Source organism: Euprymna scolopes, chromosome 18, assembly GCF_053919585.1.
Source record: "Euprymna scolopes isolate OS-2025 chromosome 18, ASM5391958v1, whole genome shotgun sequence".
Lineage (NCBI taxonomy): Eukaryota > Metazoa > Mollusca > Cephalopoda > Sepiida > Sepiolidae > Euprymna > Euprymna scolopes.
Genome location: NC_136499.1, coordinates 48,970,095 through 49,042,183, shown reverse-complemented (window position 1 = coordinate 49,042,183; position 72,089 = coordinate 48,970,095).

Genomic DNA, 72,089 nt, shown 5'->3' with positions numbered 1-72,089 from the left:
TATTATGATTATTATTATTATGATTATTGTTATTATTATTATGATTATTATTATTATTATGATTATCATTAATATTATTATGATTATCATTATTATTATAGTATTATGATTATTATTATATTATTATGATCGTTATGATAATTATTATTATTATTATGATTATTATTATGATTATTATTATTATGATTATTATGATTATTATTATGGTTATTATGATTATTATTATTATTATGATTATTATTATTATTATATTATTATAATTATTATGATTGTTATTATGATTATTATTATTATTATTATTATTATTATTATGATTATTATTATTATGATAATTATTATTATTATTATTATGATTATTATTATGATTATTATTATTATTATTATTATTATGATTATTATTATTATTATTTTGATTATTATGATGATTATTATTATTGTGATTATCATTATTATGATAATTATTATTATTAAAATTATCATTAGTATTATTATTATTTTGATTATTATTATGATTATTATTATTATGATTATTATTATTATTTTGATTATTATGATTATTATTATTATGATTATTATTATTATTATTATTATTATGATTATTATTATGATTATTATTATTATTATTATTTGAATTATTATGATTATTATTGTTATGATTATGATTATTATTATTATGATTATTATGGTTATTATTATTATTATTATTATCATTATTAATCTTATGATAATTATTATTATTATGATTATTATTATTATTCTTATGATTATTATGATTATTATTATGATTATTATTATTATCATTATGATTATAATAATAATAATAATTATTATTATTATTGTTATTATTATTATGATTATGATTATTATCATTATTATGATTATTGTTATTATCATTATAATTATTATTATTATTATGATTATTATTATTATTATTTTTATTATGATTATTATGATTGTTATTATGTTTATTATTATTATTATAATTATTAGTATTATGATTATTATTATGATTATCATCATCATCATCATCATCATCATCATCATCATCATTATCATCATCATCACAAGCTGGCGGTCCAATACGCTTAAACATGATATTTTAATTTATAGAGATTGCGTATGTATTATTATATAATCAATCCGCTATTGATTATTGTATATTACGAGGAATAATTTGCCTGGTTAACCAATTCTCAATAAATAAATAAAGAAAGAAATTAAAAAAAAATAATAATGATAATGTCGCTCATCAAATTCCGTCTGTATTAATTTACAATATCACGTCACCTGATATTTGATCTTGACAATAAATGCCCTTGAATTCTGATTATTGCTTAGTTATAAAATGTGCAAATGAAGAAATGATTTCCGGTGATTTTAAATTGTACCTTTTCTTTTATCGTACATTGAACTCATTAATAAGAATTAAAAAAAAAAAATGGTGAGCTGCACCCGTGATTTGCTGAGATTTTATTATCTACCTTGCTAGTGTGACGCGAAATACCCATGTAAAAATCATTCTTTTTTTTTTCTATAAGAGATGATAGCTATTTTTAAGATCGGATTTTTTCGATTTTCGATCTATATCGGATAAATTTCTGTAAAAAACATATATAAGAACACTGCCAGATACATAAATTTGCTTTGTGTGAAATTTGCAGAAGATAGGATCAGCCGTTTCGGAACCTATGAGGAAGGAACTCACACACGCACATAATGATTTTTTATATAATAGTAGAGATTATTATTATTATTATTATTATTATTATTATTATTATTATTATTAGTAGTAGTAGTAGTAGTAGTAGTAGTAATAGTAGTAGTAGTAGTAGTATAACAAAACTCGTAATTGGATACAAACCACTGGATTTATTCAATTCACCCTCCTGTAACCAACAACTGGAGCTGTATACAGAGAAAACTACCTTTTCTATTACTCTGTATTCATTTTTATTTGGTTCATTATTTTATTTTTTCAACTAACATTTCCACTTCATATTTGTTAATATATTATTTCTGTAATTAAATAACTCAAGTGTTATTTATTCTGCACTTCAAATCGCCAATTTCTCGGTTAAATTCGACATTGTTGTCAAAACTTTCGACTTTTAAACACAACGATCTTTCCAACTGACTTCCACACATCTGCGTAAGTAACACGACTTCTCTCAACTCGCTTCATGCGCGTTTCATGTCCGCTTTTATAGACCAAAAATCCTATGGTATTACTGGACGAAAGCTTAGCATAATTAGATCCTTCTTAAATGAGAGAAGAATACAGTTTGCCTTTGATGGGTGTACGTCCAAAAAAATTGATATAAATGCGGGTGTACCTCAGGGATCGATCCTTGGACCTTTATTATTTCTGATATTCATAAATGACTTACCTCATAAAATTGTCTCTGAGATGGGTATATTTACCGACGACACCACCCTTTATAGCAGGCACGTGGGGAAAAACTAATGAGATAATGGTAATGGCCGAAACTCTAGAGGAAGACCTTCAGTCTGTAGGGGAACTGGTCAAAAATGGATCGTAACGTTCAGCGCTACCAAGACAAAGCTCGTTTCCGTTAATAATTACATGAAACGTTACCAATCACCAATAGCCATGGCTTGAGACACTTTGCCTGAAAGCACTCCATTCAAGCTCCTTGGCTTAACGTTCACAGGAAACATGAGTTGGAATAGATATATCGAGATCATTACTAAGACTGATTAAAAAAAAGTGGGCTCTCTATACCGTGCTAGAAAGTTACTTACGCTTGAAAGTATCCTGGACCTCTACAAAGCCACCATTCGCCCGTGTATGGAGTACTTCTGTCACATTTGGGCTGGTGTATCGGGTACTAGTCTCTCGCTCCTGGACAGGGTCCAAAAGAGAGTCGCTAACCTAATAGGTCCCGAACTGTCATGTAAGCCTCAGTCCCTGTCCCATCGACGAAATGTCGCATCACTCTGCCTATTTTACAAGTATTTCAATGGTGGATGCTCTGACAAACTACAAGCCCTTGTACCCCCTCGATGAAAATACCCCCGACAAACCCGACAAGCAGCGAAGTCCCACCCCTACACAGTTGAGATCCCTAAATGTAAGAAGGCCTTCTACTCTAATAGTTTCTTCCCCAGAATTGCAGGACTTTGGAATTCTCTTCCAGTTTGCTGCTTTCCCAACTGTACTGACATGCAGAAGTTCAAGTGTAATGTGAACAGACGTCTTGCTGCTAAACTCCCTACATAGTTCCCCTGCAACTTTAATCCCTGATAGTAGCCCCGTACATCAAAGTTTCAATGTGCCTTTTTTGGATTAAAAATGTAATAAAAAAACTGCAGGAACCACACTGGATATATTTTATATATTAGATACAACCTAGTTCGTTTTCTTTTCATGTTTATTGCAAGAAAATTAACGTCGACAACTTATATGGCCGTTTACACACATACATAAACAAACAAATGCATGCAAATATACGTTAAAACCGTCCGAATAAACGTTGTAATCGTCGAAGCAATTTAAGGAAAAGTCACCTTCATCGAAAATGATTTTTGTATGCGCTCGAGATTCCGTATCGATTTTGTTGCGATAAATAAGAAGCTAATTGTTAGGGGGGGGGGGATCATAAAGCCAGGCCAGGAAAGAAATTTGTATGACGAAAACGGATGCGCGAATTTCGGTGAATTCAAAGTTCGATGGATAATTCATTGTTTCCTGCACGTTTTTGTTGTAAATGACTCGATGCAATATATATATATATATATATATATATATATATATATATATATATATATATATATATATATATATATATATATATACATACACACACATATATATGCATACACATATATATATACACACATATATGCGTATATATATACATATATACACACACACACACACATATATATATAAATATATACAAAATAAAAACGGGAAAAAACAGAACAAAGAAATATAAAAAATGAGTAGTTAGAAAATTTCAAACAAAAAGAAACGACCCCCTCTAAAAATTGAACTAAGATTATTTATGAAAGTGTGTACACGCAGGTGTGCGCATGTATAAAATTATGTATGTACTTTGAATATTCACAGTAAATTATAGAAAGCAAAAATCACGCACAACCATCCATCCATCTATCCATACATGATGATTGCAACGTCTTGTCAAACGAGTGCCAGTCCCTCAGACACTAAAATTCCATGAGCACGAAGATGACTTATTTACTCCGACCTGCGAATTCACACACTCAAGCAGACATGACTCTGAAAACGGTCTTTGGTATACATATATATATATATATATATATATATATATAAATATATATATATATATATATATATATATATATATATACATGCACGCATACATACATATATAAATATACATACACATACACACATACATATCTATAAACATACACATACATACATATATACATGATTGTAACGTATTGTCATACGAATGCCACTACCTCATACACTGAAAGTTCATGAGCCCGAAAATGACATTTAGTCCTGCCGGCGAATTCACATGCTCAAGCAGACATGACACTGAAGACGGTCATTGGTATACATATATATATATATGTATATATATATATATATATATATATATATATATATATATATATATATATATATACACGCTCGCACACATACATATGTACACATAAATACACATACACACATACATATCACACAAATACATACATACACGATACACAATACGCACACATACAAATACATACGTGAAAACATACACAAGACGGTCATTGGCATACATGCATATAAATATATACACGCATAGATAATACATATCTATAAACATACACTCATATATACTTATATATATATATATTTATATATATGCACAATGAATAATACAGATACATACATATGCATACCCACATGCATACATACGCATATACATACATACATATACATCCACATATACACACATGTACAAATACATACACACATATACTTACACATACACATACATATACGTACACATATGCACATGTATACATACACTTACCTACATATACATACATATACATATATATGCATTCATACACATACACACATACATGCACATATACACATACACATATACAAATACACATACACGTATACATGTCCAAATACACATACATATACATACATACATACATACACACATGCATACATACGCATACACATACACATATATGTGCATACATACACATAAACACATGTATGCATATATACATATACATGCATACAAACAAATATAAATGTATATACATACACACAAACACATATACACACATACACATATACATACGTATACGCACAGATATAAATACATATACACACATGTACATATATAAATATACGTGCACATATACATACATATATGCATAGATACATATAATGATGGCAGATCAATTGTTACATGCATCCAGCATTTCAGGCCTACACACGTCACAGTTTTTTTTAACGGGACTTTTTTTTTAGAGACAAATGCCTTATGGAATATCTAAACCAAGATGATGTTACAGAATTTTAGCTTTGTACGACAGCTAAATCTCTCTCTGTTTCTCGGTTCAAAATGTTAACCTCCAGGAACAAGCAAGAACAAGATAGCCAGCAACAAGTCAAACTGCAGACCAGCTTAATGCGGGCACTGGTCTCCCGCTTTGTGTTTTTTTTAAATCGGAGATTTGCTTCTCCTAGAGGGGTTGCCCTCACCACCGCTTATGGAAGCCCTCTCCACCCACACATGGAAATAAACACATGCATACATACAGATGTATGCCAACATATATATGCATGTGTACACACATGCAAACATACACACGCAGAAGCACGTATATACATACACATGCATATACATACGTACACATAATACACACGAAGGAATATTCCAAAAGTCTTAATACTCAATGATCAGGACGACGATGATGGTGATGGGTACGATTAAATGAGATTGACAAAAAAAAAGGCACGGATTTAAATCTTATGTATGGATAGAAGATATATCTATCCATCCATCCATCCATCCATCCTTTCATCCATCCATACATACATACACATTTTCATGTGGATGTAACGCAGAATATTCTGTGTATTGTAATTGCTTAATATATTTTCATAACTTACTACCTAGCTCTACATAAGTATTGAGCACTGTTGAAGTAAATACTGAAAATTAACGCAGAAAATTATACCTTTGTATATTAATTTATGTAATTAAATGAGTATATAGGTATATATATATATATATATATATATATATATATATATACTTGTTTATTGTTATATAAACATGCTCACATCCCGCTGCTACAAACAGCCACTTGTTTCAATCAAACAACAGATATCATCAGGCAGCGACTTGACTATTCAAAAGTTCAATGAATTATTCATTGAACTTTTCAAAAGTTCAATGAATTATTCATTGAACTTTTCAAAAGTTCAATGAATTATTCATTGAACTTTTGAATAGTCAAGTCGCTGCCTGATGATATCTGTTGTTTGATTGAAACAAGTGGCTGTTTGTAGCAGCGGGATGTGAGCATGTTTATATAACAATAAACAAGTATTATCAGCTCTTTTTATTGAGCACTATCTAACAACCTCGTTGAATTCATTAGTCCATTACTTTTGAATATAAAAAACCCCCGAGTATATATATATATATATATATATATATATATATATATAGTAATTTATAAAATATATATGGCGATTAAGCTACACTGAATATTCTGCGTTTCATCCACTATAGGATTCGTCAGGCTTATGCGCGAATTTTGTGGCTGCTTCTTGTTTTTATATATGTAGAGGATTTCTAGTTAGCCAATCAGCTTTCTAGTATCCACCGCGCCCCCTCCTATAAGCCAATGGGCATGCATTTTATCGAACAAAGGATCTGTTTTAGAACTAGGTAAGTGGTTTAAGGTAGATCTTTTCCTTCCTTTTATATATATATATATATATATATATATATATATAAATATACCTATGTGTACACACACATATGCACATACATATACATATATATATATACATATATGTGTGATCGTTTATGTATATTCATGTTTACTTAATTTATTTATTTGTTTGTTTTCTATTGTTATTGTTAGTTTTAAAGCTATTTTGTATCGCTATCCTAGAGTAAGTTTTATTTTCTAAAACAGATCCTTTGTTCGATAAAATGCATGCCCATTGGCTGATAGGAGGGAGCGCGGTGGATACTAGAAAGCTGATTGGCTTACTAGAAATACGCTACATATATAAAAACAAGAAGCAACCACAAATTTCGCGCATAAGCCTGACGAATCCTATAGTGGATGAAACGCAGAATATTCAGTGTAGCTTAATCGCCATATATATTTTATAAATTACTAACTAGCTCTACCTACGTATTGAGCACTTTTGAAGTAAATACTTAAAGTTTACGCATAAATCTATACTTTCGTATATTAAATTTATGTGAGTAAATGAAGTAGTTATATTCGGAAATATATATATTCATATATATATATATTCATATATATATTCATATATATATATATTGTTGTGTTTCGACCTGACACTTTGGACTCACACGAAAAAGAAACACAAATACAAGTCGGAGAACAATAAAAGTGTATTTAACACGAACGTAAAATACAAACGTAAAATACGAACGTAAAATATGTAAGTTGCAAAACAATTGGGTTTGCGGCTTTTTAAGAAGTCCTCAAAGTTCTTTTAACGTCTTGAGTGACGGCTCCTTTCAAGTTAAGGAGTAGAGAAATGGAATAATACGTCTTTTCTCCACTGATGTTCGTACGAAAGAGGGCGTTTAAAGAGAGTCTTTAGTCCTGCTTAATAAATAGGTTGCCATGATTGGTCGATGAGTGGCACCTTTGGCCAATGAAACAGGGCCTTATTTAAATTGTACATAAAAGGAAATAAGATGAAAAGGGAGGTAACTCTATTTTTTATATTCTCCCAACAACAACAAAAATGCGACGAATGAATTCGTTGCATGTCCATTTAGGACTTCATATTTAAACATAAATGCTTAACAAGAGCGAATAGTTTGGTTAAATAAAATTTCAGGCATTATTATGGCCCGATTTCAAGAATGTATATAGTTTTTAATACAGTTTTTTCCTTAGATATTATTATGACATGATTACAAGAATGTGTACACAGTTTTTAATACAGAAAAATTTTTTTTTTGTCTCAGGCATTATTATGGCCTGATTACAAGAATGTATACACAGTTTTAATACAGAAATAAAAAAAAATGATACAGATATTCTTGATTCCGTTAGATTTATAAGTAACAAATTCTTCTGAAGCATCTGCTGGTCCCATATTAGGATTCTTGCAAACTTTAATAGAAGAGGGTGCGCTTTCATCGGATTCCTCGTTAGCTGGATTGTCAGGAAAATAGTTGTGAGTTAAATTCAATAGACTTCTTGAAGCTATCGATTTTATTTCGGTCATAATCCGTGATTAATTCTTCATCAAGGGAAGTGCCATTAGTTTCCACAGCAAACATCCTTTCTAAATTTCTCTCCACATTTGAAGATTCAAATATATCTGAGAATGGATCCTGATAGGTTATTTTGGGTTCCAATATAGCGTTCAATTGGCGCTCTGGGCAACGGGCATGTTCCTATATTATAGTATGATAATTACCACAATGATTGGATTTTTCAGTTCCTACAGGAAAGATTTGATCTGCATATAAAAAATGCTGAGCATTACCAAATAGAGCAATCCCTTGAGGTAAATCCCATGCGTGTCCATTCATGCATTTAATAATTCTGGAGTTAGTCATAAATTGAAAAATATCTACACCTAGGATACCGTAATTTTTTTATAGCATTGCTATGTTTTTCACTAGAAAATGCCAACCTGTATTTTAATTTATTTAAGTTGAACTTTACTTGACAGAAATTATCAAACTGGGATTTAACCTTTTTTGGACCGACCATAGCATTTGCTTTACGATTTCGTTCATTTTTAAAATATGAGTTCACCATAGCTTAATGACTTTATATATAAAATTTGAACTTTATACGATATCAATTTTTTATTTTATGGTGTGTTCCATTTAAGGAACATTGGGAGGTTACAGGTGAACGACATTGAAATTCTGACAATTTATTCCTTTGTAAAATAAGTGATCTCTTATAAAGCTATAAAATAAAATTCCATATACTAGATCTAAAATATAAGAAAATAAGGGTTTATTTTATATGTTTTCATTGTTTCTTATGATATTTTTCAAAACACAATTTTCCCCTCTCTGCATGTAACCGAATATTACACTTTCTGCACATATTTTTAGTATTTTTGCTGCACACTTTGCATCTCTCTTGTGTTGTGGACCCTAATGTATGATCCATTCCATCAAATCTTACATTGGCGGGCAATGTTCCAGCCGACATAGATATTCTTCCACGTTGTGGTCCTGCCTTTAGCAAACACAGTGTGATTTGACTGCGAAATTCCAAATGAGATAGTATTTTTTGATCGGTTTTGCAGTGCAGCCTCCATGCTGCTATCACTGACAAATTTATTACATTGATGAAGAGTGGCCAGTACCACTTTTTATCCCGTTTACTAGGTCGATAAGATTCAGCTAGTCTATCCATTAGGTCGACACCACCCATTCCTTTATTGTAAGAGTGCACGACATGCGGCTACGAAACCTGCTTTTCTCCCCCTTTGACACGACGTATTACCTTATAAACAGGCTTATGGTTTTCCCAATTGCTTGCGATTGTTACAATTGAGTTGTCATGCCATTTTGCAACATAAACTTTTTCATCAGAACAATAGTCAAAAGCTCCCCTTTCCTTTTTCTTGAGAATTTTGCTGCAGATGAGCTTTTTCGTTGCATTAGATGTTCTTGTTTCTCTTACTGTTCCAGTTGCCCTAACACTTTTATCACCTAGTTCAGACAGTAGGTTGTAGCTTGTAAAAAAGTTATCAAAGTACAATTCGTGGCAAGTAATATCCGTATTCGACATTATAACATCTACCATGCCGTTGATTACCCTTAGGGGCAAGTTTTCAGGGTTATCCTCCTTTCCCTGGAAGACTTTCATATGATAAGGAAAGCCATCATTGCTGCAAATACACCAGATTTTATATCAGAAACGTATTGGCTTCCCTCTGATGAACATTTTAGCACTGTGACGTCCATAATATGGAACCATTGACTCATCTATATTAAGCAGTTTGTGAAAAACACCAAATTGCACAAGATTTTCATTCATCATATCATATAATGGTGAAGTTTTACTCATTTTATTACCTGCAGTAAGCTTCAGATTATCAGCAAAGTGTAAGTACTTTTTTATTTCAAGATACATGTTTCTACTCATAGTTTTAGCAACAATTTCTACACGAAAATCAGGCTGGGTTGACCAATCCAGCTTCTCTTGTAGTACAAGATGATATTCTGATAACAAGATGATCCCTAAAAATTGTTCCATTTAATGTTCTAATATTATGCATTTTTCAACGTTTTTATTCCTATTAGCATACAGGTTAGTTTGAAAAACTATATGTTGCAACATTTCGGTAGAAAATATTAGCTTCCAAATTTCATAAGGTGTCATTCCTTCAAGTTTTTCAAGCTTCTGATCTATAACGGCATTTCCAACTTGCATTGGTTTGCTAAATATAGCACTCTTCTTCCAAACAATGTTACTATTCTGTTTCCTTTTTTTTTTTTTTGAAGTGGCAGGATTTCGTGATCAGACTCGCTTTCCGTATTTTCTTCTATTTCAATTTCTCCAACCGGCTCATACTCAACTTCCGGGTCTTCGGGAATTTCCTCGATATCACTTTCTTGATCTGCTGCATCCCCTGCAGTAGGAGGTAGCACAACAATGGCTGCAGAATCTGGTTATTGCTCAATAACCTCACGAGCTTCAGCAAGTGTAGAAACTCTTGTCTTTCTTTCATAAAATTTATGAGGATCCATCTATGAAAAAAAGGATGAATATTGTCAGAAATATAAAATTTATATCTATAATTTTAAAAATATTTAGTGCATACCTTATAAAACGTACAGTATTAGGTAATACAATACAAGATATATGTTGCTACCTTTGGAGCAGTAACCTCCCAATGTTTTATAAATGGAACATTTCTTTTATTTTTCTCATATCAAATTTTTTGTTAGGTGTATTATATTTTTAACAGCATACATACAAACCTTGATTGCTGCTGAAGGATATCCTCTTGATCAAAAACTTCTCTCAGGTTGCTTTATGGTTATTTCAGGCCTTCCAATTCTCATCCAGAAAAACAGTGATTATAGCTCTATTTTAAATTCCATTTATTTTAACTATAAGAATAATTTATAAAAGTTTTCATAAATCTGGAGTAAAATGAAGCTACTTTAATAGAAATAACTTATAAAAATTGAATTTAAAGGACAATTACAATTTCTATAGTATGTTGAAAACTATGTTCCATTTAAGGAACATTGGTACAAAAAAGGTTAATACCAAATTGGTCATCTATTAAAACCGGAATGGGGAGTTGTCTCCCTTTACCAATATTAACATTCAAAACAACTTGCTCAAGACTCTTTACCGTAACACCTGCATAGGTTTTCATCTGGTAATCGGTAAGATTCGAATCTCCATCAGGATATCTTAGTTCCTTTAATATTTTTTTGGAAAAATAAGATCGCTGACTTCCAGTGTTTAAAAGGCAGTTACCCGTAGATTTCTTTGTTCCATTATGTAATGAAATAACTACAACAAGTAATATGATGATGTTTTCATTAACATGGGAATATAGTGAAATTATATTTGGGGATTATCACATAAAGGTGTAATGTGTGCTTTAGATCGACACAGTTTGCAGGAGAGAGAATTGTTCTGGTGCGCAGGGCAAACTTCGCTTTTGTGTTTATAACTGGAACATCCGATACACAATTTCAACTGTTTACACCTCTTAACTCTTGCTTTATAAGTAGAGAATTTGCTGCGCTTCAACATGGAGTGGCCACGTACTGAGCAAAGTTTGCAGTATGTACCGGCATAATTAGTAGAAAAATTATGTAAGGCAGCATCTCCTTTCCCCTTTTCATGATTTTTAACATGTGTTCCATCGCCTTTAGAATTAGTTTGTGCTGACCGCGAATATTTCTTATTCCTCGACAGAGCACGAACGGCTTCATTATAATTGTCAAATATTTGAGTCAAAGACGGGTAATTCGTGCCAACCGTGTGACTAATTTCCTTTCCCAAGACCACAGGTAACTTTTTAAACATAATGTGACTGATCTACAAAAACTCAGGGGAATTATTCTAAAAAAATCTGATATAACGTTATCAGTTCAGACAAATCCGTCCTTACTTCGGCAAGGCATTGTTTCAAAAACACAAATTCAGGGTCATATTGAGGGGATGCAGAAATTATCTGCTTAAAAATTTCGTTAATAATAAAGGGGATAGCTAAAAATTCCTTTGTCAGTAGATTGACAGCAACATAAAAGTTTTCATATTCCAATGTTAGATGAGAAACCAATCACTTAAATAACCTTTCAATAAAGCCAATTTAGACTTATCGGATTTAACAGAGTCTGTACTGTTTTTAAATTGTGAAATAAAATTCTTGAATTCGAATTTGGATGGATTAATTTCGCTGAAGGTTGCACATTGTAACTTGGGCATGGATAACAGAGATACAGAGCCAACTTCAGATTTCTCCGATGTGTTGAGTTCTTTAACTGTGTCTTCGATGTCGGCAAGACGATCATTAACATTAGATCGAACTCAATTTCTTTCTTTTGTTCGTCAACGAAACCACAATTTTCAAATCAAACTCTGCTTTGATGCATATTGCTTTAATTTTTTTTATTCAAGGGACGAACTTCAATTAACATCTCCTGGACGGCTCCTTTCAAGTTAAGAAGTAGAGAAATGGAATAATACGTCTTTTCTCCACTGATGTTCGTACGAAACAGGGCGTTTAAAGAGAGTCTTTAGTCCCGCTTAATAAATAGGTTGCCGTGAATTGTCGATGAGCGACACCTTTGGCCAATGAGACAGGGCCTTATTAAAATTGCAAGGAAAAGGAAATAAGATGAAAAGGGAGATAACTCTATTTTTTTATAATATATATATATATATATATATATATATATATATATATATATATATATATGAGAAAGAAAATGAAAACTGTAAGTTGAAATTTACAATAAAAATTTATTGTAAATTTATATTCGCAAATTTTTTTGGTGTATTCACAAATTTTGATTGTAAATCTTAGCTTGCATATTTAATTTTCTTTCTCTTATAATAAGCTCTTCTCTCCTCTATTGCGCATTGAGCTTTTTTATTCGCTTAGGATTAAATTATCTATATATAAATACTGGTATTTATATGAGACGGAAATCTACCATTGCGTATATCAAGTAAACACTACATCCTCAACCATGCCATAAGCCATCCATAAACAGGATCTGTGTTCTGCGGAAGTACAAATCTAAATATATTTAACTTAGCAAAGAAAATAAAAGAAAACTATTTAAGTATCAAGCTGTAACGGTGCATAAGTAATTAACAACACCGACTGATAATCTGTTTCTATTTTAAATGGGATTCACCATTCTTCAACGCCCGAAAGCAACCCAAGGATAAAGGTTAATGAACGCTCAGTATTTATTAGGACAACAGCGTATTTATAGTTAGTGATGATAATCGCGTAGAAGTCGATTATTTTGCTAGCGGCTCAGCAAGAAATTGTTTAGATTAGACTTGAAGACAACCATATTACAATCAACTGGAAAGACGGTCAGTGGAAAAGAATTCCACAGGCGGGCAGTTCTGGGAAACAAGCTTAGTTTATAGAATTTCAGTTTAGATTCAGGCACAAATAGAGAGGGAAGGAAACTATTAATGGTTGTTGTAGCTAGCTTAGTGTTTTTATGAAAATTTGGCAAGAAGGCACGATAGATTGAAGTTAAGACGAGCACTTACCATGAAAATAACGACAGAGCAGAGACAGACTTGCAATATCTCTTCTGTGTGGAAGAGGTTGTTGGAAACAAACAAAAAAAAACAGCTTCACCTATTAGGCTTCGAAGACTGTTTTGACTCTACCAAGGCAGCTCCCGCCGCTTTTGTTCAACTTGTATACAAAATTCTGAAAATAAGACATAGTGGTATTAAAAAAGATTGTAATTTAAACGATTAGAACGAGCAGAAAGCCCTCTTTAAAATGATACATAAAGTAAAGGTATTATAACGACAACTTCTTTAAAAATCCAGCATTTGGAAAAAACAAGGCCGATAGCCATTAGTCGCGTGATCTCATGTAATGAATGAATGCGTGAATGTAGGATTGATATAAAATTCTTAAAGATGAACTAAAATGGCCGAAAATGGTCTGAAATGACTTAAATAAATAAAAAGTAAATGACTTAGAATGACGTTAATGAACTCAAGGATGAATTGGATGACCTTAAGAATGACTTGAATCCTTAAAAATAACTTTAATCCTTAAAAAAAAAACTTGAATGATCTAGAGAATGGGTTGAATGGCTGTGAGACTGACTGGTTATAAAGTGGGTGATCATTTTACATTCAATTAATAGAGAAAAGTGAACCCCCACTTTATATCACAAAAATAATTTGATTTAGGGAATTTGAAACGTTATATTAGCTATGTGAACAAGGAAAAGTTACAAACATAAGAACAACATGTAATAAGAAGAGATAGTACACTTCGATCTTGGCCAAAAGACCAAGAAAAGGGTATTTATTTGCTCCGCCACCGAGCAAATTAGGCACGGGGGGTAGGGGAGCTGGATAGTGACAATTGATATGAAGGGTTGCCCCTACATTGATCAAGGTCTTATATGTGGTGTTGGTATTTATATGCTCCCTCATCGAGCAAATTAGGCAGAAGGCCGATTTTTAACGTGAGGAGTGAAGGGGAAATGGGGACCAACTCCCCGGGGGGTAGGGGAGCTGGATAGTGACAATTGATATGAAGGGTTGCCCCTACATTGATCAAGGTCTTATATGTGGTGTTGGTATTTATATACTCCCCCATCGAGCAAATTAGGCAAAAGGCCGATTTTTAATGTGAGGAGTGAAGGGGAAATGGGGACCAACTCCTCGGGGGGTAGGGGAGCTGGATAGTGACAATTGATATGAAGGGTTGCCCCTACATTGATCAAGGTCTTATATGTGTTGTTGGTATTTATATGCTCCCCCACCGAGCAAATTAGGCAAAAGGCCGATTTTTAATGTGAGGAGTGAAGGGGAAATGGGGACCAACTCCCCGGGGGGTAGGGGAGCTGGATAGTGACAATTGATATGAAGGGTTGCCCCTACATTGATCAAGGTCTTATATGTGGTGTTGGTATTTATATACTCCCCCATCGAGCAAATTAGGCAAAAGGCCGATTTTTTATGTGAGGAGTGAAGGGGAAATGGGGACCAACTCCTCGGGGGGTAGGGGAGCTGGATAGTGACAATTGATATGAAGGGTTGCCCCTACATTGATCAAGGTCTTATATGTGTTGTTGGTATTTATATGCTCCCCCACCGAGCAAATTAGGCAAAAGGCCGATTTTTTATGTGAGGAGTGAAGGGGAAATGGGGACCAACTCCCCGGGGGGTAGGGGAGCTGGATAGTGACAATTGATATGAAGGGTTGCCTCTACATTGATCAAGGTCTTATATGTGGTGTTGGTATTTATATACTCCCCCATCGAGCAAATTAGGCAAAAGGCCGATTTTTAATGTGAGGAGTGAAGGGGAAATGGGGACCAACTCCTCGGGGGGTAGGGGAGCTGGATAGTGACAATTGATATGAAGGGTTGCCCCTACATTGATCAAGGTCTTATATGTGTTGTTGGTATTTATATGCTCCCCCACCGAGCAAATTAGGCAAAAGGCCGATTTTTAATGTGAGGAGTGAAGGGGAAATGGGGACCAACTCCTCGGGGGGTAGGGGAGCTGGATAGTGACAATTGATATGAAGGGTTGCCCCTACATTGATCAAGGTCTAATATGTGTTGTTGGTATTTATATGCTCCCCCACCGAGCAAATTAGGCAAAAGGCCGATTTTTAATGTGAGGAGTGAAGGGGAAATGGGGACCAACTCCCCGGGGGGTAGGGGAGCTGGATAGTGACAATTGATATGAAGGGTTGCCCCTACATTGATCAAGGTCTTATATGTGGTGTTGGTATTTATATACTCCCCCATCGAGCAAATTAGGCAAAAGGCCGATTTTTAATGTGAGGAGTGAAGGGGAAATGGGGACCAACTCCTCGGGGGGTAGGGGAGCTGGATAGTGACAATTGATATGAAGGGTTGCCCCTACATTGATCAAGGTCTTATATGTGTTGTTGGTATTTATATGCTCCCCCACCGAGCAAATTAGGCAAAAGGCCGATTTTTAATGTGAGGAGTGAAGGGGAAATGGGGACCAACTCCCCGGGGGGTAGGGGAGCTGGATAGTGACAATTGATATGAAGGGTTGCCCCTACATTGATCAAGGTCTTATATGTGGTGTTGGTATTTATATACTCCCCCATCGAGCAAATTAGGCAAAAGGCCGATTTTTTATGTGAGGAGTGAAGGGGAAATGGGGACCAACTCCTCGGGGGGGTAGGGGAGCTGGATAGTGACAATTGATATGAAGGGTTGCCCCTACATTGATCAAGGTCTTATATGTGTTGTTGGTATTTATATGCTCCCCCACCGAGCAAATTAGGCAAAAGGCCGATTTTTTATGTGAGGAGTGAAGGGGAAATGGGGACCAACTCCTCGGGGGGGGTAGGGGAGCTGGATAGTGACAATTGATATGAAGGGTTGCCCCTACATTGATCAAGGTCTTATATGTGTTGTTGGTATTTATATGCTCCCCCCATCGAGCAAATTAGGCAGAAGGCCGATTTTGAACGTGAGGAGTGAAGGGGAAATGGGGACCAACTCCCCGGGGGGTAGGGGAGCTGGATAGTGACAATTGATATGAAGGGTTGCCCCTACATTGATCAAGGTCTTATATGTGTTGTTGGTATTTATATGCTCCCCCCATCGAGCAAATTAGGCAGAAGGCCGATTTTGAACGTGAGGAGTGAAGGGGAAATGGGGACCAACTCCCCGGGGGGTAGGGGAGCTGGATAGTGACAATTGATATGAAGGGTTGCCCCTACATTGATCAAGGTCTTATATGTGTTGTTGGTATTTATATGCTCCCCCACCGAGCAAATTAGGCAAAAGGCCGATTTTTAATGTGAGGAGTGAAGGGGAAATGGGGACCAACTCCCCGGGGGGTAGGGGAGCTGGATAGTGACAATTGATATGAAGGGTTGCCCCTACATTGATCAAGATCTTATATGTGGTGTTGGTATTTATATGCTCCCCCCATCGAGCAAATTAGGCAGAAGGCCGATTTTGAACGTGAGGAGTGAAGGGGAAATGGGGACCAACTCCCCGGGGGGTAGGGGAGCTGGATAGTGACAATTGATATGAAGGGTTGCCCCTACATTGATCAAGGTCTTATATGTGTTGTTGGTATTTATATGCTCCCCCACCGAGCAAATTAGGCAAAAGGCCGATTTTTAATGTGAGGAGTGAAGGGGAAATGGGGACCAACTCCCCGGGGGGGTAGGGGAGCTGGATAGTGACAATTGATATGAAGGGTTGCCCCTACATTGATCAAGATCTTATATGTGGTGTTGGTATTTATATGCTCCCCCCATCGAGCAAATTAGGCAGAAGGCCGATTTTGAACGTGAGGAGTGAAGGGGAAATGGGGACCAACTCCCCGGGGGGTAGGGGAGCTGGATAGTGACAATTGATATGAAGGGTTGCCCCTACATTGATCAAGGTCTTATATGTGTTGTTGGTATTTATATGCTCCCCCACCGAGCAAATTAGGCAAAAGGCCGATTTTTTATGTGAGGAGTGAAGGGGAAATGGGGACCAACTCCTCGGGGGGGTAGGGGAGCTGGATAGTGACAATTGATATGAAGGGTTGCCCCTACATTGATCAAGATCTTATATGTGGTGTTGGTATTTATATGCTCCCCCCATCGAGCAAATTAGGCAGAAGGCCGATTTTGAACGTGAGGAGTGAAGGGGAAATGGGGACCAACTCCCCGGGGGGTAGGGGAGCTGGATAGTGACAATTGATATGAAGGGTTGCCCCTACATTGATCAAGGTCTTATATGTGTTGTTGGTATTTATATGCTCCCCCACCGAGCAAATTAGGCAAAAGGCCGATTTTTAATGTGAGGAGTGAAGGGGAAATGGGGACCAACTCCCCGGGGGGTAGGGGAGCTGGATAGTGACAATTGATATGAAGGGTTGCCCCTACATTGATCAAGATCTTATATGTGGTGTTGGTATTTATATGCTCCCCCCATCGAGCAAATTAGGCAGAAGGCCGATTTTGAACGTGAGGAGTGAAGGGGAAATGGGGACCAACTCCCCGGGGGGTAGGGGAGCTGGATAGTGACAATTGATATGAAGGGTTGCCCCTACATTGATCAAGGTCTTATATGTGTTGTTGGTATTTATATGCTCCCCCACCGAGCAAATTAGGCAAAAGGCCGATTTTTTATGTGAGGAGTGAAGGGGAAATGGGGACCAACTCCTCGGGGGGGTAGGGGAGCTGGATAGTGACAATTGATATGAAGGGTTGCCCCTACATTGATCAAGATCTTATATGTGGTGTTGGTATTTATATGCTCCCCCCATCGAGCAAATTAGGCAGAAGGCCGATTTTGAACGTGAGGAGTGAAGGGGAAATGGGGACCAACTCCCCGGGGGGTAGGGGAGCTGGATAGTGACAATTGATATGAAGGGTTGCCCCTACATTGATCAAGGTCTTATATGTGTTGTTGGTATTTATATGCTCCCCCACCGAGCAAATTAGGCAAAAGGCCGATTTTTAATGTGAGGAGTGAAGGGGAAATGGGGACCAACTCCCCGGGGGGTAGGGGAGCTGGATAGTGACAATTGATATGAAGGGTTGCCCCTACATTGATCAAGATCTTATATGTGGTGTTGGTATTTATAGGCTCCCCCCATCGAGCAAATTAGGCAGAAGGCCGATTTTGAACGTGAGGAGTGAAGGGGAAATGGGGACCAACTCCCCGGGGGGTAGGGGAGCTGGATAGTGACAATTGATATGAAGGGTTGCCCCTACATTGATCAAGGTCTTATATGTGTTGTTGGTATTTATATGCTCCCCCACCGAGCAAATTAGGCAAAAGGCCGATTTTTTATGTGAGGAGTGAAGGGGAAATGGGGACCAACTCCTCGGGGGGGTAGGGGAGCTGGATAGTGACAATTGATATGAAGGGTTGCCCCTACATTGATCAAGATCTTATATGTGGTGTTGGTATTTATATGCTCCCCCCATCGAGCAAATTAGGCAGAAGGCCGATTTTGAACGTGAGGAGTGAAGGGGAAATGGGGACCAACTCCCCGGGGGGTAGGGGAGCTGGATAGTGACAATTGATATGAAGGGTTGCCCCTACATTGATCAAGGTCTTATATGTGTTGTTGGTATTTATATGCTCCCCCACCGAGCAAATTAGGCAAAAGGCCGATTTTTTATGTGAGGAGTGAAGGGGAAATGGGGACCAACTCCTCGGGGGGGTAGGGGAGCTGGATAGTGACAATTGATATGAAGGGTTGCCCCTACATTGATCAAGATCTTATATGTGGTGTTGGTATTTATATGCTCCCCCCATCGAGCAAATTAGGCAGAAGGCCGATTTTGAACGTGAGGAGTGAAGGGGAAATGGGGACCAACTCCCCGGGGGGTAGGGGAGCTGGATAGTGACAATTGATATGAAGGGTTGCCCCTACATTGATCAAGGTCTTATATGTGTTGTTGGTATTTATATGCTCCATCACCGAGCAAATTAGGCAAAAGGCCGATTTTTAATGTGAGGAGTGAAGGGGAAATGGGGACCAACTCCCCGGGGGGTAGGGGAGCTGGATAGTGACAATTGATATGAAGGGTTGCCCCTACATTGATCAAGATCTTATATGTGGTGTTGGTATTTATATGCTCCCCCCATCGAGCAAATTAGGCAGAAGGCCGATTTTGAACGTGAGGAGTGAAGGGGAAATGGGGACCAACTCCCCGGGGGGTAGGGGAGCTGGATAGTGACAATTGATATGAAGGGTTGCCCCTACATTGATCAAGGTCTTATATGTGTTGTTGGTATTTATATGCTCCCCCACCGAGCAAATTAGGCAAAAGGCCGATTTTTTATGTGAGGAGTGAAGGGGAAATGGGGACCAACTCCTCGGGGGGGTAGGGGAGCTGGATAGTGACAATTGATATGAAGGGTTGCCCCTACATTGATCAAGATCTTATATGTGGTGTTGGTATTTATATGCTCCCCCCATCGAGCAAATTAGGCAGAAGGCCGATTTTGAACGTGAGGAGTGAAGGGGAAATGGGGACCAACTCCCCGGGGGGTAGGGGAGCTGGATAGTGACAATTGATATGAAGGGTTGCCCCTACATTGATCAAGGTCTTATATGTGGTGTTGGTATTTATATGCTCCCCCACCGAGCAAATTAGGCAAAAGGCCGATTTTTAATGTGAGGAGTGAAGGGGAAATGGGGACCAAATCCCCGGGGGTAGGGGAGCTTGATAGTGAAAATTGGTACGAAGGGTTGGCATTTATTTGCTCCCCCACCGAGCAAATTAGGCACAAGACCGAGTTTTAATGTGAGGGATGAAGGAGAAATGGGGACAATCCCCCCCCCCCGGGAGTAGGGGAGCTGGATATTGACAATTGGTATGAAGGGTTGCCCCTACATTGCCGAAGGTCTTTTATGTGGGGTTGGTATTTATTTGCTCTCCCATCGAGCAAATTTGGCAAAAGGCCGATTTTTAATGTGAGGAGTGAAGGAGAAATAGGGACAAGCTCCCCGGGGAGTAGGGGAGCTGGATAGTGAAATTGGTATGAAGGGTTGTCCCTACATTGACCAAGGTCTTATATGTGGGGCTGCCCTCACATATGGTCTTTGCTTGCAGTATCTGCCGGTCAGATACTACACTTTGATCTTGGCCAAAAGGCCAAGAAAAACTGTATTTATTTGCTCCACCACCGAGCAAATTCGGCAAAAGGCCGATTTTTAATTTGAGGAGTGAAGGGGAAATGGGGACCAACTCCCCGGGAAGTAGGGGAGCTTGATAGTGACAATTGGTTTGAAGGGTTTCCCCTACATTGACAAAGGTCTTATATGTGGAGCTGCCCCCACATATGGCCTTTGCTTGCAGTATCTGCCGGAACAGATACTACACTTTGATCCTGGCCAAAAGGCCAAGAAAAGCTGTATTTATTTGCTCCCTCACCGATAAAATTAGGCACAAGGCCGATTTTTAATGTGCAGAGTGAAGGAGTAGGGGAGCTGGATAATGACAATTGGTATGAAAGGTTGCCTCTGCATTGACCAAGGTCTTACATGTGGGGTTGCCCCCACATATAGTCTTTGCTGCAGTATCTGTCGGAACAGATGCTACACTTTGGTCTTGGCCAAAAGGCCAAAAATAGCTTAAAAAGCTAAGAACAGCATCTATTATCAACAGACCTTTGATCTTAAACAAAAAGGCCAAGCAGAAAAGTGTTACGGACAGACCGACAGACCGACAGAGTAACTTATAGAGTCGTTTGCTCGCGACTAAAAATTAAAAAATCCGCAAGGACTTTCTTTCAAAACTTATACTAAAAATAATTTTTTTTGTTCATATTTCTGTTAAGCGGAATAAAAAAAGATACACAAAATAGCACTTTCTTTAGAATAATAAATTGATCGATCGGTCAGCGTGTTCGACGTAGAGGGTGAATGTTTAACACCCGGCTCCACACCCTGAAGTTCGTGGAAATATTCGCCCGTATTTTGATTTGTTTATGATCCAAAAGTTAGTAGAGTTTGAGTTTGAATCACATTCGCTTCAAATTATAGACAAGTGAAATATAAATCCATTAATAAAAATGATATGTGATATTTATCCATACAATTAAGCTAAAGTGGAGCAACTATAAATGAAGATTATAAGGTATGTTCCCCTACTTTAACTTGAAGTGCCTACTGAGCCCCCCGCTCCAAACCTACCACACAAACCAATATCCAATGTTATGAAGGGCATATAATTATAAGTTTTTTTTATGTAAGCCGATATCAACAATATATACATATATATATATATATATATATATATATATATATATATATATGCATGATGATGATTGCAAACGTCTTGTCAGACGAGTGCCACTCTCTCAGACACTTAATGTCCATGAGCCCAGAAATGACTTCTTTTTTTTTCTTCTTAGGTCTACTGGTGAATTCACACGCTCACGCAGGCATGATACTGAAGACAATCATTGAGATCAATTATTACATGTTTCCAGCATTTCAAGCCTCCATGCGTCATAACTTTTCCATCGCAACAGGACCATTTTTATAGACAAATGCCTGAGAGAGTATCTATACACAGGTGATGTTACAGAGTCTTAGCTTTGTACGACAGCTAAGTCTCTCTCTCGGTTCAAAATGTTGAGATTCAGCAACAAGTAAGAGCAAGATAGCCAGCAACAAGTTAAACTGCAGACCAGCCTAATGCGGGTACTGGTCTCCCGCTTTATGTTATTTTTAAATCAGAGATTTGCTTCTCCTAGAAAGGTTGCCTTCACCACGGCTTATGGGAGCCCTCTCCACCCCAACACACAAACACACATGGTGCTAGTTGGCCGTTGACCCCGAAAAAGGGTTCATTCGCCCTTTGGAAGGTCTTGTTTTTAATCCTTTAGGGAGACTAGCCACCCTCCTCACCAAACAAGTCTGGTGGGGGAACCAGTTTAGTCGCCGGTGACCCGACCATGAGGCAGGTAGTACTGGGTTACATGGTACCAGTAGCATATGACATGACCTGACACACAATATATACACAATATATACATACATATATACATACATACATATACATATATATTTATATATTGTGTATTTAGGCAACATGTTGATCAATGTTTATATACATATACACACATATATATATATATATGTATATATATATATATATATTTATATATATATATATAATCCTGGTCAAAATCATAAGACCACTTAAGAAAGTAAGCGTTTACGCATTTTATCGAATTTTTAATCAAACAAATGGTTGAAACCATTGCCAAAGGGGAAAATATGATGGAAAAAAATGAAATCTGCTTCATTCGAAACCTTAACCCTGATCTAATGATTTAAACAAAAACAAACATTTTCACCTGTTCAAAATGATAAGACCACTGATAATTTATCTAACAAAAGACAATTATAAATTACTAAAAAGAGTCTCAGTATTTAGTATAGCCTCCATTATTACGAATTACTTCAAAAAGTCTCTTCAGCATGCTTGCGACTAAGTTTTTTATCAGTTGCCAAGGAATTTTATCCCATGTACTGAAAACTGAATGAGAAAGTTCCTTTATCGAATCATACTGGGTTCCATCCTTTAACACTTCTTTTGTCATCCATCCCCAAAGATTTTCAATGGGATTGAGGTCCAGAGAACATGCTGGATGATCTAACAATTCTATATTATTTGAAGAAAAGTATTCTTGTGCTTGTCGAGAAGTGTGTATCGCAGCGTTGTCTTGCTGGAAAATCCAATTTCTTCCACACAGATGTGGACCTTCAGTCTTGATAGAAGCATTTTCAAGCATTGAAATGTACTTCAATGATGTTTGTGATGGGGTTATTTTTTTTTTGGTCGACCTGGACTCTTTTTGTGTCCATATTGATCCAGATTTCTTAAAAAAATTGTGATGACAGTTTTGCTACGATTCACTTCGTTTGCAATGGATCTATGGAGTCCACCCCATTAAGCTCAAAGATCCTTCATCTCTCACACTCTGATAATGGTTTTCCTTTTGTCATATATAATTTAGTAAGATGTATTTTATCCACTAACAAGTTGCTTTTAGTAACATAGAAAGCTTTTCCTATTTATTTTTTCAAAACTATATATATATATATATATATATATATATATATATATATATATATATATATATATATATATCTATATATATATATATACCCCAAACTTCTGGCCTTGACGGAGGGGAGACTAAACTTTGCTGCTATGGTTCCGAATGATCTGAAATAACAGCAAGGGGAGACTTGATTCCAAATATTTCTCATATGTTACATCCCCCCTCTTTTGAAGATGGGGTACGATTATGCATATCTCCAGTATGAAATAATGGTTTATACACTGTAAAATTTACTTTATGTATGAAAACCAAAGAGAGGAGATATAACAAATGAGAAATATTTTGAATAAAGTTTCCACTGGCTGTTGTTTCAGATCATTTGAAACCATAGCAACAGGTTTTAGTCTCCCGTCCATCCAGGCCAGAGATTTTGGGGAAATATTAGATATTTTGTAATTCATATGCAACACTAAGAAAACAAATGAATAGGATTTAAATATTTTATGGCTATAAAACGTGCCAAATATAGTCTCTGGATAGTGGATGATCCCCTAATGTGAGACTGTAAGGGCTAATGTCACATAGCCCACTACAAAATTAAGGTCTTTACCTTTCCAACGAGCCTGTAATTGTTAAATTCTGATCAATAATCGCTGAGATTTGAAACTTATAAAATTGTCAAAAAAGTGGTATATCTATATATGGATATATTTATACAAATAGACAAATTGAATATTGAAATACTCATATCTTTGGTTCAATGGGTGTGACGAAACTACATGAAAATGTGCAGACATTTTGAAGATAATACTACTATTCTATGGTTAAAATTTTATGACAATTGTTAAAAAGAACCTATATTATCAAACAAATAAAATATGCCCAAACTTGCCTACATTTATATATATATATATATATATATATATATATATATATATATATATATATATATATATATATATATATATATAAAGTGTCCTGCAGGTCAGCTTCAGTTTTGCTGCTTCGTTTTCCTCCCCTGTGGCCTTACCAGTAATATCTAAAGCGGGTCTCAAACGAAGCTGATGGATTTGAAATTTGAATTTAAATGAAGTTACTACTCTACGATAAATATCTGCTCTTCCGTTATGTAACGTTCATTTTCATGTAGGACAGTATAAATATTGGGTTGAGGAATAATTCGCAGCGTTTTTATAGCAGATTTATTTATGTACGCAAACCCTATTTAATGAAGATGATTGAGAATGGTTTAGTAATCGCAGTTCATTTCCGGTCAATTCACGATTTGGTGACCGTCCTCAATCTAAAAGTGCTTTGAGACGCTCTTTGTCGATTTCAGTGTCGTCGACGTCAAAATCGGCATTTATGAACTTTGCAAACCATTAGACTCGCCTATGACACCTCCTTCGTGTACTTTGCTAATGTCGCGAGCTGTTTCAGCCGCTTCTTAGTCTCAACGAAAAACGAAGAAGCTCCATGTATAAAATGTTGCTCGAAAAGCAAAATACGGTCGTAAAAATACGTACTTATTACCCAAACATATATATATATATATATATGTGTGTGTGTGTGTGTGTGTGTGTGTGCGAGAGAGAGATAGATAGATAGAGAGAGAGAGAGAGAGAGAGAGAGAGAGAGAGAGAGAGAGAGAGAGAGAGAGAGAGAAGCTTTGACTGTCATTTGGGCGGTCGGGTTTCGATCCTGGCTTGAGGCAGTTGCTTGTCTAGAAGAACTGATGAGCTGTGAAACAGCGAAACAGTACTGTATGTGGATGACTAAAATGCTCCCCAAGTATGGTTGAGCATATCGGGAATTGATATACAAATTGCTATTAGCGTATTAAGCGACGCTCTTTGTTTAAACAAATCGAGCGGAAGCATTTGGACGATGTCAAAACATCGTTAATTCATTACCCACACAGCATCAGCCGTATAGCGCAATGGAGAGAAGCATTGACTGTCATTTGGGCGGTCTAGCCGCACTGATGAGCTGTGAAATAGCGAAACAGTACTGTATGTGGATGACTATATATATATATATATATATATATATATATATATATATATATAGAGAGAGAGAGAGAGAGAGAGAGATATGAAATCTCACTAGCAAAGCCTAAGCTGGCTTCGTTGCTGAGTTGGAATCTTAATGATTGCCGAAACATGAAAAAATTGTATTTGTAGGTATAAAAACATTATTTATAATTATTTCACCTCTTTAAGAAATAAATTCTTAAATGATGAGGACTCTCTGTCGCTCGATCACCATTGATCGTCTGAATTAACGTTAAGTTTTATTAATGCTTAAAGTTTCCTTTCATTCCACGGCGGTTGACGTTTAGCCTCTCATCACGGAGCCAAAGTTGTTACAGGGATATCAATTGTTCGACGAGCGGTAATCGTCACTTCTCACACGGATGATTGCGAAAATATAAAACGCTAGTGTCCGTAGGTATAAAAAATAATTATTCATAATTATATATAGTCATTCACATAAAGTGCCGTTCCGCTGTATCTCAGCTCATTGGTGTGGCTAAACTAGCATCCACCCCTAGCCAGGGATTGAACCTACAACCATCTACTTGATAGTCGGCATAAACCACCTCATTACATCTCCATTTACATAGACACTCGCCCAAGGCTTTTTTAGGGTTCTGGACCTGATTGTTTATTTACAAACAAACAGAGAACTTCGCATTAATGCTAATTAAGCAACGGGTGAAATTAATGTGTCAATCGCTTCACTGCAGATTAGTAAAATATCAATATGTCCCTAAATATATACTCACAAAAAATTAAAATTGTACAATGAAAGAGTTGCTTTAAGTTTAGTTATTTCCTAAAATTTTATTCAAATTCATGCTATATTCACGAAGTTATGACATTTTATTTATTATCAAAGAAATGTTACTGTCCATCGCTTTATTGAAAATCTCTTGCAATGCCAAAAAAAAAAAAAAAAAAAAAAAAATCAGGCGAATAAAGGTTATCAAAAAGCAAAGCTGGACTCGAAGAAGGATTGTCCATCAAAAATTCAGCCACGGAGCTGGAATGGGATCCACAAACCTTGCCTGCATTCTTGAACAACCCGAACACCAAATCCAGAAAAATAAGGGCATCAGGAGAAACCTTTTAGATCGTGATATTCGGAAAATTCGTAGGGAAGTCAACCGAAAAACAAACATCACCAGTGCTTTCGTTTTTGCAAAAGCTGGAATCACTCCAAGATCCACACATGCCCGATACAGCGTGTTGAATAAAATAGCAAGGAACATCAAAAACCTCTGCCTCAATTGAGCAGTAAATATAGGAAAAACAAATGGCTTGGACACCGAATTACATGAAAATGGATTTCCAACAGGTTTAATTTAGGGATGAGACCCATGCTACTTATGACGGTCCGAATATATGGACCAAAGTGTGAAACTCGAACGGAACTCCGACCCGTTACAGAATTCATCGCCAACAAAGAGGTGGAGGCATCATGTTTGGATCGGGAATCATTGGGAATAACTTGGTCTGACAACTTTTTCGATAACCATTTATCAACATGGTTAGATGACCTACCATTGTCATGTAGCATACAGATGATTTTTTTTACATGACAATGTACCCTCCTATTCTGCTTGAATCTATGGAATTCGTGGGGGAACTATCATGACCTGACCCCCGTGTTCTCCAGACCATAACCGCATTGAATATCTCTGGTCAATATTAAAAAGAGGACTTTATGAGGGAGGAGAACAATTTACTTCAAAACTTCAAAGGATGCCTTGTGGAGGAACATAGTTTATGTTGCTAAAGGCATAACACTATATATAGTGATGATTTTGAAGCCGTAAACATACCTATGTTTAAAAAATAATTAGTATAAATGACTTATGGTGAGATTTTTCTTAAACTTTCGATACTTATTCATTTTTATATATTTATTTGTTAAAATATCTTATATATTAAAAGTATGTTTTGTTAAATATATAATGGTAAATATTTTTTTAGGTGTTCTACCACTATATAATTTATGTTACGAAACCTTTAAAAAAATTAGGCCATAAAACTTGCAGCATTTATTAAAGCTGAATAGTTTAAATAATTAAAATAATTATTTATATATATTCATAAAAACGCATTATTTATTTCCTTTACCTTAAAATTGTTAATAAAACTAGAAATACAATCAAAGATACTACGTTAAAATATTAAAAAAAAGATCAAATTTTTTTCTCAATAATGTTTTTTCTCGCTAATATAATTATGTGAATTACAATAAAAAACAGAATTCTAAAAAAAAAATAATGAATTTTCGAAAGATTTAAATGATATTCCGCGATATGAAGTTTAAGCATATAATTTTTTTTATAACAAGTTGCCAATATTTAAAAAAATATACATCGAATATATAGAATATATATTCGCCAATGTTAAAATCGGAAATCTAACATAAAGATATAGAATAGATAATTCATTGGTTTCTGCGCGTTTTTGTTTTAAATGGCTTTTAAATGGCAATATATATATATATATATATATATATATATATATATATATATATATATATATATATAGCTGAATGCGTACGAAGAAAAGAGAGAGTTAAATTCCACAAGAGGAGACTTATCTGGACAATTCCAAGCTCAACAATTATTATTGGAGCTTATACAATAGGACAACAAGAGTATGAAATATATATATATTAAATGATATTTTGTCCTAACTCACATAATATAAATGTAAATATCAAAATCCGATAGCAAAAATAAACCCTCAAAAAACGATACTATCATTATCCATTATAGCACCGATGAGCATCTTTAGAATTGACACAGAAAATAATATACACACAAAATGATGACATTGCCGGAATAGTGTCAAACGTTGGCGTTTTTACACATACTTTTTGAAATGCATAATCTATATATATATATATATATATATATATATATATATATATATATATATATAAACTTCTTCATTTATTCACATAAATTTAATATACGAAAGTATAGATTTATGCGTAAACTTTAAGTATTTACTTCAAACGTGCTCAATACGTAGGTAGAGCTAGTTAGTAATTTATAAAATATATATGGCGATTAAGCTACACTGAATATTCTGCGTTTCATCCAACTATAGGATTTCGTAAGCCTGAGGAATCCTATGGTTGGATGAAACGCAGAATATTCAGTGTAGCTTAATCGCCATATATATTTTATAAATTACTATATATATATATATATATATATATATATATATATATATATATATATATATAATAGCAGGGAGAGTCAACGTTGCCCGGGACGTAATGAGGATCAAAGAATATATCATACTCCTATATTTATATTGTCATCGAAATCCATGAAATTGCCCGGGAGGAAGCTTCACATGCCCCGATGCAGTAACTTTGTCCAAAATATATGTTGTTCTACATTGCCTTCTAGAGACCCTACTGTTACTTTTATAAAATTATTTTCATTAAACTTCTTTCCATTTAAGGAAAAAAAAAATACATTAAGAAATTTACATGCGGAGTTTGAACATACAGACCACGTGATACAAAAAAATACCAATAAGAAACACGTAAATTTTCTTAACCACAGTAAAATTTTCACGGCCCATTGTTCTATCAGTATTGCTAAACGACGTCATGGAAAATTGGCTTTACCGATAATAGATAAACTAAAACAATGTTTCGATTATCGATTATCGGTAATTATGTGGGATATTCTGAGGCAAAACTTTTTCACTAAAGACGTATACACTAAAGTTTAGTAAATTTTAAAAATATCTGTTCAGCCGTTTCGGAGTCTATAAGGAACGAAATCACACAGAGAGACAAAGTTGCATTTATATAATCATATACACACACATACACACACACATATATATATATGTGTGTGTGTGTGTGTGTGTGTGTGTGCGATTATATAAATGTGTGTGAGAAAGAAAGAAAATATATAAAAGTGTGTAGTTTCTACATTTAGGCGTGATTGTTATTCATTTGCACAGATTTCTATACTTGCATCTGTGTTCTTTTCGACATTCTCATTTTAGATTATTTAAAATTTTATTTCTGCATCGTTACGTCTCAAATGTTGCACCATTTAATGATGCGTGTAAATTGCCGAACATCATGTCTTCCAGCTTCTTCCCAAACTCTAAATGAAAAACACGGACGAGAATGAGAAATTACAAGAGAAAGAGAGAGAGAGAGAGAGAGAGAGAGAGAGAGAGAGAGAGAGAGAGGGGAGAGAGAAGGAGAGAGAGAAAGAGAGAGAGAAATAAAAAGGGACAGAACTAAAAATACAGAGAGAGGTGTATAAAAGATAGAGAGAGAGAGAGAGAAAGAGAAGGGGGAGTGAAAGAGAGAGAAAGGAGAGAAAAACAAGCAGAGAAATAGAGGCGATAACAGAGAACAAGATATATTTTGAAGGGCACAGAAAGAAAGTGTGGTAAAGAGATAGAAATGGGCAGAAGGGAAGAGACAGAACGTGAAAATTGCTTTAGGCAAGAGTTGCGCAATCTCTAACCACACTTCTGTGTAGGCATTATTAAATACCAGTGGAAAGTGAAGGTTCAGAACGACGGGAAACAATGCTCAGATAAGCGGAGAGTAGATACAGCGCCTAGAATTCACAAATAGTCACCCATCTGGTATTAGTAAGACTCAACGTTGCTTAACTTCGGTCATCTGATCAAAGCCGGTGTGTCATCTTGATTATGCCGCACATATGCACGTATATTTACGAACATAATATATTTATATATAGAGAAAGACACAAAGGTAGACAGAAAAAAAAGACTGAGACAGAACTTGAGAGAAAGAAAGAGAGAAAAAGAGAGAAAGAGAAAGGGGGATAAGATAAAAAACGGAGTGAGCGAAATAGGCATTACAACAGAGAATATATATATATATATATATATATATATATATATATATATATATATATATATATATATATATATATATATATGGAGAGGGAGTATGACGATAAAATGGCAGAGTAAGAGTGAGAGATACAGAGAGAGAAAGAGAACGACGATGAACAAAAAAGAGAACAAGGTAAATATATATATATATATATATATATATATATATATATAGTAAGAGGGAGACAAAGAGAGAAGATATAAAGCAATAGTAATTGCTTTAATTGTATAATAATGTCTATTTCCACTTCATCCACTTTTCCTGATCAAATTTATTTCGACTTTAACTGCCGATTCATATCTGCACACCTTTTGGGTGGCGCCCCCCAGCATTGATTTTAACGTGATAAATAAGATGGCTTGTCACTCTAGATTTTCGTGCAGTTACATTTCCATATGCTTAGACACGAAGAAGAGATTTGAAATCGTGACAACATTCTCGATCAACATTTTTCGAAACTAGCCGAAAAATCTTTATATTTTAGTTGCTACCTTTACCAACACATGTTAATTTTATGTTGATATATATTGCTACTAGCAGGCCGCCCGGCAATGTCTGGCCGTAAAATACGCTTAAATATGATATTTTTATCAAGGAGGATTTCGTATTTATTATTATATTATTTTGGACCCAATATATAGTGATAATTTAAAATTAAAAAAAATATATGACTCGTGCGCCGACACAGAGAATTGAAACCAACACGTCTAGCTTACGATTTACTTTTTCTTTTTGTTATGTTTGCAAGTTGAACCAAATAACGTATAAGGCAATACAAATGAAGACTCAACAACAAAGGTTGATCAATAAGAAGTGTATTAGGAAAAGTATATTTACAGTATATTTGCATAATGGTTGTCAGGTAAGAGAGTCTTGGCTGGAAAACATATCTGCTCTCGGCTCGGCCTTCGGTGGCTTCTGGTTAAGACACACTCAGACTAACCGAGTCTTGTTATGTATGTGTAATATTGTCCACATATGTAAATGAGTGGGTGCCACCACAATACTTTTGATGTTAATGCCTGAGCTATAAAGACATGTTTGCTTCAAGGCTAAATATTGAAACACGAACTAATAACTATTACATTACGCTTGCATATTCGTAATGCCGTCGTTCGATCTTCACCTGAAATATTCAATTTTTTTAAATTTTCACACATTTGCACTGATCTTCTCCGGCTAAAACTAAAATGTAAAATTTCGCATGGGTTCGAATAGCCTATATATTAAGTTTCATGTCTGTATACCAAAAAACTGACAGAGGAGTCTAGTAAGCAATTTTTTACATGTATATATATATGTATATATATATAATATAATATAAAGCTGAACATCTGTGTGAGTGTGTGTGTGTGTGTGTGTGTGTGTGGTTACGAATAGACTCCTATATGGTTGACTATTTTAAAAAACTGATTACTTATAATGATAGAAGATGTATCGAGGATCAGGAGTAGGTATGTTTCATCTGGCAGAACGGTGGTTCATAAAAATTGTGGGGTCTGCATTCGCGCCTGGCCCCCAAAGTATGGAAATAAAACAAAAAACGTTTACAAGGGTGTTTGATATAGATGTATATAAGAATACTTTGATAAGTATGTTTCAACTTAAACAGGGATGGTATAATAAAATTGTGGGGTCTGCGTTCGCGCCTGTACTTCATGGAAATATAGCACAGACTTTCACAAAGACTTTTCATATCTATTTGCGTAAGTATACTTTGATAATTATGTTTCAGTTTGAAGAAATATGGTATAAGAAAATTATTGGGTGTTTTTCACGCCTGACCTCCATAGGATGTAAATGTGTTACAAAGTTTAACAAAGTCTTTTTAAAGGGGTGAGGGTCCACAATAACACCTTAACTTTAATCTTAATTCACGTTAGCTTTTATTTATTTTTTTTAGTTGAATCATATTGTGTCGGATAAATTCACCTCATAAATTCACGTTATTATTAAAGTGAAAACCAAAAAAAGTCGGAACTTTAGACAATTTTCGACACAAATTTTGCATAACTCTGTTTTTTTCCTTCTCCACTTGCACGTGGAACTCTTTCGAAAATAGATAAATAGAGAAATAATAAAACATAAAAACGTTACTTGTTATCGCGCCAAAAGAAGGAAAAAATCCTGCTCACGTGATTATGTGTCTTTTTAAAAACATTTACATAACCTCTTTATTTTTATTTATATATCTGTTTAAGCTTTTTTTCTCAGTGCACTAGAAGAAATTCAGTTGATTACAACCCTTTCTGCGTGTTCTTTACATTACAATAGTACAACCCTAAATCCGACGGCGCAACACTACACCGTTCAATACTGTATAACTGAAACGAAGCTGTTCTGCTTGAAAAGGGCGCCATTTTCTTCTTATTCATATTTGTATCGATTCTTTGCTTTAAAAAAAAACTAAAGTAATTATGTGTTTACTTTTTTAATATCCCATTTTGCCGTTTCAGATTATTTTAATAAAGTAAGTAAAGCTTCATTATTTTTCAAAACTGTTTTTGTTTCTTTGTTTTTCGATATTTCGTTGATATTGTTTAGTAAGAGTGTTTAGCAGAAAAGCCAACAAACGACTACCCGTAAAAATAAATATACAAGAAATAAATGTTACCATAGTTGATAAAAGTTCAGTTCATTTTTTTTTGTTTTGAAATAGTTTGTAATGCTCTTTACTTGAAATAATTTCAGCGAACCGAAATTAAAATGAAATTTGAGGCGATAACTACTTAAATGCATTTTTATATAAACTACACATGCCATATTCTCAAGCACAAAATAACAGATAACATTAAAATATGTTTATAAATATTCCTTACGTTGACGGAACTCTCTTAAATTGTTAACACAGATTGCTCAGATGCCCCTCCTTCAAATTGAAAACGGGACTCTCCATTTCAAAGTCGCTGCCATTTTGATTTTTTTAAACCGGTTCGTGAATTAAAAAAAAAATTACAAACTACTTAAAAATACAAACCAATGAACTTTTCTACCATAAAAGTAACTTTTATTGACTATGGTGACATTTATATTTATATTATTATATATATAACATTTTCTCTTTGTAAGGAAACATCATTTTGTTGGTCACTCTTGGCTACGCATGTAAACAAAGTTGATATAAAAAATATATTTTCGCGAAAATTATCTTTACTTTCAAATATTTTGCTTTGGGTAAAATTTTTGAGTATAAAAACCTGTCTCTTTACAACCCACTCCTTTTTATAACCTATCATACTTTCATCATTCACAGTCCATTTTCTGTAGGCTGTTTTTGAACCCAGTCAACGACGGGTACTTCTAGTATATATATATATATATATATATATATATATATATATATACGCATACATAAATATATATAGAAAGAGCTTAGTTTTTACTATAACATTTTTACGCAAATATTACGCAAGTATAAATCATGCAGAATATCTGCATGAATATAATTACATGTAATATTTAACTAAAGATGATCATCACATAAGAAAACCGAACAAAACTAATAGGGAATTAATTAAAATGAATGTTTAAAATAATAATACGACCCATATATAACAAAGTTGTATTTGCTTTTTAAATAAATCGAAAAAAGGATTTTTAATATGAATATAAAAAAAACGCCAACTTTATAAGAGTAAAGATTAGTCAAATAATAGTTTTCTTGACGTCAAGTGGGTCGATTCCAATATTATTTCCAATTTCGATACAATTACCGATTCCGATTCTTTATAACATTTCTATATTACAATAGAAGAATGCGAGCATAAAGAGAAATGTCGTTAAGCTTAAACATGGAAAAGTAAAGGACTAGTTGTTAAAACTGGGGGAAAAGACGACAAGATATTCTAGTAAAAAATATAATACATTTTTAACTTAAATAATGCAGCATTCAGAAATGATTATATGATGTTAGGAATTGTATTTAAAAAAAATTTAATGCTGCAATATTTTAAGTTATAAATTCATTATATTTTTTATTACTTTTCATGCTCGCATTTTCCTATTGTAATCTATGATTTTTCAAGGCTTCCAGTAAATTCACTTGTTCTTTGTTAAATTTCAGTCTTATGTTTTTGCCCCCATAAACATAGCATACTCATACGCAATAACGATGTACGGCACTAGCCTGCTTCAATAAAGTTCCTCCCCCAATTATATCCCTTTCATTTTTTCATTCTTCCTGTTTTACTTGTTACTTCTCTTTTCGGAACAGCAGTGAATTAGCAGCAATGCTAGTCGCTGAAGCGACGTCGTTGCTATGGAAACCAATCATAAATACCGTCGCTTACCTCCTTAAGTTTTTTTTTACGATTTGGAACACCACTAAATTCATCATAACATTTGTTTTCCTGAACGACAATTGAATTTTTTTTCACAATATAGCTGAGAACGTAATCTATAAACTGTAATAATTGTTTGAAATTTAGTGAGCAGTGGAGCTTGAAAACCGTCTTAAATGATTAAAACTGCCACAGACATATATTCAAACACGGTAGTATTTGAATGATATTTAACTATATTGTTTTTGTTTTTCACCATTACTGTATAAATATGTTTAACGTGCAGATATTTTGTCAAGCACAAAAATACACTTTTCAGAGATTATCAGGTAAATATCAATCGATATTCACTATTTTTTAATTACTATCAGCATTAGAATATGTTGCTTTAAATAAAATAAAACATTTTAAAATGCCAATTATAACCATCGTTTTTGGCATTGGAAAAGAGGAACCACGTTTTCTGAATTCTATACCTCCAAAATTTCCGATTTTTCCGATTCTGATTAATTGTCTCAACCTTAATATATATATATATATATATATATATATATATATATATATATATATATATATATATATATATATATATATATACTAGCAAAACTACCCGTCGTTGACTGGGTTCAAAAACAGCCTACAGAAATGGCCTCTGGTTTATGAAAGTATGATAGGTTATGAAAAGAAAGGATTGTAAAGAGATAGCTTCGAATTTGAGGGTATCAACACCAAAGCAAAAAGTAAAAATAAAATAGATAAACCCCATAATTTATTATACCATATCTGTTCACACTGAAACACTTATCACAATATTCTGTGGATCTATATTAAAAAAACCTTGTTAAACTTTGTGACATATTTCCATTCGAACACCCCATAATTTATTATACCATATTTCTTCAAACTGAAACATAATTATCGAAGGATACTTACGCAGATAGATATGAAAAGTCTTTATTAAAGTTTGCGCCTATTTCCATTCTATGGAGGCGAGGCGCGAACGCAGAACCAACAATTTTATTATACCATCCCTATTTAAGTTAAAACATACTTATCAACTGATTCTTATGTACATCTAAATCCAAAACACTTGTAAACGTTTTTTTTTTAAATTTTTTATTTCCATACTTTGTGGACTAGGCGCGAACGCACACCCCACAATTTTAATGAACCACCGTTCTGTCAGATCAAATATACCCATTTATGTGTCTCGGTACGTCTTCTATCATTATATGTAATCAGTTTTTTAAAATAGTCAACCATATAGGAGCCTATTCGTGCCAGACACACACACACGCATACACACACATTCAGCTTTATATATATATATATATATATATATATATATATATATATATATACTTTTGTTAACAATAAATAAGACTTCAAAGTGTATTTCATTGTTGGTTACAAGTGTTTGAAGCCCATTTGGACAAATTCAAACATTATGTCGTTTGAAAATTTTCACAAGAACATCCTTTCTTCAGACTTATTGAATAAAAAACACTTTAACAATAAAACATTATGAAAAAAATATTTCCTTTATAAGGCAAAGAAAACAAGCGAAACTATTTTACCTCTATCTCATCATTGCAAAGTATTATATATATATATATATATATATATATATATATATATATAGAGAGAGAGAGAGAGAGAGAGAGAGAGGAAGATAAAGATTAGGGTTAGGGTAACATAGAAAGAGTGCGCATGGTTTCTGAACGTAAGGTTTATATAAGGATAAAAACCGACAGAATATATAGAAAAAAATAAAATCAAAACATTTATTCTTATTTCTCCTTCACGCAATTAGTTGCACTAATCAAACTCTCGCACTTCTTTTGTATTTAATTCTTATATTTCGGCCGTTGTTACCTCCAACCTTTTTCAGGTGCGTCTTATTGAAGTTTGAAATGAATATAGAATTTCGAATCGAAAACTTTTATTTAACCCACGTTCGTAGAGTATTCTTGGTTCGTCAACCACAACTGAGTAGAAATCTTGAATCCATATGGATCCATGGCGCAACTGATTATGTGATTATTAGCAATCCGTTCTAAATAAGAGTGTTCTGTAGAGTTTAGGGGTTAATGTTCAAAATATGCGATAGTAAGAATCCAATATAAAGTGATTCTCTCGGTTATGACTTTAACCGTGGATTTAATATCGATTAAGTCCAAACTTCCGTACAATTGCTCTTGACATATCAAAGGGTATTTAGGGTATCGAATAAATGTCTATTCAACAAGATCTCCAGCTACAGTATAATTGAAAATGTCTTCTCAATCAGTAAATCATTTCTCTCTGATAAGCTTAGAAGGGTAGTGGCTGATTGGCAAAAGTCAGAAGCACATAGTATTAACGCTGGCATCACTCAGGGAGTTCATGTTGGGTCCACCTCTCTTCCTGATCTTCATCAATGATTTCCCAAATCACATTCTTAGATAATTCGTAGACATTTACGCTGACGACACTACCCTCTATGGCAACATTCCAAAGCCATAAATGAACAAGATCTCTCCGATTCTATCTCCTCTGATCTTGAGCACGTAGTGTAATGGGGGAAAGGTGACTGGTTAATTTTGATGCATCTAAAACCAGACTTCTATCCTTTTAAGGTCAACACCCTGATTCCTGTCTGGCATAAATTGGAATAATTGGCCTTCGTCTTGGGGGGTTCTATATTTTGACAAGCTCCTGGGCTCACCATCACTTCTGATCTAAAATTGAATACGTATATCAAATCCGTTGCCAATATCGCTGTAAAAATGGTGGGATCATTCTTGCGCTCCCATAGATATCTCACTGCTGATGCAATTCTCTATCTATAACAGCTAAGCGTGTATAAAGATGGAGTACCGTTGCCACCTCTGTGTAAGAGCTGTTAGAAGCACCAAGCCTGCCTTTACAGAGTTAAATGCCGACTGCGTAGTCTGGCAGCAGCTGCTTTTTTCTCTTCCCTGTAACCTCTTTCCAACAAAAGAGACGTTGCTAGCCTACATCTACTCTATCGTGTATTTCCTGGCAAGTGCTCGACGTAGCTCCAATCTATGGCCTTTCTTGCCAAATTTTCACGAAAACACTCGTCTAGCTGAAGTCACTGTCACTAATTTTCTTCACTCTCTATTTCTGCCATAATTAATTAGTTTAGGAATGAATCCTATCGTAATAGAGTGCGGACGCGCGTATATCAGCTGTATGCAAATGACCGAGCCGGGTGCGGGATAATGTCACGACAAGAAAGAAGAAAAAATATCATAAAAAGAAGAACGCCTGCACAAACTGAGAATCACGCGATATACGACAGGCATTCAGTGGTTACGTCAGAGACGTCTGTGACGTCACAACCGAGACGAGAAGCCACGCGTGACCCGAGAAAGATAAATTAAGATATTTTGTTCAAACCTGAAACACAAAGTTGAATTTCTTTCATCTTTCTTTCTAATTTTCTATTGTGACGGAATCTACAACGTGTTGGGTTCCTACATATTAACAACTTAACACGTAAACGTGGGTAACGTTACTCAGTACATACAAGCATACAAGCATACAAGCATATATATATATATATGTATATATATATATATATATATATATATATATATATATATATATATATATATATATACCAACTTTTATATAAATAAGGATATCGCTAGTTTGGACATTATAGAAAATCTTCTCAGAAGCTGGTAGTTTGTCGATTTTCAGCAGGATCTAAATATAACGTTTTTAATTAGATAGGTGATGTCGTGTTTTACAAGACGGCCCATGTCACGCTATGTTCACGGGTTTATTAGTTCAAAAAGAAGCATCGAAATCTTTCCCAACGGGAGTGATTAGGCGACGCAATGTAGGCGTGTTAATGGAATTATAAATAAGGGTACTAATCCCCGGTTCATCGGATTCTAATACACGAAAAATATGATCATGCACAAATAATCAGCAACGATTACATTTCAATACATAAATAGAATTTCCACTTGGAAAAACTAGAGGGCGCATCGACATTTACATAACAACTTTATTCATAAACGATGTACACGAAGCAAAAGAAAAAATATCTTGATCTTAAAGAAATATTGTAGAGTTTATGAAACCAGGCTTAATTTTTGGGTTGTATTTTCAAGCTAAATTCAGTGTTTTACGGTATCTTTCTTTATTACATTTTTATATGAAGTATAAAATAGCAAACAAAGGCACCATATTAAAAATTGATTTATAAATAATTACCTTAGTATTTCAACATAGCTCGTAAACTGCAAAAATATCTTCAAAATACATTCCATCACTACCCTGTAAATTTTCAGAAGTGGTCGGTCCTGATCAATTTGGTTGCTTGTCCAATCTGTTCAACAAAGATATCATCAGTAAATGCCTTTTTGAAATAATACAGGGGATATATGTTCTCTTTGCCATATATATATATATATATATATATATATATATATATATATATATATATATATATATATATATATAGTCATCCACATACAGTACCGTTTTGCTGTTTCACAGCTCATCTGTGTGGCTAGACAAGCCACTACCTCAAGCCAGGATCGAAACCCGACCGCACAAACGACAGTCGGAGCTTCCAGCTGCTACTATGCGGGCAGTGAATTAACAGTGTTTTGACATTATATATATATATATATATATAGGTATAAATATATATATTATTCCACTCACGTGAGAATTTACAAAACAAATACAAATCTTCGTATGATTTGGATTCATCTTGAGTGTTATTTTCACAATGTTTCTGTCTATGTAACATCCGATCTTCTAAGGTGTATCTTGTCGAACTCGGGAATTTTGCCGGAATTTCGACCGGACACCTTTGTTCACTTCACGGAGGTAGCATGCTCTTGTTTCGTCAACCATGACTGGATAAACATTCAAAGTAATTCGCTATTCTATCTTTTCAGTCGCTCACACTGAAAAATGAACCTTCAATTTTCAGGAGAATATCAGTTTTACAATTGATTTTTTCCAAGTACTCTAACCACTATGCAACATGTCCTTGCGGACAATTCTAGTACGAATGTTACACACCATTTTTCAAGGTTAAGTTCAAAGCTCCAGATTATTTCCTATGTATATATACTCTCCTCTAGCACACACCACTGGAACGATCATAGCCAAACCTGACATGATGATGGTCTTCCACCTATGGGTGGTCCACTCTATTTTTGAAGATTAAGGTCAAAGTACAAGGTCATAACACACACACACACACACACACACACACACACACACACACACATATATATATATATATATATAGCCAATACCACTGAACCGATCATGACCAAACCTGACATGATGATAGTCTCCGACCTAGGAATGGTGCACACTATGTTTCAAGGTCAAGGTTAAATATTAAGGTGGGGACTTTGATGTACGCTCGGGTACCCGCAAGCGTATAGCAAAGTCCTGCACAAAGCGCGGGTAACATTGCTAACTCCAACTCTCATCTTCGAAATAGAAAATACGAACTCTAGATTAAAAAGAATGTGTATTAATTTAAATATTTACTATAAAAATATGTACTTCAATCTTAATACGCAAAATTTAGCAAGTAAAAGATGTGTCTATTTATAGCCCCTTTCCAGACGATACTATTTCCAAATTGTTACATTTGGTTTGGCTGCTTTGTTTTACGGCATGTCAACACTTAATACTTAATGTAATAATTTTGAGGGGAAAAGCAATTTTTATGGGTCAATTTTTTAATATCTTCAAATATTTATTAATGGTGTTTCGTTTGATAGCTTTGTAGAAAAAAAAACTTGTTTTTGTTTCGGACTTTGCAGAACAGGATTGAGTTTTATAAAGGAATAGGAAGAAAATAACGTCAATGTTTGGTGTGTTTTTGACTGGGAAGTCAATATATTAAGATAGCCTGATCTAGTAGAACAAGATATTCTAGCAGGTATTACCACTCCCAACCAAATTGGACATGGGTGCAATGTTAACTTAGGGGCTACTCCAGAGCCCGCAAATAGGGCCCCAATGCTGGATGTCCTTATAATAATAATAATAATAATAATAATAATAATAATAATAATAATAATATTAGAATTATTATTATTATTATTATTATTATTATTATTATTATTATTATTATTATTACGAGTACTCTCTCTAACTCTATAGGAATAAAGTGTAGTATGACTCTTGTTTTTTCTGTTTTCGGTCAGTAATTGAAAAGACCTTCTAAATCGAGGCAATTCTTTTTGTTACAATCCAAAATTCCCCATTTTGGGAACCTGATTTTCACTACCTTATAAAGCAACCTTGTATCTAAATTTACTCAGCCATGGAGGAAAATATATAGGAACTCCCGAGGAGTAATTTCGTTTTACATTTCGCTGTAAAAAAAACAAAACAAAAAACAAAAAAAAACTGAAGCAAATTTTATTGTTTGAAGAACAAGCTACCTATTAATATAGTGTTTAGATTGTTCGGAATATTGTTCTCACAACTGACCTTCTTCAGGTCTGCTATATTATTTTCACCACTCACCCATAAGAGCCCTTCTTAAGATACACCTGAAGAAGTTCGAAAGTTATATCGGTCAAAACCCTGTGAAAATATAACCAAGGCGAGAATAGTTTTCCAACTAATAAAAGTGATCCAAATTATCAAGCCATATCTCAAAATTCAGAAATTGTATTATATAGCAAATCGGTAGGCTCCGAACTTTTAGAAATGATTCGATACTCTTTCTGTTTTATGAAAAAGATCCTACGATTTGAATTCTAACGACTATAGTTGGTTAGAAAAACCAACAAAGCATGTTACCAGTCATAATAAGAGCCATTGCTAAGATACACATGGAGAAGGTCGGAGGTTATATCGGGCGGAATGTTGTGAGAATGAGACTCAAGATGAGAACAATAGTCAGAATAATTTAAATGCTACAAATAATCGAGCATTATCTAAAGAATTCAGAAACATTAAATTTAAGTTGTTAAGAGATTAATGAAGCTTGCTTGAATCATTGTTTATAGTGTATGTAAAAATGTATATTTTAATATATACTTGTTTTTTATATATATTTTTAATGTATTCTGTTCTTACTTCCATCAGCTGGTCATTTGGCGTATCAGTAATGTTATATTTCGGGAAATAAGCCTTCATCAAAAATGCGGTCGAATTTCAGACAGTCATGCAAGATAAGTAAATCTCACAAAAAATTGGAAATAACTAATTTGTTTTAAAGTTATTAAATTATTGAAAGTTAATAATATAGGACTTGTGTTGATACTTAATATCATTTATTATATTATTGAAATATAATGTTTTTTCGTTAAGATTTTTGTTCCTTAGAAGTGCTGGTTGAGTTTGAATAAAATAAAATACGTATTATATACGTTTGAAGCCAAAACAACGCATTATTACTAATATTCAATATAACTTTCAAACAAAATAAATGTCTGTTTGTTTTGTAATAATGCGTTGTTTTGGCTTCAAACGTATATAATACGTATTTTATTTTATTCAAACTCAACCAGCGCATCTAAGGACCAAAAATCTTAACGTGAATCCCGCGTGACCAAACACACCGTTCCGAGATTTAAAAACTATCGTAAAAACAACAAACGGACTTATACTTTCTGATTCTCTGCTCCAACAACAACATGGCAAAAAAAAGAAAAGAAAGAAAAACATACTGAAGATGAAGTTTTGCTTCGAAATATATTTATGAATTTCAATATAAATTGCAAACAAAATAAATATATGTTTATTTTGTTTTAATGCGTTGTTTTCGCTTCAAACGTATATAATACGTATTTTATTTTATAATGTTTTTTATTTTATTCAATACAAAATCAAAATTTAACGGGTTACAAGACTAAAAACAAGTGCAGATTGTTGAATAAAAAATAAATACATTTATTTATTAAAAATAAAATTTTCAGTTCGTAACAAAACATTCGTCAGAGATATCCACGATTTCTTTCTTTTTACGTGACATGCTGTAAGTGGTGATGCTTGCAACGACTTCAGATCGTGTTGAAGCAATGTTTAATGGTTTAATTGCTTTGTATACTCTAGGTCCTATTTATTTTAAATTGGTACTTGTGCATTTAACGAACCAGACGTAACTCAGCATTTGCTCGGCTTTGTCCGGCGCATGACGTCAACAGCCGGATATAACCGAGCGTTGCCGATTAAGCAGACGAGAATTTCGCTATCAATTGGAAGAATGTCACAACTCAAGAAACGCTTATTTGAAGAGTTTAAAAAAAATTTCTTTTAAAAAGATAACTGACGAAATAATAATGAATATTACAAACCTTGCGGACCAGCTCCAGACCCCAGAGGCTGCACTAAACTTTTAAAAAAAAAAAAAAGTCCGTTTTTAACCGCCGGCAGACTTGTGACTCCGGTCTGGGTCTTCAGTGGATACGACCCCGCCGAAAAGGAGGGTTTCTTGGTCACTGTACCAAATAGGAAGGCCGAAACCCACCTTCCACTAATAAATAAAAAGGGGTTTGTATTACTGTACACATAGATTCGAAAAAGTTGTCAAAAAACAAATATATAACAAATATTATCAAAGGCAAGATAAGTTACTTTTCTATCAAACTTTTCTACAAATCCTTGTCTCTGGCGAAAAAAAAATGTACAAATAATCCTTGTTCCTGCCCCCTTTTTTACGTTAAAAATTGAAAAAAAAAACAACAAAAAAAAACCAGTTCAGACAAAAAAAAGTTAACAAAAAAAAACTTGTCTTATATGTATTTATTTTGAAAACAGAAAACAATTCCAAGCAATAATTAAAAAAAAAAAACATAAATGAACGGTAGGTTTTTGCTTTTTATTTATTTAATTTTCTTGTTTCTACATTTTACAATTTCATTGTACAGTTATTTTGTTGTAGCGTTGTTTTTATTTTATCGCCAACGCTCGGTTTTATCCGGCTGTTGACGTCATGCGCCGGACGAAGCCGAGCAAATGCTGAGTTACGTCTGGTTCGTTAAATGCACAAGTACCTTTAAATTTTGTATTTATAATGTTACTGAAATTATTTAAAATAAGAATATTATAAACTTAAGCACATATTATTTATAGAACGTTTCCTACGAAAAATGGAACTCTTAGCAAAGTGAAATTACAGCACATATTGAAAGCAATTATACATATATCTATATTCTTACAGATTTGGTTTTTTTGTTGATATTCATATTAAAGAGCTTTTTCTATTTATAAAAAAATAAAACTTGGTTATACATGGATCGTAGAAGTTTATTGATCTGCAAAATATGTAGCTAATTTGCATATTCTTTTGAACATTCATTTTTATTAATTCCCTATTAGTTTTCTTTATGGGATGATCATCTTTAGTTAACTATAACTTGTAATTATATTCATGCAGATAATGTACATGCACATGGTTTTGACTCGTGTAACATTTGTGTAAAAAGCTTATAGTAAACACAACTCTCTTTCTCTTTCTATATATATTTATGCATGCGTATATATATATATATATTTGTTTAAAGAATTTGCCTACCAAACTCCTCTGTCAGTTTTATTGATTACATACATGCAACTTAATATATAGGGTATTCGAATCATATATTTGGGTTTTAGCCGGGGAAAATCGGTGCGTATGTGTAAAAATTAAAAAAAAATATGGCATTTGGCAGGTAAAGAATGAACGACGGCATTACGGATATGCATACATAAAGTAATAGCTACTAGTTCATTTTTTTTATTTTTAGCCTTGATAGCTCAGACATTAACGTCAAAGGGTAAAGTAAATCGCAAGTTAAACGTTATGGTCTCAATTCTCGGTGATGGCGCACGAGTCATTTTTTTGTTGTACTTTTTAAATCATTACTATATATTAAGTCCAATATAATATAAACATGAATACTAAATATGCATTAATCAAAATATAATATTCAAGCGTATTTTAGGACCGGGTAATGCCGGGCAACCTGCGTTTATATATATATATATATATATATATATATATATATATATATTTGGTTGTTCCATAACATTTAACACTATATAAAAAATAATTTACTTTATACATTTTTTATCGTTCGTTGGAAAACTATTTAGTCAGTAAGTCATTTAATCACCTGCAATCAATGCATCGACTTGCTCTCTCGAATTCACAATAGTCCTAATGTTAATTTAAGGGATCATCAGTTGTTTACTACGAAATACTGTTTCGGGAATTTAAAATCAAAACCGTATATTAAATCATGGCTCCCCAGCAGTTTGATCGACCACCACCTTTTTTAATCACAGAAAAAAATGTTACAGATATTAGATCTAGTTACCTACTCAGAATACATTTGGCTAACCTATTAATGTTATAAAAAATGTCTTCCTTGCCTGTGAGATTCGTCCCTGTCTCAAAATTCAAAATATATTTTTTTAATTGACCAGTGTTGTGCTTATAAGATTAGGATTAATCCATTTTACTACTCATCAACCCTTACTATTGTTAGTACTTTATACATTTATACTCTTATTTATTTATTTTAAATATATAAAAGTTAAAAAATATTAATACATAGACACCTTTTTTTTCATATAGGACATTTTATACATTACTAATATAGTTGTGGATTTCCTTTATTAATATATTCTGGTTAATTTTATACGATTCAAGAGCATCAGCATAACGAACAAATGCTTTATTTAACTGTTTAAACTATGTATATATATATGTATATATATATATATATATATATATATATATATATAGAGAGAGAGAGAGAGAGAGAGAGAGAGAGAGAGAGAGAAAGAGGAAGAGAAAGAGAGAGAGGGGAAAGAGATAGATAGATAGATAGATAGATAGATAGATAGATAGAAAGAGAAAGAGAAAGAGAAAGAGAGAGGGGGAAAAGAGAGAGAGAGAGGGAGAGAGAGATAGAGAGAGAGAGAGAGAGAGAGAGAGAGAGAGAGAGAGAGAGAGAGAGAGAGAGAGAGAGAGAGAGAGAGAGAGAGAGAGACTGAAATAAAGTACAATTAAATCAACACTTAGCTTTGGTTTTCGCTCATCTTCGGAAGTAAGTTCTTCATTTTCAAAAGCGTTGCTAATAGCGATACCTTTCTTAAGTACTGTATTTCATCTAGAAAGAGTTGAAAGAACTTTGTAGGTATCGACTAACAAAACACGTCTTCTTAATTAATACAAGAGCAAAATACTGTTTTTTATTTTATTCAATGAACAACACCCTTTTAATCATTTATAAAAGTAACATACACGACAAATTATTTTGTTTGTTTTTTAATATTTCATAATTTTATTTTTACTTAACAAGTTCTATTGAAAGTATATATTCAATTTTTAACAATAACTAGTTTTCATTCGTTTATTTTTGATTGTTTACTTTATTTTCTGTGATCTTATTAAAGTGTCCTTAAGTGTTTGTTCTCAATAAAGTACATATTTGTTTTTTTTTCGTTACTCCATCAAACATTATATGACCCAGTGAAATGTACAGACAAGCAATAACATTTTCAGAGGCGTCTGCGGTGTTCCAAGTCTGTCTATTGATTTTCCTATATCAGAAAATAACCCGAAGGGAAAAACTTTCGTTCGGAATTATTACCTTTCGCGACCCCTCCCCTATCTTCTCAACTTGGTGAGATTCTGTCTTGCTTAGTCGTTCTTTCGGGTCGGTTACATTATCTTCTAAAAGGAACTTGTAAATCAATGAGTAAGGATTGATTTTTGTTCAAGTAGGCGGTGGGGGGCGGGGGAAGGAAGTTCAAATCAACCACCGTGTCGGGCAAATAAACTGTTTTCATCGTCCTGAAGGAAGTTCAATTGGAAATCGATATCGGCAATAAATAGGCCAGAAGATCGAACCAAATCGAAGCGAGACTTATGTTGGTCTCGACTCAGCGCAGCTAATTGATAATCGATAAGCTTACAGCGGTATTTCTTTGTGAGATAATAATTTATAACAAATGAAAAATGTTTGGGAAATTAAGAATTGGTGCCCCCTCACCCCTCAAGCGAACAGGCACATAGACATTCAATATTTAAAAACAATAACAAGAAATCTATGAGACGTTTTTTGTGTTTATCAGTCTGCCTGTCTGTCAGTATTTTTAAGTGTCTGTTGTTGAAACGGTGTTCTGTCTACTCTGAAGTCAATAAGGGCATTGATATTCTATCTATCTATCTATCTATCTATCTATTAATCTACAGGAGTGTTGCCCTAGAAAAAACGACATGATTCCATTTCAGTTTGGTAGAAACCATGTACTAATTGGCCAATTGTGTACAAATCCCAATAGAGATAGAAGCCTTCTATCATGTCTGAAAGTGACACAATGTTCAACGAGCGAGATCATGGATGCGCTGCTGTACAACTAATGCTTTCTACCGATCCAAGTTATGACAATAAGATCATTGCCAGCACCCTCAAAATGCAAAGCCAGATAACTGGGACATGCACAGGGTGATAAAAACAACGTTTCCGGGCACGGTAATAGTCTTTGGTGTGAACTACCTCGTTTGGTCATATGTCGAGAAAATCACCAACATAACCTCCCACAACAACAAAGCCAACCTGATCACCGCCATCCGCCGAGTATTCGCCGAGCCCACGCCGGCGCTTGTGAAAAAGACATATTTCAAGATCTGAGCCGGTATAGAGGCGGTAATTAAGGTTGAGGGCGGCTACAGTAAATAGATATCAGCCATACTACATAATCAAGTTACCAGAATTGATTTTTTCAATAAGAGTTTCAAAATAAAGCCGTAGTTTTGTTTTCTTTAGGGAAACACTTTTATCGTTCCCGCGTGCATCTATTAATCTCGCTCTCTCTCCCCTCCCCTTTCTCTCTCTACACCTCCCACACACGCACACACGCACGCATACACACATATATATAATATTAATGTTTTAAAAGTCGGTATTGTCTTTTCATCTTTACTTTTATATAATGCCGGATTTTTTCCGCTTCTGACGAGAAGCATTTAGCTTTGAATAAGATGAGTTTCTCTCTTATTCCCTTTTCTTTAACACTTATTGACTTGATAATGTAATAAAGTTTCTATATAACTTTAATGCGTTATCCTCTTAATATATATATATATATATATATATATATATATATATATATATATATATATTTCGTTGAACAACAGTCATAATTCCCGTTTTTTCTTTTTTTCCAATTCATCATTTGAATTTGGCTGGCCAGTGATTGCTCAAATATGAACATTGTTCTGTTCCAAAGTGAATATGATCTCGCCATAACGACCATCGTTTTCCACTCTCATCAGTCTTCGTTAGGCATATAGCAATTTGTGAATTTATTAAAAAAGTCGATTCAAAATGTTTCAAAACATTTATGTATACCCCCTTCTCTTTTGTATCGATAGTGTTTGATGGTTACTTGGATGACGGAGACAGAGAGAATAGCAGTATTTTCATTGGTATGTTTCTGAGTTTATTTTTGAGAGCGTCATGCGCTAGTATATGTTGGTAAATGGAGTTGTTAAGGGAGGATAGGTGACATGTAAGTCAGCTAGGAATACTAGTTCTAGTTATGCTATTGTTTTGAGAGACACATTCTACGATTATCAGACATTTATAATATAAATCTCACCTGTATATTTAAATGTATGTATGTATGTATGTATGTATGTATGTATGTATGTATGTATGTATGTATGTCTGCTTAAAAACTTCGACATAGGCGACGGATTTTCACGAGATCGATATGGTTTTGAAGCACGACCCTTCGGACGGCAAATATCGAAAGATTCGCTAAAAACAATTATTCCTTCACCTGGAAACTTTTCTCCATGGAAGATGCCTACAAACACACGGTCAACGCCGGGTATTTAGGTTAGTCTATAATATACATCTCACCTGTTTGTTTAAATGTATGTATGTATGTATGTTTGTATGTCTGCCTAATACTTTCGACAGAAGCGACGAAATTTCACGAGATCGGTATCGTTTTGAAGCTCGGCACTTCCAGTTTGGTGATGGGTGCAACAGCAAAGACGTCGCGTTTTTTTTTCACGTGACTTACCTCCTGTTCGAGCCTTCCTGACTGTCTACTACCAATTTTATTTTATTTTTGGCTCAACACACACCTCCAAAAACCCGAGAAACGCCGGGCACCCTGGCTAGTTTAGTATTAACAATTTAACTTCATCTTGTTTGCAGAATATAGTTATATCCAGAAGATTACTTATATTTTACTTATTTCTAAAAAATATATTTGTGTTATATACTCAGCAAGACATAAGCAACACTTACAGACATCTGACACGCATCAGTCGTACCAAATATATCCACATTAGATTCAAAATCCGTACAGCCAGTTACATGTAAATACGACCTGTTACGCAACGTATGAGTTTTGCTTAAAAACTAGCTTTTAAGTATGTATATATGCATATATTTATTGAGTTCATGTAAACTATATTTTTGAAGTATATATTCTTTGTAATATGGTTCAAATTTTTGTAAATTACAATCTCAGTGAATATATATTTCCGGTTTCAGGGCATATATACTGGAAAAATACATTCCAATGATGAAATTGAAGAATAAGTCCACAATTATATTTTTTATAATTGTTTTAAAATCATTATTTTTAAAAAGTTAATTGAATTTTTTTTTTTTAATTTATAATTTAGGATAATAGCTACATTTTCTTAAATTTAAGAAAATATGAACATTCGCCTAAATTATGAATTCTTTATATATATATATATATATATATATATATATATATATATATATATATATATATATATATATATAGAGAGAGAGAGAGAGAGAGAGAGAAATAAAAAGGAACAAACCGTATTATGTGTTCATCAACGTTTCGTCTTTATTTCGAGACTTCCTCTGGGTGGAGGAAGTCTCGAAATAAAGATGACACGTTGATGAACACATAATACGGTTTGTTCCTGAATATAAAAAGGAAAAAAGGTAAAAAAAAAATGTTTAATTACCGATTCATTCCCTTAGTTCTTGGAATTTATCCAACTCGTGTAAGTTTATATATATATATATATATGTATATATATATATATGTATATATATATATATACATATATATATATATATATATATATATATATATATATATATATATATGTCCTTTCGGGAATCTTCAGTGCAGGGTGTCACGATTAATACCAGTCGAACGATTTGAACCTCACAACATGAGACATCTCTGGCTCGATCAGCGGAGACCTAATCCATTCGGCTACCATTAACCGCGTGAAATGACGTTGAAGTTAAACATCTTAATTGTAAATGTTCATTTACGTCAGTCAGAAAGTGATCTAATTGTTTTACGATGATCTATGATTAAGAGCTAAATTGACCGACTTTAATTCAACTGAAAGTGCTCAACGATAAGAAACGAATTTCTTAAAGGGGCTGTCATAATTATTTTTTACTATAATAATTAAATACCTACATACACTAGTGTTTCATCATTTCGGGAATCTTCAGTGCAGGGTGTCACGATTAATAGCAGTCGAACGATCGAACGATTTGAACCCCGCAACAGGAGACATCTCTGGCTCGATTAGCGGAGACCTTATCCATTCGGCTACCATTAACCGTGCGAAATAAGGTTGAATTTAAACATCTTAATTGTAAATGTTCATTTACGTCAGTCGTTATATGTGTGTGTGTGTGTGTGTGTGTTTGTGTGTGTGTTTGTGTGTTTCATATCCCTTTATTTCTTTCTCTCTCTCACTCTCTCTCTACACACGCACACACATACACACACACATAATTATTTTCATAACACTACCAGTAACTTTAAAAAGTTTAATGCTTTACGAGAGTTGACAACCAAAACGGTATACTCATGCTACCACGTGATAATTTTTATGAACCTAAAAGAAAACGTATCGTTTTCTAGTATTGTAATTCTATTTTCCTTTAATCTATATTTCTCTTATTAAGGCCCAGCTATTAAGATGTGTAACCATTAAACCACATTAAGTGATGGAATGATACTTTTGTTTGGGTTGAGATCAGATTTTCAAAGCGGGTAGCCCTCAACCTTCAAAGAAGACTTCGAAAGAGAACAGGTCGCGTGCGAAATGAGATGCAATTCTATTCGGTTATGTTAGCCACTAATGAAGAAGAAGAAGAAGAAGAAGAAGAAGAAGAAGAAGAAGAAGCTATCAGGAGAAAAATCCAACCGTTATGCCCTACCTGATCGATTTAATCATCACAGAAGGATCGTAATGACAGGGTTTAATGAAATTATGAATCTTTTAATTGAGACTGCCAGCGGGAATTGACCTTTAAAAAGCAGTATTCATCCAATGAAAGAAAAGGTTACAAACGACGCCTTTGCTGGTAATTAAAATAGAGGAAGGGGGCTGAATTCAACCACCATCCTTTTTTTCGATGAGTTTAACCATTTTCGTCTGCTTCATTATGATTGACTATTTATTCTTAATCCGCATCACTTTCAGAAAGATTTTCAAGCAATTCAATGCTTTTATTTGGTGTATTTTTTAAAAATCAGTTCTTTCATGATCTCTATGAAATTTATGAATATTTTAAACGGTTTATGCCACATCCGTCTTTTTTCCTTTTTCTTTTCTTATCTTGCATTTTTATTTTGTCTCTTCCTCTTTTTCTTTATTTTATTTCTTCACCCTCTTTATCTTGTAATGAATATTCTGACTGTTCACTTTTTCTCGAACGACATTCTTCTTCTTCTTCTTCTTCTTCTTCTTATTATTATTATTTTCTTCTCCTTCTTTTAATTTCGTTGTCTTCTTTTTCTTTAGACGTTTTTATTCTTTATACCGTTACTAGCTTGGGTACCTGGCGTTGTCCGGTTGTAAGGAGGTGTGTGTTGAGCAAAAAAAAAAAAAAAATGTTAGTAGGCAGGCAGGCTCGAACTCGAACCGTGAAGAAGGAAAAGAACGTGAAAAATGTGACGTCTTTGCCGTTACGTCAATGGCCAAACCGGAAGTGACGAAGATTTAAATCGAAAAGAGGGGATGACTTTCGAAAATATCAGCGAAAGAGCGACCTCTCTCTGTAGAAAACTGCTCAGTGGAGGATGAAGGAATTAATGTTTTTAGCAAAATTTTCGATATTTTTCGTCCAAAGGGTCGAGCTTTAAAAGATACCGATCGCGTAAAATCTCTGTCGGAAGTTTTAGGCAGACATACATACGTACATTTAAACAGACAAGTGAGATTGATAGTGTGCTGTCACTCACTCACACACGCACGCACACACACACACACACACACACACACACACACACACACACACACCCGTGCGCTAATAAACGAAGTTTATTAATTTCAATTTCCCCGCGTATTTACAAAAAATAAGTTCTTCCAGCAACGACATAATTTCGGATACGCCCACATGTTTTTCTCACATCAACAAAAGTAAAATAGACATATTTCTTTTATTTGTCCTAAACCAGAAACAAATTCATTTATCTTGTAAAACTTTTTTGTTTTTTGATTTTATATATGAGTAAACGGGTCGACAGAATTGTTTCCTGTTTGGAACGCTTTAAAAGAAAAAAAAGCGCAGTATTTGTTCATTTACTTTGTTTTTTTTCAGAATACTATATTACTTACACATAAGATACCCCCCCCCCCCAAAAAAAAATAGCCAAAAAAACAAGCGTAAATGTCCTACTAAAGGAAACACTAAGACTTGTCGTTTTTGTCCAAATTTATTTATTTAGAGATGATACCGGAAGTTTCAGGGTCATAAAATGACGATCAAAATTAAATTTTGTATTTACAAGGTGCCTTCAATAAGTTTCCCGAGATTTTTGTACAAGCATTTAAAATTGTCGTAAAACCTTGCAAATTCAGTATCTTATTGCAGTATGTTATTGCTATACATCTTATGAGGTGGCTGATAAATGTTTTGATTTCATGTTTAAAGGAACGACTACAGCAGGAATTGGGATACACCCTGCTAAAACCTAATTGTCACAGGCTGTGAATTTCAAAAATGTAATCTGGACGTGAAAATACTTTCGGAGAATAATATGCAATACAACTGGGTTATAAACTTGGAAAACATTCCACACATACGCATGGGATCCTTCAGATTGCTTTTGGACCATCTTGCATCAGTTTTTGATAGTCATACGAGATTCAAGGAAGACAAGAAGTTAATTAAGAATGATAAGAGGCGTGGAATGAATAAGGAAATTAAAACACCAGAGTTGATTGGACAAATAAAAAAAAATAGATGAGGACCGTCGTGTGTCTGTAGAGATAATAAGTTCACAGTTTGATGTCAGTGTGGGAACTGTACACACAATTATTCGGGAGAACCTGAAGTTGCGGAAGATTAGCGTGAAATTGGTCCTAACGGTGCTAAGAGAACTCCATCCATTATCACTAACTATGTAGCCAAGAAGGACATTAAGACAGTTCCTCACCGTTCCTATAGTCCAGACCTTGTTAACTTTTAGTTTCGGTTATTCCTAAGCTTTAGTAAAACCTTACAGGCTGTCGTTTTGAGGAGATAAAGAGGATGTGAGGCAGGTCATGGACACGTTCACGGAAGAGGATTCTATGTGGCCTTTCATAAGTTGTTCGAAGGGCACAATATGTTCATTGCAGCCGGAGAAGATTACCCCGAAAGGGGGCTAGTTTCCTGTGTGTACTATCAATAGAAGTGTCCACACGAAAAACGCCTGGAACCTTATGAATGCACCTCGTAGTTACTTTTTTATCCGTGATAAACTCAATTTTATGTTTCCTTTATTTTACACGAGAATTAGTTATTTCTAGTAAGTGAATTATTCAGATTACGTTCTAAATTCAGTGTTATTTTCATTATGACTTACTTCAGGTGTGTATTGTCGAACTTGAGAAGTTTCTGTCGACCGCGGGAATCTGCACGGAAATTCGAAGAAAACCTTTTTGGGGGTGACAGTCTTTCGTTGCATAAGCAATGGCTGGGTAAAAATCTTAAGTAATATCGTCTAAACCGAGGATCGAACACTCAACCTTCAGGGGAATTTCACTTCCAACTAACCGGTATGCCACGGGTCCTTGTAGTTTTATTCAAACTTCTATAGAAAACATTCGAGTTCGGCAGAAAGATTCCTAAATGTTAGGAACCTGAAGAGACCAGTGGTTCCCCGTGATTGGCAGTTTTTCCTTACGTTACGCACAAAACATGAACAAAAAATATAAAATATCAGCTGTGAGATTTACGTCTTTCATGAAATGTTGTCTGGTTCAATATCAGTTATTCTAGAATTGTATTTAAATTAGACACACCGATGGCAAAAAGGACAGTACACACGGACAACTACAGATTCATACATGAGAATACTTTTATTTCAATAGAGGTTTCGATTCACCAAAATTTATATAGAATACGTAGGTGATCTAGAGTCGTGGGGCAGACACAAAGAAAACATAATCATCATATAAAAGACCGAGTCAAAATGAGAACATTTAAGTACGAACGTCATTTCAAAATCTGCTTGTCTGTCCAGCAGGGCTTGAGAGGTTGGATATTGAAAGAAAACATGTACGTAGCAATCTGCAAAAATATCACACAAAGTAATATGTTCGTTTCAAAGTATGTAGTTTTCAAAGAAAATATTGCTATAATCTATATCGATCTTTCTTCTATCTATATCTTACCCTCTCCTCCTCTTCTTTTATTTTCTTGTTCTTTTCGGTTATATTGGCATTGCCCCTCTCCTTTGAGAGATCTTCACAGTATTTATCTTCAGCGAATAATACCTCGTGGCCAGAGGACGGGGCAACTATTCGTTATATTCTTTTTCACGAATCCCTCTTTCACTTGGCATAAATTCTGAGCTAATTTCTGCTTGGTCTTTATAATGTAGACCGAGGCACCAAATTTTAGTTACGCGATGTCATAACCTTTCGCTATATATATATATATATATATATATATATATATATATATATATATATATATATATATATATAATTATAAAACTCAAATGACCTTGTAACGAGTGATGTAACCCACTTTCCGGTTTACGACATCTGGTTGCGCATGCGCGCATAAACTAACGTATAACAACGTAAGCAAATAAATACAAATCGCTTCTTTTGCAGATTTTGACCTGCGCACTGAAATATTAACGTTATTCGCAATTATTATATAACATGGGAAAGGTGGGGGTGTTTTGCAACTATTCTTTATTAAAACTATACTGTCGCTATTTTCTTACAACTAAACAATTTTAACCCGTTGACAAACATAAGCACAACTGTAGTTAAGCCAAGACTACTACTACTACTACTACTACTACTACTACTACTACTACTACTACTCTCTATCCGTCCCTTTTCCTTACTTCCTTCCTTCTTTTTTAATTTTTTGTTTACATTTCTAGATACAAAATAGTTGTGTGAGAACGGTGAATTTGCTGACACATTTACTAATCTGTTTCAATATTAGTTTTATTTTATTTTATTTAGTTAGGTTTTATTTTTTTGCTTCAGGTTTTATTATTTTTTTTTTTTAGATTTTAAGTTTCTATAACTTGGTTGAAGGATTCCAATATGGGGTTTTCATTCTTATATTTCTCATCGGTAGGTTTATGTGCGTTTTTGCTGCTAAATGACTTTCGTCGACGTTCGATTCGTGGGAAAATCATGTTTAATTTTCGATTTTTGAGCGATTATCCGGAAAAATAGGTAACTTTGCACGAATAGGGACGATTTTTTTTCATGGTTGAGTGATCCGTCCGGGATTTTTCATTTTAATATACTTTCATAGAAATGTTTCTGTTATGTAAAAAAAAAACCCAACTATTTTCTTTACGTCACAAGTGTCAGGCTCATACATGAATTAGATAGCCAATATAACATACTGACCCAACGGGTCACGGATAATCTTATATATATATATATATATATATATATATATATATATATATATATATATATGTATATACACGAGGGCATGCAATAAGTAATGGCCCTGATCCACCTCCCATAGCAGTAGAGCAACGAAACTTGGCACAGTTATTAGTCTTTCTCTACATAGGAACCACCCAGAGTTATGAATTTCTCCCTTCGTTTGATGCAGCTCTGGAGCTTTGGTCCTCCAACCACGACGTGACTTCAGTAATCAAGGCTGCATCATCTGAGAAACGCTTTCCTTTCAAACAACTTCATGGTTGAGAAGAGGTGAAAGTCAGAGGGTTCAAGGTCAGGAAAGTAGGGAGGATGGGGAAGCGTTTCATAACTACACGCCCGTGCTTCTGATCTTGCGACATGCGAGTTGTGGACCGGAACGTTGTCCTACAGAAGGAGAGTACCTTTGCTGATCTTGCTCCGCCTCCTGATTTTGATAGCTTCCCTTAATTTCCTCAAAAGTAAAGCACAATAGGCTCCTTTAATTGTGGTATCCTTTGGCAGGAAATCTGTCATCACTACTCCGTCCTGGTCCCAGAAGACTGTGAGCATTATCTTGCCAGAGGAGGGCTGCACCCTTGCCTTCTTTGGAGGTGGTGAGTCCAAGTGCTTCCACTGCATTGACTGGGCTTTGGTCTCTGGATCACAGTAATGGGCCCAGGTTCCATCCTATGTTATCAGTCTTTTTAAAAACTTTGACTCATCTTCTTTGCACATCTCCGAATTCATCGTCGAGTACTCGAAGCGTTCTCGCTTCTGGAATGGTGTGAGCACGCTGGGAATCCATCTGGCAGACACCTTATGCATATGCAAATGGTAATGAATGACAGTTTCCACGGACCCTGTACTAATCTTGACATCTTGGGCTATTTGGTGAATAGTAATGCGCCGATCTTCCAAAATGGCAACCTCAACTTGACGGACAGATGCCTCATCAATGGCAGAAGGGGGGGGGGCGACCAGGTCTGGGAGCTGTCTCACAGACTTCCAGCCATGTTTGAATTCACGATACCAGCATTTTACAAGGTCACATGATGGGGCATTATCACCATAAGTTTCTTTCATTTCATCAAAAGTCTCCTGTGGTGTGCGTCATTTCAAATACCAAAACCGGATCACTGCTCGACATTCAACAGGCTCCATTTCACACTCAGTTCAAAAACCTCTAAAACAGAAACCACAATTCGTTCAGAGCTGTAATTTGCCACATAACCCATAGAAATATAAATCATTGCACATGCAAAATTTCAGCTTGATCAGACAACTGGAAGTGAGTCAGGGGAATTACTTATTGCACGCCCCTCGTATATATATACATATATATACACACATATATATATATACACATAAACATATATATACTTATATATATATATATATATATATATATATATATATATATATATATATATATATATGTTGTGTCTGTATCAATAACAACACGAACGCAGAAAGTAAAGGTAAAACAAATTTATTAAGACGAAAAGATAATACATATTTACAAAGGTGCAGTTGTACTGCAGTTGGAAGATTGTCCGGCAGAGGGCGTGTTAAAGTCTTTCATTGAGCAACCGGTACATGCGTCTTGCCTATCCGGTGTTCGAACACAGCTCCCCGGTCTTGCTGACTTGATACCTTTATCTATATCTTGTTCACCCACGTATGCTAATTTGTGGGCGTTTCCACAACAATATATATATATATATATATATATATATATGTATGTATATATATATATGTATATATATATATATATATATATAACTATATATATACATATATATAAGTATATATATATTTACATATGAAACATAACATGTTTTACATAATACATTGGGATTTCTATCGTTCGGACGCTATATCAACTTGTATTAAGGCGATTTGTTAATTTTTCATTTTTTATTACATTATTGCTCTAAACTTGGCACATTGCCACTTTTATGTAGGTGGCTACTATCAGGATTTAAGTTGCGGGGGTACTATGTAGGTAGTTTGGCAGCAAAATATCTTTTCACATTACACTTGAACTTCTGCATGTCAGTACAGTTGGGGAAGCAGGAAAGCGGAAGAGAATTCCAAAGTCTTGCAGTTCTGGGGAAGAAGCTATTAGAGAAAAAGGCTCTCTTACATCTAGGGATCTCTAATGTGTAGGGGTTGGACTTCGCTGCTCGTCGGGTTTGATGGGGGTATTTTCGTCGAGGGTTACAAGGGTTTGTAGTTCGTCAAAGCATCCACCATACTTGTAAAAGAGGCAGGGGGATGCCATATTTCGTCAATGGGACAGAGGCTGAAGTTTAGATGAGAGTTCGGGACCTCTTTGGTTAGCAACTCTCTTTTGGACCTTGTTCAAGAGTTAGAGACTAGTAACAGATGCACCAGCCCAAATGTGACAACAGTACTCCATACATGACGAATGATTGCTTTATAGAGGTACAGGACACTTTCAGGCATAAGTAACTTTCTAGCACGATAGAGAGAGCCCACCTTCTTTGCAGCAGCCTTAGCAATGATCTCGATGTATCTATTCCAACTCATGTTTTCTGTGAACGTTAAGCGAAGGGGCTTGAGCAAAGTGTTTTCAGGTAAAGTATCTCTAGCCATAGCTGTTGGTGGTTGGTAAGATTTCATGTAATTATTAAAGAAAACAAGCTTTGTCTTGGCAGCGTTGAAGGTTACCATCCATTTTTGACCACATTCCATTACAGACTGAAGGTCTTCCTATAGGGTTTCGGCCATTGCCTTAGATATGTGCTCTTTAGTTTTCCTCACTTGTCTGTTATAGATCGTAGTGTTGTCGGCAAATATACCCATCTCAGAGACAATTTTATTGGGTAAGTCATTTATGAATATCAGAAATAATAAAGGTCCAAGGATCGATCCCTGAGGTACACCCGCATTTACATCAAATTTTTTGGACGTACGCCGATCGAGGACAACTTGGATTCTTCTCTCAGGTTGCTAGATTTAAGCAACCTATTTTTCGCTATGTCCATCTGGTTCCAATAATTCGAACAAGCATATCAGATTTTGTTTAGGCAATTCCTTACTCTTTCGCCAGGTCCATAGACTAAAATAATAGCTGTTTTACAATGTCTGTTCGGTTCCTTCACAACACCGGAAAACTACCCCTTTTCAGTTATCTCTGCGTGAGTTCACTTGAGTGCAGGCATGCGGTTTGATATGCCTCGGATTCATATCATAGCTTGATTAACGAAACGCGGGGCCTTTTGCGGCTTTCAGATAATGCATAGAATGATTCAATGAAAATCTTTTTTGTCGCTCGTGGTTGTGGTTTTTCCCTCTAATAACTGTTCCATTTTGTCTCCATTGAATCACACATTTTTGTTATAATCTTTTCCGTTTGTTTTAATCTGGGGAAGAGTGAGAAAGATTGCAACAAAGGGAGAGAGATAGAGAAAGAAGGAGAGAGCGAAAGCTTGAAAGAGCGGTGGTGGGGGTTCTTTACCGGGATTGTTTCCACTATCGTCACGAAAACGAGACAATATTTTCGCAAAAACCTCCCGGAATCATAACCGGTATTGCTTTTGACTTTTCCTCTCTTTTAGCTCGAAAAAATCTCGAAATCTCGACAACGGCGATAATTTACATAATTTAAATTAAAAGTTTTTAACACTTTTAGAAGATATCCCACATAGTAAGAGGAATAATGCATGTTATAAAAAGTTTTATCAGGGAAGATGCACGTGGGAACACGTTGGCAATCTAGTCTGTCTAAAGGTTGAAAAGGCTAATATTATGAACTATGGACCCATAATCCTCGTATACAGAGTGTCCAAAAAAGTTGACGTCATTTTAAATGCTAATATCTCAAAAACAATTCAATGTATCTTAATGAAACTGCACAAACTTTATGTTGAACCGCACAAGTTTTCTTCGTTAACATTTCAAAGAAAAAAAACAAAGATGTGTAGATTCTATGACCGATATCATAATTTTCATAAATGTTCAATATAAGCATCGCCTGTGACTGTTCAGTTGGTAATCAAACTCGTGCCAAACACGCTGCAGCATGTTTTTTGTAACATTCTTCAGTTACAGTGATTCTCCGTCAGTGATTCAAAATTTGTTTACTAGTTGATGTATTTTTGGTAAATTTTACAAAAATAGGCATGCTGCACGGTCTTAGAGGACTGTGTTTGCGAATATTCCAACACACAAAATGACTTTTCTCTGCATTTCTCAACCTGAAAAGAAATAAATGTCAAGCATTACCATAAAATCTTGAACTGTTTCTATACAAGCTGTGCACATTTGATCATTTCAACGAAAATTACCAGAATTATTGGCCTGCGAAATGACGTCAAATTTTTCGAAACTCACTGCATATTAAACATAAATTGTCTTTAATGCCTATATATTGTTAAAGAAAAATTGTTTTTGACTATAAAAATGCTTTCTTACCCTATTGATCGTATATTTGAAAAAAGTTTTATTGCCGTTTAAGTTTGAATTCATATTATAAAACATGACGTACATCATGTATTCATTATCCCTTATCTTGCATGAGCAATGTTTCTGACAAAGAGGGTAGAATTGCTGTTTTCTGGGTCAGAATGTATTTAATCTAACATATACAAGGTGTCCCAGTAAAATGTATACACTCTTTAAATGACCATAAGACTAACATTTATTATAAGAAAGAAAAAGTTTCATACATCAAAATATTGTAAACAAATATAGAAAACACCTAATTATTGAAAGTTCAAATTATTGGCCGTTGTGGTCCATAAACAGCTGGCAACGCTCACCGATTGAATCGAAAACGTTCCTAATCAGTTCAATTGGTATGTTGGCGCATCTTCTTTCAATGGTTGCTTTCAACTCATTCATTGTAGTTCGTTTTGTGATGTGAACCCTGTAGTTAACATGCCCCTCACTCCTGTCCCACCAAAAGAGCAAAAATCCATGGCGAGGATCAAATCTGGTGAGCGTGGACAGTTCTCGATACTTCCCCTTCGTCCTAACTATTTGTTTCGTAGGTGACTATCAAGATATGCTTTTACGTCATGATGATAGCCGGGAAGTGCTCCATACTGCTGAAAGTGGCATTCTTTATTCCTAAACATCTGTTGGGAACGTGGCATGGCATATTGATGTAGCAAGTTGAGATAATTCAAAGAGTGTATACATTTTATTGGGGCATCCTATATTGTTGGAAATTTTTCACCTTGAAGGAGTAACGTTTTGTAACGTTTTCGTTAATCGTCTTTAAACAGTGTCGTTACATATTAACACGGACCCATACGTTGCATGCAGAGACATTTAAAAAAAAGAACGGAACTTAAACTCACTTTTTTCTAGCTGAGATAAGGGCACTTAGTAACGATACTTTCCAAACAACCATTGGAGTTGATAAAAATCCACCGCGTCTAACACGCCCTTTAAAGGTCTCTCAGGAAACCACGTGGCTTAACGCACATCTAACGTCGGCACACCTTGTCAGGGCTCACACGAGGTGGTATTTTTCTTCTCTTTTCTTTCCCTTCTCTTCCTCCGCTGCGACATCAGCTCCCATCCCGGCTTATTCATTTGTATACGTGTCATGCCACTGCCGCTAAATACGCGTTAACGATTCTATTACATTTTGATATACTTATATTAAATGGCTTAATGTCTTGTCTGGACAAATTTCGACTAGATTAAAATGTTTGATGTCATGCAAAAGCTACAATTATTTTCCTTTTATGTAATGCTTTATACCCTATTCATAAGAAATTCTGAATCGCGTAGTGGGTTGGCCTGATTATTGCATTCCAAATTTCGATCTTGGGCACCGTTTAACTTGTTATGATTTATTATTTATTTTTTAATAATTATTTTTCATTTCTTAAAGTAGTTGAGGTCTATAAGATATTCAGATATGAGGCAAGTTTCGTAGTCTATTACATAAAAAATTGTGACGAACAAAAAAATTATTACTTGAAAGATAGTCAAATTATACAAGATTAAAGTAAACTCACTAATATTATATATATTCAACGAGAATTGTAAATCATGTATATTTACGGGAGTCTAGTAGATATTCATTGCCATGCAATTGCAAGAAATGTGACAAAAGGGTCGGTAGGTATGAAATTTTAAAGTCAGCACACAAGATGCGTGTATTCTCTGGCCGTCAAGCTGTTAGCATTTTCCAATATAGTTACGTCAGGCGAATAGCAATAAACAAACTCCTTCTACAAAACACAACAAGGAAAATTCCTGAGGGTCGGACCTCCTAGAACAGCACATCATCATACCACGACATTATATACGCAAGGGAATCACCAAATCAAAAACAAGTTTGAATATCAAACAGACTGTCAAGGGTGTATTCTCGACTTGGTATGTCCAAAAGCTACTAAGTCTCTGCCAGGTGAGAGTAAGGGTTATGATTCGGTTGAGGTTGTAGAACTTATCTCACTCTGTTGTGGTACTTGTAGGGCTCCTGTAAAAAACTAACAATATTAAACGTTGTCGGCAGGTATTATAATGGAGGAAGAGAAACGAAGAGAAATTCAATTGCACGCAATTTCATGGTAGTCGATGAAGATGGTTGAACTCACCTCTTGCCACGCTATGTCCGCTTATTATAGTTTGTAAAATGAAAAGCTAAATATATTCAGATTGGCCGGCCAAGTTCATTACCGTCAAGATTTCGGTCTGCAAAACGAAAGGGTCGTGCACAACTCATTGATTTAGGCATTGGCGAGTCGAATCGGGCGGTTCGCGATTTCACTCTTGAGTCAATCACAAGTAAGGTTAAGGTTGAAGTTGAAATGAAAGCAGGTGTTGACCTGTTGTGGAATGCTTGATGCATCTAGAATAACCTGCAATATTGATAAAGAAAGGAGGTAAGCATCACATGGACGAACTGATAGGGGGCTTTTCTAAGTGACAGCAGCTTTATTTTTCCCTTATATCTTCAGTGTGTGTGACGACTCCAGTACTATAAACAAAGTGACGTGAAAATGGTGATATTTGATCTAGAAAGGATTTATAAAAAAAAGTAAAAGAGAGAAAGAAAAAGATAGAAAGAGAGAGGTGTGACATTTTATATATATTAAATATAAAAATTGTAAAAAATAATAAAATAAACGCATATATCTATTTATTTATTATCATATAAAAAGAACGATGTGTGTGTGTGTGTCTGTGAGTCTATTCTCTATAAACTCAGAAACGGCTGCTTCGATGTTTTTGTAAAATTCATACAGCGGTATTTGATATGTCTGGGAGTGTTCTTACGTAGACCTTGTATCGGAATGCATCTGGTAATTATCGAAAATTGATGATCTCCCTCCCCCCAAAAAAATCATATAAAAGAAGAAAGTCCAACATTTACTAAAGTTTACTAAAGTTAATGTTTCTTTTTAAGAGACAAGTAGAGCATGATACTTGGCTTTTGTACGTTTGACATTAATTCAGGTGATTATCTAAAAATAATTCCATAAAATCAAAAATTATTCCCTGAGGGTCGCGTTCGAAATGAATGTTTCTTTTTAGAGCACAACTGAAACATGATACTTGACTTTCACATTTAAAACTATATTTGAAGCCATGATTTCCAGATAATTACATAAAATCAACAGTAGATTCTCCACAGTGAAATGAAAACTACGAGGTATTGTGGACTAAGTCACTGCATGAAGGCATACGAAGCTTATTTCGGATACACTGATGGGAGATCTATAACAAAAGAAGGCAATCAATCGATTTGATAAAAAAATGGGCGATTTCACTAATTTCGATAACGATAAAAATGTGGGAGGCTGAAACATGTGTCGATCCTCATCAAATCACTGACAACGTCGGGTCTCCTTGCTTGCCTATATCTTCTATAAATATAAAAGAGAAAGTGTGTGCATGTATGTATGTTTGTATGTTTGTATGTGTGTTTGTGTGCCCGCTAAAAACTTTCGACAGACACGACGAAAATTCACAAACTCGGTATCATATTGAAGCTCCATTCTTCGCCCGAAAAATATCGGAAAATTGGCCGAAAACGTTCAGTTTTTCACCCCGAAATCGACAATTTTCAACAGGGGGGGACCAACAAAAACAGTCCCCTCGTGACGACGACCGGTTCTATGCATGCGTCAGATGACGTCATGACCTGATTTACTTTAAATAACTGAAAAACTGACTACCTTTCATGTACGTCGCGTTAGATCAGTTGATTAGCGCGTTGGTTCGTTATCTAAACGTTTTGGGTTCCAATCATGATGTGAGATGTCCTTTTTTTCGATTTTTTAAATTTAAATATTAAACCAGTGTTATTTAAGCCATTTTTCACGTAACGTTCATTTTTTTGTTTTATTGTTTTTTTTTTACTTCGCTTATTCTTAGCGACGCCCCAAAACACCCGGGTATCCACAAATTTTTTAAATGTTCATATCGAAACAGGCTTATTTAAGACATTTTTCACGTGTTTTTTTTTGGTTTTAACGTTCGATTTTCTTTTTTGTTTTTTCGATTTTTACATTTAACATCGCTCGCTTGCCTTACGTTAGTTTTTTTTCGATGTTTTGATTACCCACCCCCGCTAAAGTTTTAAAGTTCGTTTTTATGTTTTCTTTTTTTACTTTGCTTATAATAAACAAACCTGGTCATTGACCTCATTTGCTGAATAGCTATTGCTTACGTCGTCGTCATCGTTGTCACGCTCGCACAAAATCTTGCGGGCACCTGCCAATTTTGTTCTTACTTAAATAAATTCAAACATTTTTCTGTAACTCATTCTGCCTGGCTGAACGGTTCATGTTTTTTTCACATTTTATTTTCAAACTTCGCCTCAGGGCTTCGGGTTCGATTCTACCCCCCCCGGTTTCTTTTTTTTATTTAACAGCACACACACACACCTCCAAACACCCGGGCAACGCCGGGTACCCCCGCTAGTATATATATAAAGAGAACATGTGTTTGTGTTTGTATGTCTCGCAAAAACTTTCGGCAGAGTGGACAGAACTTTACCAAACTGGCATCATTGTAAACCACGAACCTGCCGACAACAAATATCGAAATATTGGCCCAACACATTAATTCCTTTACCCTAAACTTGACTGTTTTGTACAATGGGGGGTCGACTTTTACGTCACCATTTTAGCAATTCATCGTTCCTTTTTCGATTGACTACAGTTTATTCTGACGTTCGTGACTTCCGGTAGCGTCATTGAGACATCGACTAAGACGTCAGGTTTTTTTTCCTCCTTTGCGTTACGGGTTTAAGAATTTTTTTTATACGGCAGAAACAGAAGGACAAGGCGTATAAATCTAACAGTAGGCTCCTTGATAAGACCGGCGCGCTTTCAAAATGAATGATTCTGTTTAAGGCACAATTAAACAATAATACATCTCTTTTGCATTTTAAATATTAATTCAAAACATTATATAAAATAATTCAATAAAATCAACAGTAGTTTCTCTAAAGTGCAATGTCGGCTACAATGAATTATGGACTAAGTCACTGCAGAGAGGCATGCCGATTCCTCTTCGTGCACAGCGATGGCTTCCTGACTAGAGCAGACAATCGACTACTTGGATTGACGAATGAGCAATTTTGCACATTTGATGATATTAATAGTAAACATGTGGAAAATTCGTTGATCAGCATTGAATCCAGAGCAACGTCGAGTCTCACTGCATGCATATCTATCTATCTATCTATCTATCTATCTATCTATCTATCTATCTATCTATCTATCTATCTCTCTCTATATATATATCTCTATATATATATATCTCTATATATATATATCTCTCTCTATATATATATATGTATATATATATGTATGCGTGAATTCAAGAAAGCGAGTTAATGCAGAGATTGCAAGTGATTAGAGAACTTACTTACTAAATAGTTTTCTAACGAATGACAGAAAAATATAAAAAAACAACAGTCTTTTTATATAGTTCTGAAGGTTAAAAAACTTCCAAGACTATATATATATATATATATATATATATTGAAGCCAGACATAACTTCTGTTGCCGGATTCGAAGCTCACAACTGGTTTTAATCGTGACATCCTGCACTGATGATTCCCAAAAGGATGAAACACTAGTGCCCGTAGGAATGTAATAATTCTTATAGTAAATAATAATAATAATAATAATAATAATAATAATAATAATAATAATAATAATAATAATGTATATATATATATATATATTATCCACGGACAGACTGGTTAACTGTATCACAGCTCTTCAGTGTGGCTAGAATAAAAACTACCTCCAGCCAGGCGCTAGTCAGCGCACCCGCACGCGCGTGTGTGTAGAAAAAGAAAGAATCAGAGGGAGAAAAAGGAAGAGAGATAGAAAGAAAAGAAGAGAGAAACAGAGAGAAAGAATTAGGATTTTTTAAACACGAATCCTACAAGTTCATGGTAAAGTTTTTCGTATTGTTTTAACTATATCTTTAAAACGCTTCTTTGAATTATGTTATTATAGAGTCGTGATTTATGATGCTGAGGTTCCCCATATAAAAGTTGTTTAGGAAACCTTTGACCTTAGATCTTTACCAGATGCCCAGTTTAACTTATCTAATGCATATAATAGGAAAAGCCCTGCCGGACACAAGAGTTTGCTGCAGAACAGTGGTAAGTGACGTGAGACAATCTTCATAACTTTAAAGATTCTCCTAACGCATGCGTGTTAAATGTTTTGGGTAATGTAACGTCCCGTCCTTTTAAGGTGTACCTTGTCGAACTGGGGAATCATTGTGTTGAACAAAACGCTTTATTTAATCCACAAGGATAACCTGTTTTATTTTTCCGCCATTTTAAGTGATCTACAATTGCATTCTTAGTATCATCCACAGTGAGGATTGGAGCTTCAACCTCCAGAAACGTGTCGAGTAGAACTGATTTTCATCAAGTATTTATTAGTTACGTCACCGATCATTGCGGAAAAATTCCCGAGTTCTCTAGAAATATTCCCGAGACCGACAAGACAGACCCGAAAAGGTTGAAGATTACATTTGCCAATACGTTATAATAATAGCATGCAAGGTGAAAACAGTACTCTGATAATCAAAATAATACAAATTGTCAATTGTCATCTAAAAGAAAAAATAAATAAAAAGATGGCATTCTTTCACACTTATCTTTGTCTTGATAGCAATCTATAATATAAAGGGTAAAAATCTGTTTCAATCTATGTCTGTATGTTTGTATATCTGCCTAAACTTTCCACAAATACGACGGATTTTCATGAAGTTGATATCGTCTTAAAGTTCGACCCTTCGGACGACAAAATATCGAAATATTGGCTAAAAGCATTAATTACTATATCCTCAATTGGGCACTTTTCTACAGGGAGTGGTAGCAAAAAATCGTTCCTTCATGACAATTTAGCCAAACACGCATGCGCAAAAAGTTCTTTCTTGAATTATTTTAAATATTAAAAAAAAAACGACTTAACTTCGATCACGCGACCAGTCGTTATAGTGGCAGCGTCGTTATCTTAAGATTTTATGTTCGATCCTAGATATCAGGTATATTTTTTTTTTTCGGTTTTTAAACATTTAATATTGAAACAGGATTATTTATGCCATTTTTACGTTCGTTTTTTTCCATCACGTTCGCTGTTTTTTTTTTGTTTTTGTTTTTCCGATTTTTAAAAGAAGTTTTAACATTTAAACATGGTTATTTATGCTATTTCTTTTTCGTCGCTTATTTTTTATTTTGCATCATGATCACTGTTTTTGTTTTTGCTTTTGTTTTTCCGATTTTAAAAATGTTATAATATTTAAACGGAGTTATTACGTTCGCTTATTCTTTATTTTCCATTTTGTTATGATTTACCCCCCACCCCCTCCCACCTCACTAAATCCAGGCAATTTCGGGTACCCTCGCTAGTCTAATATATAGACGGCTATATATTTGTTTGTCTGTCGGCCTGTCTGTCTGTCTCCATATTTTCAAACTCTATCTTCTTCGAAACTAAAAGTCAGAGACCAGTGGCCTCGATTGATCGGATTTGTTCGGGCCGTTCTTTTATGAGTTTTAAGCCGATTAAAATAATTTTTAAACGGTAAAAAATGGGTCCAAATTGAAAAAAAATCGTTAACCATTCCACGCATTCATCTTAGTTTATTTTTAATGTTTAATTTTTTATCGGTTTATATGCGTGTTACGTTGGTACAGTGGTAACGTCATCAGCTTTGAATGTTACAGTTTCGGTTTCGATTCTAGCTGATGACATCTAAATAATTTTGAAATCACGACTCAGTAATAATATATACGAAATTTTGATAAATTAAAATATGATATTTGAGCGTATTTTACACCCGGACAAAGTCGGGCCCTCTAGTGGGTCTAGTGGGCATGCCTTAATATTTCTTCAAAATTGAACCAACTTTATAGTCTTTATATTTATAAAAGAAAATTATTCTCCAACTAGCGGGGAGACCCGACGTTGCCAGGGATTGATGAAGATCAATGCATGGTTCATTTTATAAACTTATTATATACAAAAGTAAAGTATCATGCTACCAATGTGCTCTAAACAGGAATATTTCGAACGCGCTTCTCTCATATCAAAGTTGATTTTATATGCTGGGCCTTTCGATTTATTTGGTAATAAAACTTCTCAAATCTTCTCTTATGTAAGGCTGTGTAAGGCGTTAACTTTGTTTAAAATCGCCTGTTACTTCTTTCATTGAATTATTCCGATTATTGATACTTATCGACGACATTTCGGCACAAAGCATATCTAAGAACACTCCCAGACACAGCAATTACAGTTGTGTGAAATTATATATAAATCAGCCCAGCTGTTTTGGCGACCAAAAGAGCGTAGCGTTTCCGGTCGAGCCCCTATCCAATATATTAGACTGTTGAATACGTTCCCACAGGTCTTTTTTTGTTTTGTTAAAGAAAATCAAAGAATTTTTACACAAAAGTAAGTTCGTATGGGAACCAAGGTTCAAATTTTTGTGTGAATCCCATCGACTGAAGATGGCGTGAAATTGTCGTGAAATCACACTTCATTTTTTCACCCAACTCTCTACATCTCTGATGGCCATCTCCTTCCAAAAGAACTCTGAGTATTTGTCTATCTTGATTGGTCTTCCAGAACGAGGAGCGTCACTGTGGTCAAAATTACCGTGTTTGAATCTGGTAAACCAATCTCGAACAATTCTCTCAGCTATAGCGTTTTCTCCATATTCGGCGGAAATATCCTTGGACACTTCACTCGCTTTTAACCACGATTAAAGGTGAAAAGAAGGAGGTGTCGAAAATGTAATTTTTTTATGTACTTGACAATCCATTTGACGGTTCTGAAAAACGAAGAAAAAGATTATATATTATATGAACAAAAAAAAAAAAACAGAACAGAATACGTGCTTTTCTAATGATATATAACACTTTGCTAAATATCAAAACATGTTTTAAAACTATTTTTTTTTATGAAACGATAGTTATTTACATTTAGATAAACTATTACATTTGAATTTCATCGTAGGTTACAGAATCCAAACCTCCCGTTTGAACTTCGGCACGCATCCTGCCAGCGATTGTTTCCCGAGTGAGATGCGTACGTCAACTAGTACACCTATGTTAAAGTATATGCATTCGAAAGAATTTTGTTCCGTGAAAATGTCAAAATTGAAGCAATCATTGATCGTTAAAGGCGAGGTCACAGCCTTAGATTCAATTCTTTACGCTCTCGGCTTCCGACATTATCGAACAGTTCCAAGAGACAAGTGGAAATTAATAAGGTTCTTCCACCCCTCTTCTTTTTTTCTTCTTCTTGTTTGTTGTTGTTGTTGTTGTTGTTGTTGTTGCTGTGATTGTTGCTGTTCTTCTTCTCATCACACCACTGGCTTTCCCTTTTCCTGGGTGTCGATGCAACGAACGATAAAGAGGATTCACAATAACAATGCAGAAAGAAGAGAAAGAGAGAAAGAAGCGGGAGGGAAGGTGGGAGGAGCTGTCAAGATGTCATCTTTCATCCGCGCTTGTCAGATCGAAAATTAATTTCGTCTCTAACTTTACTTTTAAAGTCCTAGCACAACATATTGATCTGTATATTACACAATGTATATGCATATGCATACGTGCGCTCGCACACACATACATACACACATATACATAAGAACCTGATATATATGTACACAAATACCAATATATATATATATATATATACATACATATACATACAGCTCTATATATACCTATATTAAGTTAGGTTTATGTATATATATATATATATATATATATATATATATATATATATGTGTGTGTGTGTGTGTGTGTGATGTGTGTGTGTGTATAACGTTAAGTATTTTATGTTTCGCTATTTATTATTTGACTTGATTGCTCGCTGACATAACCGTTCTGATGACAGTTTTCTGAAACTTGCTACTTGTGTCTTGGCTCATGCCAAATTAGAAGCTAGTGTTTTGTATATGAAATTTGTCATATTGGATCCACGCTACGTTCCTTGCATGCTCTCTAGCTTTTACATTATTTTAAGAATACACACACACACACACACACACACACACACACACACACACACACACACACACACACATATATATATATATATATATATATATATCAAGTTTGAGATATTCAAAATTCGGGATTAATTAAAATAACGAGGTTGTTAGTTAATGCTAAAGAAAAAGAGCAACGTTTTTTTAAAATTTTATTTGAGGATAAGCTTTTACATATAGTTGCTACAAATAGTCATCTGTTTCAATCAATGAGACTTCATCAGGCGACCCGGAACCTCTCAACGACACAAAGAAAAATGGGGAAAAAAGAAGCCAAATGGGGGAAAATGTTTTCTTTCCATTTTTCATTGTGGCGGTGAGAGGTTCCGGGTCGTCTAAGGAAGTCTCATTAACTGAAACAGATAGCTGTTTGTAGCGACCATATTTAACTGTTTATCCTCAAATGAAATAATATATATATATATATATATATATATATATATATATATAGTGAATAAATGACAAATGTCTATATTCCAAATTACACGCTGTTGACCATCTTATAATTTATCCCTTTAATTCAGATGACATTCACAATTCTTGGCACTATTTGTTTCGTAGCACAAAATTAACTACTTGATTATTATATCATTTAATAAATCTATTGTGCACTTAAACCATCAGAAGAAATAGCAACAATCAATCCATCGAAAGTTAAGGCGAAAGTAGATTCACTAACTGATATAATAATTAAGTGATTGATTTTCTGCTACTAAACAGACACTGTCAAGAATTGTAAATGTCAAATGAATTAAAGGAATAAATTATTAAATGGTCAACGTCATGAACATTGGAATATAGACTTTTGTCATTAATTCACTATATTACTCTGTAATTACATTGAGCTTCTTAAATAAAGATTGGTATATATTATAAGGAAATAAAATAGATTTCCACACACACATACACACACACACACACACACACACATATATATATATATATATATATATATATATATCGTAAAAAATACTAAGCAAAATAGATTTATAAAAGAAATCCAAAACTGCATTGGTAATGTATAAAAATCTCATGTATATATTTATAACATTTTATTTTTTGTATAAAATTAAACTAATATTAAAGATTATTAATAAATAAGAATTGAGATATATCAAGAGAATATTAATAAAAAAAAGAGGATAATAAATATGTGTATTGCATTCGTCCGAACTATCTAAATGCAGGAGATTTATATAAAAAATAGAAATATTTTTTTTTTTTTTAGACAAAGACGAATGACGCAGGTAAAGGAACCGTTTTAATAAGACGGATAGGTTAACCTTATTAATATGAAGCATATAAGTTTTTTAAAAAAATACTAGATCTAATAACGGGAACATATCTTGTTCTATTCCTTAAAAAAATTGTGTTTGATCAACACTTCGGGGGAGTTATGTTTTCATATACTATTTGTTTTTCCGAAACAATGTTTCATGGGAAATAACCGGTAATTCTTG